We start from the raw sequence: 70,871 nt of genomic DNA, 5'->3' as shown, positions 1-70,871 counted from the left end.
TACAACTCATTTGAGTGACCTTTCTTTTCTGGTATAGAGCTCGGCCGCTTTTCTTGAGCCGGAGGTCGAGGAAGTGCAGGCATACTTGTAACGTTATCCCATCTGAATAAACAGCTCGGAAAACTAGCCATGCCCCCTGCTCTTCCCCTAAACTGTTCTCTAAAGTACTCCACACAATCCCCCAAACATTGCTTGCAATCTTGGGAAGTTATGTCGGGTGTGCATTGCATCGCCATGTTAACATTCGGAAACTCTGTGAAATGGGCGTGTATGGCACTATAGTACTTATGTACCGAGGAAGTATTAGCTTGTGTGGCAGTCTCGAGGGTCTTATTAACCGCTGATTCCCACTGTTGCATGAAAAGTGTCATGTCTTTAGATGGCTCAATATGATCTGGATCTGCCTCTATTAAAGGAGGTATAAGCTCCAAATTCCCAAAAGGTTGGTTTGAGGAACGTACAAGACACCAAAAACGGTCTTCATCGTCACTGCTCCAAACGAAGGATTTCGTGATGTTTCCACAACTCGTTTCTGTATCCAGAGCCAAGCTTTCGAGACAACGGAGACAAGCTTTTTGCTCGTAGTATTTTTCGCAGAAGCCAAGAGCGTAAACTGTGTTGGGATATTGGCCGAGTGAAGCGTTGTAGAATCCGCCGTTAGTGACGACATCATTAGCAAGAGTAGAGAAAAGATCACGGCGATTCTGTGCGTAGCTGCTGTTGCTGTCTAAGCTTCCAAAACACCGGGCGCCGTTAACAGCTTCGAGGGTCTGATGAAAAAGAAGAGAAGAAGCGAGGATGATCATTAACGCTGGGGATTTCCCCATATTTGTTTTTTATGTAAGATAGAAAATGTTTTCTTTTTCATTCTTCTTCTTCTGCGTCAATAAGTTAATACTATTTTTTTTTTGTGCACTAATCGATTGATTGCAGAACATTGTAATGTTTCTTTTAGTCCATGGTAGGTTCGGAAAAGATAAATTTCATAGCATAACCTTTTTAGTTTATTTTCACTAAAATAATTTATTTTTTAAATGATCAATTTTTTTTATTAAAAATAAAAATACATTTATACTTTAGGATTAACTAATTTAACTTTAGAGTTTATAGTTTAAGTGTCGGGTTTTGAAGATATTGTTTAAAATTTTAAAAAATTAAAATCAAAAATTAAAATTTTCAAAATTAAAATGGACTGTTTTAGTCAATTTACTTCTTTAAAATTATTTTTTTGACAATATGTATTGCTTTATTTTAGGAGATGTGTTAATTTTTTAAACAGTTATATATATATATAATTAAATGAGAAGTAAACATTTGAAAATGCCTTTATTTTATTAATTAAACTTCCTATTTTTTTGTTTGTCTTTTTCAGTTACATTAATGAAGTATCTTTAAATGAATTTAAATTACCTATTTTATTTCTTGTCTTTTTAGTTACATTAATGAAATATCCTTAAATGAATTTAAACTACTTATTTTATTGATTGTCTTTTTCAATTACATTAATGAAAGATCTTTCAATGAATTTGGACGTAATGTCATTTAATCAACAAAAAAAACTCATAAGTTATCTTTACGTGCATAATTTTAATAATGGAGATTTTTCAAAACGTGCATCATTAAAATGTTATCTAAAACTTGCAGCACTAATATATAACATGCATCAATAAAACTAGATTTTAATCCACATAATCGTACGGATATTATTTTTCAATTGATTAAATTTAAAAATTATTATTTATTCAAAGAATATTTAAGGATGGATATGTTTTTAACAAAATATATGGTATTTGCTCCTATCAATAGTATAAATTTAAACAAAATTTTAGCATAATATAACTCATTTGTCGTTTGCTAAATTTATGGCTTTTCTTTATAATTTTTATTATTTATTTATAATATTTTCATTTTATATTTGAAAGATGAATGAATATTTCTTTCTAACAATATTTTTTGTATATATATTTTTTTTAAAAAAAATTTAAATTGTTATTATCATTGAATATAATTATTTTTGACATAATTTTAGTTTTTGTTTACATCAAAACTAATCATATTTTAGGATAATTATAATTTAAAATGTTAATTTTCAGATTTTTCAAAAAACGTCTAAAAATATTTTCAAAGGTTTTGCTATAATTGTTTTTAAAAATTATTGAGTTTCATTTCAAATAAAAAGGTAAAGATATTTAAAAATATTCTAATTAAAATATGTATAATTTAATTTTTTTTTTACGAAATGATTCAAATAAAAAAATCACACATGAAAGAAATCATGATTTCTGTTAACTGGGGCGGGTCATTGTTTATATGATATCGCACACGAAAGAAAAAATTATGTTTTTACAATTTTCTAATTACCTCTATATACTTAATTTTTTATGTGATATCGCACATTTGTCCAAAAATAAATAGTTTAAGATGAAAAAAATATTTATTTAGTGAACATAATGATCAAAAATTAAAATAGATCATTTTATAAATTATACCGGATCAGGGTCTAGTATATCTTATACGGACACCAAAATAAAGTGTTCTTTTTGTGCAAGATGGCTTAATAACATATTGAAAATTTGTGTTACGTATTTTATACATTGTATGACGTATTAGAAACAGCTTTACTTTTCTGATATGTTGAAATTTAAATAAATATTATTCAAAAAACAAAAAAAAAAAAATACTCAACTAAAATTTATGAAATAATTAGATTAAATTTTAAATTACATTTAAATGGGTTGTCTATGAACATGTCTATTTGAACACAATATTTAGACATACGTTTTTTTTTAAGTCATTGTTCATTATGGACCAATTAATTATTGTTCACCATAATACTTCATCCGTTTTACCTTAAATATCACTTAAATTTTTCACATAATTAAGAAAATAGTTGATTATTCAATTTTTCTCCATATTTACCTATTAGAATTACTAGATTTTTTAAACGCGCTACGCGCGGATAAGATATTACATGTATTTATCAATTCTAAACAAATAATGTGTAATCTTGTATTACAATATTTAAAAAATATAAAATAAGACTACATAACATAAATATTTTTTTTTAATTTTCTTTGTGGAAATCATTATGTTGTTTGATTGTTGTACTTGATTCCCATATTTGCATAGATATTTGTGATAGATGAATAACTATATTTTTATTATCAGTAAATAATATATATTTATTATATAATATAAAAAATGAAAGTATTTAATTTTTAAACAAATTTGTCTCATGTTGAGGAGTCGGTTATAGACATATCAAATTCGAAGAAAACATTTTTACAGTTATCAATCTTCTTAACAGTCAAAAAACAAATCTGAATATCAAAACAATATCTCATACGATCTCTTTGTAGAATAAGTGTTCTGAAGAAATTGAATAGGATAGGCAGATTTAAAAATAAATGAGATGACGTGGCAACTTCGGACTCTCTGATTGATTGATTTTCCTATCCTACGTGGACATTCTCCCCATGACTTATATCCCCTTTTAGTATTGTATATTCTTAACTTTGTCACGAAAACAAAAATCCATGATTTTTCATATTTTTCAATGTTTTCACACTTTCAAAGAATATATTAGCTTAGTCACTTACTTTTTTTTTTTTACAAAACAGAGTATCGGAGTCTTGAAAGTTGTATTCATATTATTGTAATTGTACATAAGAGTTTGTGATTACATACTTAGTGATTCTTGTATATGTATCCAAGAAAGTTTCAATTGCTTAGTGGTAACTGCCATATATTTATGTCATACTAACCCGGATTCGTTTCTTTCCTTCGCATTGTTTTTTTATTTTTTACAAAAAATAAATGAGATGACGTGATAACTTCGGATTCTCTGATTAGTTGATTTTTTTATCCTACATGGACACTCTCCCTATGGTTTATATTCTCTTTTAGTATTGTATATATTACTTTTTGTTTTACTTTACTTAATTAAGGATAAAAAGATAAATAAATGAAAAATTAAATTGACATTTTAAAATAACAATAGTGGAAAATTTTACTTTACTATGACATTTAATATGAAATAGTCCATCTGAACAAGTCTAACAAGAAACATTTGACAGCTCTGTTTCTAACAAAAAATTATGACACTCTAACTCCATTGGAAATTTCTAAATTGGCTGCTAGACGAATTGACTCCATTCAGATCTACTTGGTTACCAACTCCATTAGAAATTCCCAAGTTGGCTGCTTGACGACTTGACTCGATTCAGATCTACTTGTCTATACTAACTCCTTTAGAAATTTTCAAGTTGGCTGCTTGACTGGTTGACTCCACTCAAATCTACTTCTTAATATTTTTTGGAAATAAGAATCAGTTCAAAAAAAAATATTGTTTGGAATTTTAAGTCTCGGCCAAAAATTAATAATATTGTTTGGAAATGGAAACGACGTTGTTTTACAAGTCTTGAACTTTGGATGACACTGCATGCCACTCGACTTTGAGTAATACGGACAACAAAATCTTTCGCCACATAGTTTACGTGTGAGCGAAAACTAAGGGAAGAGAAGTATTTCTCTACAGAAGCGCTGCTTATAGGTTAAAGTTTAAAGAATTTTACATCCAAATCTAGAGTTCAAATTCTAGACTATACAATTTTTTGCATGTTATAATTAATCATCATATGTAATATAGCCAGAGATTATATAATGATAGTTAAGAAAAAAGTCTTTATCTTGTTCCTTTCTCTATTTTTGTTTTATCGTCAAAGGACTCTTACAAATTAAGATCAGACGTTAATTATTTATATAGATGGAAAAATATGTTCTTGTTATAAAAAGAACTGAAATTTTATCATATCGCAGGAATTTAAATAAAGCAAATATTTTATATCCGTAGGAAGAAGATAACACTGATAACAAGAGAAGATGTGTTATTGAAGGAGAAGGATGGTGTGTATTTCGTCGAACACAAACGTTCGTTTATATAGACATGAAAAAGTAGAATTCATTGTGCAAATAGTGCAGCGGGCCCCACATCTTTTTATATTTTCAACGATTGTGGCTGCTTTCATAACACTCCCCCTTGGGGACCGGTGTCACTCTCCGCTTTCGCTTAACGTCTTTGTTGCCTCGTTAAAAACCTTTCTAGGAAAACCCAATGGGAAAAAACATAGTAAGGTAAAAAGAGTACAACTACGTAAGCTCCCCCTCGAATGAGCAGTCATAGATCCTTCTGATGACGCATTCCAATGTTACGAACATGTTTTCTGAATACCGAAGTCGGAAGTGATTTTGTGAAGAGGTCAGCTGCATTGTCGCATGATTGGACATATCTTACTTCAATCTCTTTCTTCTTTACGAGCTCTTGAGTGTATGAGAAGAACTTCAGATGAATATGCTTCGTTCTATCGCTTTTAATATATCCGTCCTTTGTTTGAGCAACACATGCTGCATTATCTTCATATAGAATAGTTGGCTTCGTATTTTCGCCAATCCCGCTGCTTGAACAGATGTGTCGGCTCATTGATCTCAGCCATACACATTCTCTACTTGCTTCATGGAGTGCAATGATCTCAGCATGATTTGAAGAAGTAGCCACGAGCGTTTGTTTCTGGGAACGCCAAGATATAGCAGTGCCTCCGATCGTAAAAACGTATCCTATTTGCGATCGGGCTTTGTGTGGATCTGAAAGATATCCTGCATCTGCAAAACCAACCATTTGACCTTTTGAACTTTTAGGATAAAATAAGCCTAAATCAATGGTCCCTTGGAGGTAACGAAAAACATGTTTAATCCCATTCCAATGTCTTCGAGTTGGAGATGAGCTGAATCTTGCCAAAAGATTCACAGCAAATGATATATCAGGCCGTGTACAATTTGCAAGGTACATCAGCGCTCCAATTGCACTTAGATATGGTACTTCCGGACCAAGTATTTCTTCTTTCTCCTCAGGTGGTCGAAATGGATCACTTAAGTGACCTAACGACCATCGGGGTGCTAATAGGAGTTGATTTATCCATGTTAAATCGTTTCAACACTCTTTTAGTGTATGTGGATTGATGCACAAATATACCATTTTGTGAATGTTCTATTTGTAGGCCAAGACAATACTGTGTCTGTCCTAGGTCTTTCATCTCAAATTCTCCTTTGAGATAGTCTGATGCCTTTTGTATTTCCTTTTGAGTTCCGATGATGTTAAGATCATCAACATATACCGCGATTATTACAAATCCGGATATTGTTTTCTTGATGAAAACACATGGGCATATAGGATCATTCACATATCCTTCTTTTGTTAAATGATCACTGAGACGATTATACCACATACGTCCAGATTGCTTTAACCCATATAATGATCTTTGCAATTTTATTGCACATACATCTTTAGGTTTGGAACTTAATGCTTCTGGCATTTTAAATCCATCAGGAACTTTCATGTAGATATCAGTATCTAATGATCCATATAGATAAGCTGTAACAACATCCATGAGACGCATCTCTAGATTTTTATCAGCTGCTAGACTCATCAGGAATCTAAATGTAATGGCATCCATAACTGGAGAATACGTTTCTTCATAATCGATTCCAGGTCTTTGAGAAAAACCTTGAGCCACTAGACGAGCTTTGTATCTCGTAATCTCATTTTTCTCATTTCGCTTTCGAACGAAAACCCATTTGTACCCAACTGGTCTCACATCTGCAGGTGTGAGCACAATAGATCCAAATACTTTTCGTTTATTAAGCGAATCAAGTTCAGCTTGTATTGCATTTTTCCATTGTTCCCAATCATGTCTCTTTTGACATTCATAGACAGATTTTGGTTCTGGATCATCGATTTCTTCATTTATTTCACTTGACACAATATATGAGAAAGCATCATCAAGGTCATTTTGTTCATTTCTATTCCATATCCTTTTATTATGGATGTAATTAATAGAAATCTCATGATTATCTTTCGATTCATGATGCTCTGATTCATGATGCTCTGATTCATCAGAATCCTTATCATTTATTTCTTCCAAAATATTTTCTGCTATTTTGGGTGCATCATATATTTCAGCTTTCTTCTGTTTCCTAGGATTCTTATCCTTAGAACCAACAGGTCTACCACGCTTCAGGCGTGTTTTTGGCTCTCGTGTGTCATCCTCCTTTTCTTGTTCATTTGGCATTTTGATACGAGCAGGAGCAATTGCAGCTGGTATATGAGATTTAGTTACCGTCTTGGTATCAACAAATGCATCAGGTAGCTGGTTAGCTATACTCTGTAAATGCATAATTCGTCGAACTTCTAGTTCTGACTCTTTAGTAGGAGGATCAAGATATAACAATGATGGTACACTCCATTTTATATCACTTCCAACATTTTTGTTTTCTCCCCTAGAACTGGGAATACATTTTCGTCAAAATGACAATCAGCAAAATGTGCTGTAAAAACGTCACCAGTCTGTGGTTCTAGGTATCTTATAATTGATGGGGAATCACAACCAACATATATTCCCAATCTTTTTTGTGGTCCCATCTTTGTACGTTGTGGTGGTGCTACAGGCACATATACCGCACAACCAAAGATTCTAAAGTGGGAAATGTTTGGTTCTCGACCAAACGCTAACTGTAGTGGGGAATACTTATGGTATGCACTCGGTCTGATCCGAATGAGTGCTTCTGCATGCAAAATGGCATGTCCCCATACAGAGGTTGGAAGTTTTGATCTCATGATCAATGGTCTTGCAATCAATTGCAGACGCTTAATTAAAGATTCAGCCAAACCATTTTGCGTATGAACATGAGCAACCGAATGTTCAACTTCAATTCTCATTACCATACAATAGTCATTGAATGCTTGGGATGTGAATTCACCAGCGTTGTCTAGTCTAACTCTTTTAATAGTATAATCAGGAAACTGTGCTCGCAGTTTGATTATCTGAGTTAGAAATCTCGCAAATGCCACATTTCGAGATGATAATAGACAAACGTGTGACCATCTACTGGATGCGTCAATTAATACCATAAAATAGTGGAATGGTCCACAAGGTGGGTGTATAGGTCCACATATATCGCCTTGAATTCTTTCAAGGAACTTTGGTGATTCTTTATCGATTTTGGTTGGCGATGGCCTTACGATCAATTTTCCTAGAGAACATGCAACACATGTCATTTTATTCCCTTGAGAAATCTCCTGGATTTTCAGTGGATGACCATGTGAACTTTCTATGATTTTACGCATCATTGTAGTTCCTGGGTGGCCAAGGCGATCATGCCATAACGTGAACTCTTCTGGGTTCCGTTCTACTACAAGATTTGATTCGATCTCATCGATATAAGTATGATGTAACCCCGAAGGAAGCTCTGGAAACTTTTCCAATATGTGTTTTCTGCCACATTTCTCAGAAGTTACATACATGTATTTCTTTCCATCCTCAGTTGCAGACTGAGTATCATATCCGTGAAGATATATGTCTTTAAAACTCAACAAATTCCTTTTAGAACTTGGAGAATATAGAGCATTATTTATGGAAAATTTTGTTCCATTCGGTAAAGTAAAGTTTGCTTTACCAGTTCCTTCAATCACGTCTGCAGGACCTGATATTGTATTGACGACAATTCTTGTCGGTTTTATATCAGAGAAATATCTCTTTTGTCTCAGAATAGTGTGCGTTGTTCCACTATCTGGTATGCATATTTCACGAATCCGTTTCTTGGATTTTGCTTCATTAGTATTCTGATCCATTTCTGAAATTGTCATAAATATTAATAAAAGAAAAACATAAAATTCATTCATATAAGGAAACACATAATAATTATACAATAAGATGACGTTAAAAACATCATTATTTGCTTAAAACATGAAATATAATAATTATACATGGTAATACTGAAAACTATTCAATACTCTTATCATAGGCATTTCGATTCTCTTCAGGAGTAATCTAGTCCAGCTCATTAGCGAAGTCGGAGGATTCAAGGTATGAGGTCCCTTCAACATTTCTGTGAGGTTCACCTCTTTAGCCTTTCCTTTTATGGACTCTTGATATAACTTGCACAAATGTGGGGGAGTACGACAGGTACGGGACCAATGTCCTTTACATCCACATCTGTAACATACAGTCTCACTTTTCTTTGTGGTATCCTCTTCGGTTTCTTTGCTTTTAGGAGGTTGTTCAGATCTAACCCATTTGTTAGATCTAATACTTTTAGGATAGTAAGGCTTTCCACGTTTGTTGTTGAAACGCCGACCACGACCTCGGTTGGTCTGGTTTCTCCTTCCCGAATATTCTACCGCCGTAGCATTCACTTCGGGAAATGCCTTGGCTCCCGTAGGTCGGGAATTATGGTTTTTGATTAGTAACTCATCGTTCTTTTCAGCCAACATGAGTGTTACCATCAATTCATAAAATTTGGTGTACCCACATTTTCTGTAAATTCGGGATAAGACGTTGTGTTCTTTGTGGAAAGTATTGTATGTCTTGTCAAGCATTTCTGCTTCGGTGACAGGTTACCACAATATTTTAATTGTGCAACTATCCTCAAGATAGTGGAATTGTAATCTCTAACCCTTTGGAAATCCTGAAACCTCAGGGTTTTCCACTCTTCAAGAGCGTGAGGGAGATTGATTTCCTTTTGATTATCGAACCTATCTTTCAAGGCTTGCCATAGTACGGCTGGGTCCTCAACGTCTTCATAGTCGTGAGTTAGATTCTCATCTAAATGCTTCTTCAGGAAGATTATCGCTTCGGCTATATGCTCGGGTGGCGATTTGTTACCGACTTCTATCGCTTCAGTTATCTTTTTTATTACAAGATAAGGTTTCACATTTGTGACCCATCTGACATAATTTTCGCCGGTTACTTTCAGAGCCGGGAACTGGAGTTTCTCGATGTTTGCCATTTGTATTTCTAAAACACAAAATACTAATTTTATTAGAACTTCATAATTTAAAAACCGTTTACATTAATCATGCAAGCAATTACAAGGAGAAGTGATGTAAAGAAAATTAAACCGATATTCATCTTAAATTCACTCGGAGTAAATTCTCCAACGAATAAACCATAAATAGAAACACAAATAAAAATGGCACATAAAAACAAAAGTGCGCGAATCATCTTTCTTGAAATGAAAAATCGGAGGAGAGCGATTTGAAATTTTTGAGAGAAGATGAAATGTTTTGGATGATGAAATGGAGTGAAAATGAGTTGTATTTATAGATGAAAATTACTGTTCATGACCGTTGGAGAAAAGGAAAAATTTTTGAAAAATTTTCTTTGTGACCGTTGGGGTCAAATCGAGTGCACTAAAAATCAGTCTGAAAATATCGTATTAAACAGTCAATCAAATCTATAAAATTTCATAAAAGTAAAAAATTATGGCAATGAAATATTTATGTTATGACAACAAATCATGTGACGGCTCAGCCGATCAATGCAGAGTAAGAAATAAATTATACGGCGGCTCGGCCGACCAATTAGCAATAAACAAAATATAAGGCGGCTCAGCCGACCAGTTAACAACAAACATAAAATAAAGGCGGCTCGGCCGTCCAGTTAACAATAAATAGAATATAAGGCGGCTCGGCCGACCAATAAATTAATTAAAATATTAATAAATAATATAGGCGGTATTCCGGCCATTATAACATAATATAAATAATAGTACAAACGGTATACCGACCATTATAGCAGGGTATATATGATACAATAAATTTTACCGAATTGCAGAACGATCGTGCTGATAACGTGTTATAAAAAGAACTGAAATTTTATTATATCGCAGAAATTTAAATAAAGCAAATATTTTATACCCGTAGGAAGAAGATAACACTGATAACAAGAGAAGATGTGTTATTAAAGGAGAAGGATGGTGTGTATTTCGTCGAACACAATCGTTCGTTTATATAGACATGAAAAAGTAGAATTCACTGTGCAAATAGTGCAGCGGGCCCCACATCTTTTTGCTTTCGTAACATTATCTTATTTACCTTATATGTCTTTTACTTTACTTTTCTTTTTAACTAATGGCATAGATACCACCTTCTTCTTTCGGCGTTGAAAACTTCAGTTACCGATCTTTGGAGGGGCATATTATGATTCATTGAAATTATAATAAGAAATTGTCAATCAAAATACTTCCTTTCGATTGACAATCCAAAAAGTCACTTTGACACATTTTCTTATTACGTAAAGTAACACTTATTAATTCTAATGCAATTTATATATTTTTAGTCTTAATAAAAATTAGAAAATGTTTTAAATTTATAAATAGTTTTGTTTATCTAAAATATTATTGGTAAAATAAATATAATTATTAAATATATAAATTAATAGTAATCATTTTTTAATTTGTGTACAAAAGTCAAAATGCTACTCTTTGTGAAACAAAAACGTTTTTGTTGAGGGTTCTAGAACTTAAAATTGTATTTATTCATACTTTTTACTACAACTTTTTTCAATTAAATTCAATTAGAATATTTGTCACACCTTCAAACAACATATAATTTAACACAATTGATAACTCAACGAGAACTCAATTCTGTGAAGACATTGCTCATGGACATTGCACCTTCTTCAGATTGAGAATGACTCTCTGTGAAAGCAGGAGCCTTAGGCAAGGGAATGGTGATGGTCTCACTGCCAAGCCAAACCATTACAGAGCTCATTGTTGGTCTATTTGTTGCGTTCTCTTGAACACACAACAAACCAGTCTGGATCAGCTTAATGATCTCGACACTAGAATTTTTCACCAATAAAGGATCAATTATAACCTCAGGCCTTCCTTCAGCCCATCTCTTCCATGCCTGAACCAAAAGAAAAGTTATATGCTTACTTTCTACATAGGTTTGAAGATACATGAAGATTGTTATGTGAAAAAAACTTACAAAAAGTGCAATTCCTTCTCCTTCAAAGCTATTATTTCTTTGACCACTTATCATCTCTAGAAGCACAACACCGAAGCTAAATACATCAGATTTAGCTGATATTTGCCCATGATTCAGGTATTCAGGAGCCATATATCCACTGCATATGTGCATTTAATAACGTTAATTTATGGTGGCATATATTTATATCTTCAAAATTGATTAACATGTTTTTACCGAGTTCCAGCTATTCGTTTTGTTTCAGCTTGAGTTTCATCGGTTTCAAACAGCCTCGCTGTCCCAAAATCTGCAACTTTTGGATTCATCTCTGCATCTAAAAGGATGTTGCTTGTCTTCAAGTCTCGGTGAATAATCTTCAGCTGAGAATCTTCATGGAGATAAACAAGACCTCGAGCAATGCCTTCTATAATTTTAAACCTCACTTCCCACGTAAGAAGTGAACGCTTTTCCTCATCTGCAGATTTAGAAGAAATACTTTTATTGCTAAGAGTCTCTAAAAACTAAAGAAAATGCAGCTGTCTCTCACAGAGTCTATCCAAATTATTTTTGAATAAAAAATAAATAAATAATTGTATTATAATTTTATATAATATTACATTTTATCTTTTTATAATAATATTTTTACTATTATATTTTTCCAGAATGTTTTTACTGTATGTTATATCAGAGAAAAATTATAAATTAATTTATAATTTTTTTAAATTATGGCTCTTGTATACTATATTAGAATGTTTCATATAAATGTTCTGTTCCGGGTATGGTCTTTCGAAGTCTTACCAAAGATAAAGCGGTCAAGACTTGAGTGGGAGACAAACTCGTAGACAAGAATCTCTTCATCTCCTTCATTACAGAAACCAAGCAGCTTAACCAGATTCTTATGCTGGAGTCTTGTCAGGAGTAAAACCTCATTTCTAAACTCTATATCTCCTTCTGAACCTCTGGCTAATCTCTTCACCGCTATCTCTTTCCCGTTAAGTAGTGTCCCCTGAAACCGGCACATTCTCAAGATTTGTTACTCATCCAAGACCAAGATCTCAATAATAGATAATAACTCTATAAATTAATAATGTGAGAACTATATTGATTTATATAGTTCTTACTAGAAAACAAAATAAAACTTTTTTTATGAATTTATTAATCTGAAAAGTTATTAATTTAAAGATAATTGGCTTTTCTAGTTTTTTCTAAAGATACTTTTTTGATAAAAATGTTTTAGTTCATAACATTGTATATTGACTAAATTTATACATCTGAATTTCTTTTTATTAGATTATTTGATATATTTTGTGTAATACCTATCTTAGAATACAAATGCATTTTTTATATGTAATCCAAGAAAACAACATCAAAATGAAAAACAAAATTAGAGTTTACATTCATTATAAATAAAAAAATGTGTTGCTTATGTTTAGATAGAATTTATATAAGTTTTATATAGTAATTATTAATTTAGGATTTTAATGGGACTATACATTTATATAAAAGACTTTTCTTAATTTTCTTATTTTCTGTAATTTGAAACCAATGTTTTCTAAATTTATTTTATTAATTTTTCAAATATTAATTTATAGAATTTATACTATCTATACTATTAAAGCAGAATCATATTGTCTTTTTTACCTTAACACGTTATTTTCTTTACTAACATTGCATGTTTCATTAAGAGCAATCAAGTAATATTAATAACACATCTATATTGGATCATTTTTTTCGGATCCAGCCCATATCAGATCTCTCTTGGGCCATTTGGACCGATTAAGAAATCAGATACAATTCTCACATTTTTTTCCTTTGGGCCATTGAGTATAAGTTCAAATAATTTTTTTCAACTATTCTTAATTATTATTATTATTATTTTCTTAATATAATTTAAGCATTCATAAAAAATTGAATTTTTCATTGAAAAGTATAAATCTTTATTAAAAGTATATAATTTTTTTATTAAAATATTAACCACATAATAAAATTAATTTATCAGAGTTACAACAACTTAATTCATTAAAAAATAAATTTTAATTTTTTAAACATAAATAGTCATTTAAAATGAAATACGATAAATAAAGATAAAAAGTTTAAGTCTTTTATAAAATAAAACACAAATATATAAAAATATAATATTTACTAAATATTTGTCAATTGAAAAAAAATAAAAAATAAATTTGTGCTTTGGGATCAAAATCCAGTATTACCTTATAGACAGTTCCAAATCCACCTTGCCCAAGCTTATTTTCAGGCAAAAAGTCAGCCGTTGCCAATAAGATCATATCAAGATTGAACCGTAACATAAGTTGACCATCTGAATCAGAGTATTCTGCACAACCAACTATAGTGAAAAGAAATAAGTCATTATAAAGCTTGACGGGAGCAAGAAACAAGGTGCACTTACCATTTGTTCCGTTGTTTAATTTTCTCGTCCAAGACTTTACTTTGTAGAAACCAATAAATACCACAAGATTAAAGAAAGTAAAAACCACAATTATCGTGATAATTCCCCAGTGCATGCTTCTTCCTGAAATTTTTAAATCCTTGTTAATTAGTCTGAGAACCTCTTTATTATATATATATATATATATTCTTTCTTTTTTTTTCTGAAAGCTACATCTTTATTTTGTTTATAACATATGTTTTACCTTTCTTATTTGGTATAGAGCTCCCCTTTTCCTGAAGCTGAGGTCTAGGAAGTGCAGAAAATCTCGTAACATTATCAAAAACACCATGGAAAGAAAATAGATCCCACCTGAAAAAACAGCTCGGAAGACTAACCATGCCCCCTGTTCTGCCCCGAAACTGTTCTCTAAAGTATTTAAGACAAGCTACCAAACATTGCTTGCAATCTTGGGAAGTTATGTCTGGCGTGCATTGCGTCAGCATGTAAACATTCGGAAACGCTGTGAACTCGGCTTTTACGGCACTGTAGTACTTATGTACAGAGGAAGTGTTAGCTTTTGTGGCAGCCACGAGGGTGTTATTAACCGTGTACTCCCACTGTTGCATGAAAAGGGTCATGTTTATAGATGGCTCGATATGATCTGGACTTATCCCTGTAACAGGAGGACTAAGCTCGAGGTTCCCAAAAGAGTGGTTTGACGAACGAACAAGACAAGAAACACGGTCTTCATCGTCACTGCCCCAAATGAACGAGTCCATGATGTTTGGACAATCCTTTTGTGTTTCCAGGGTCAATCCTTGGAGACAACTGAGACAAGCTTTTGGCTTGAAGCCTCTTGCGCAGAGGCCAAGAGCATAGACTCTGTTGGGATATTGGCCGAGTGAAGCGTTGTAGAATCCGCCGTTAGTGAGGACTTTATTAGTAAGAGTAGAGAAGAGATCGCGGCGATTCTGAGCGTAGCTGCTGTTGCTGGCTAAGCTTCCGTAACACTTGGCGCCATTAACAACTTCGAGGGTTTGAAGGAAAAAGAGAAGAGAAGAAGCGAGGATGATCGTCAAACCTGGGAATTTTCCCATATTTTTATGTTGTATAGCAAATGTTTATTTTTTAATGTAAGTTAGCAAATGTTTTCTTTTCTTGTACTTCTACGTTAGAAATTGTTATATATGTAGGTCTCTTTCTTTATTCCATTCCTTGGTAGGGTGAGAAAATGTGCATTGTTTATTTTAAATATGAAAGTATGTGTTGATTCTTTAAAGGGAAACTGCACCCAATAACCTTCAAACAAATTATAATTCACTCTCTATCTAAAATCCATAATTCACCGATATAACATTTCACTAATATAGAATATTGTCATATTACCCTTATGACCAACATGTAAAACATGTAAACAAAAAAACTAAATTAATAATACTTACCTAACACACGTATATCATGGCTTTTGGAGAATCACATAACTTGTAGAACGTGAGTGGTTTCTTCTCCATTATTGATTCACTGTGTAACCACCAAGACCATTTCTGGAGTAGCTTTTCGTAGGAGATGTCCATCTGCAACGGCTCACTTGGCTACTGACGAGAAACTTCGCGCATCTGAAATCTATGGAGTCGCCGACAACGTAAACGGCGCAGCCGCGAGGTTTGTCAATTCTTCCTTCAATCGCTCTAATCTCTTCGGTTTACTAGGTGGTTACATGTACTATTCTCACGGATGTCGTACACTTATCTTTGTTGCTGTGAATGACGTAAAATTGATCAGAGAAGATGAACAGTTTTTGCAACATTGTGTTATATTCTATTAAATACGTATGGAATAGAAATGTAAACAATATGTATTATGAATGTTCTATTCATGTTATGTAATGCGAAATAGTCTGTTACTATAATTTTTTATCATGTGTCATTTCATTTGACGATTAATAAAGAATGTATTATTTTGTTTTCCAATATGTACTATACTATGTATTTTGTTCTATCATATTTGGGTTTAGGGTTTATACTTGGGTTTAGGGTTTAGTGATTAAGATTTAGGGTTTAGTATTTGGAAGGTGGGGGTTGAGGTTTGGGTTTAGTGACTCTATCATGTATCGTTCCATTTGACGATTAATAAAAAGTGTTCTATTTTGTTCACCAATATGTACTATACTATGTATTTGTTCCATTCTATTTGGGTTTAGGGTCTATATTTAGGTTTTAGGGTTTAGTGATTAGGATTTAAGGTTTATTATTTGGAAGGTGGAGGTTGAGGTTTGGATTTACTGATGCCAGTTTAGAGTTTAGTATTCAAAAGTTAGGTATGGATTTAGCATTTATGAGTTGTGTGTTGGATTAGAGCATTATACTATTCAAAAGTTAGGTCTGAGTTTAGTTTAATATTACATAATATTATATATTATTTTCAGATTTTGATGATCGGATTTAGGGTTTATATTTTGGTTTAGGGTTTATTAGTTAGGGTTTAGGTTTTAATATTTAAATGGGAGGGTGATATTTAAAGTTTAAGGTTTAGTATTTAGTGGTTGAGGTTTGGAGTAAAGTTAAGTATTTACGAGATGTGAGTGGGTTTGAAATCCTATTCTATTTCAGTGATATGGTATATAAAAATTAGATGCATATTTATGTAGCAAACAAGTGTGTTGATGGTATTACGTTGTGTGATAATTAATTATGGAGTGTCAAATTGTCGATGTCATCAATCTTCTCTCTACTGGCAACTTGAACAATAAAAAGAGTAGTACCGGATAAAATTTAACATAATTGTTATAAATTGAATTATGTCAAAATTGATGCTCTACCCTTAATTTTTTTTTTTTTCAAACTTGGTTATTCGGCAAATTTTCCCATATTTAAATGTAATGGATATATCTTTTGTTACAAAAAGAAATGGATATATCTTTTTCTTCTAGTGATGCCAACTAATATCTGATTTTTTTTTTTACAATATAAGAGCAATTTGAATGGGAAGTTTTCCAACATGGAGTTCTCAAAAAATAATATATATATATATATAAACATTAGTATCTAATAATGGATATTTTAAAGTTACCTGAGACTTTTATCCGAAATCCAAATTCGATCCGAATCCGATCCGAAAATCTGGATATCCGGAGGGGCCGAATCCGGATCCGGATAGTAAAATGTTGGATCCGTCAAAGCCGGATCCGGATCCTGATATCTTAATTTTTAAGTCCGGATATCCGGATTCGTAGGTTTTATTAATAAATATTTTAAAAATAGTAATATATATATAAATATTAATTTTATTTAATATATTTTTATAATAGTATATATAAATTTTATGTAAATTTTGTAATATTATACATAGAATTAATTAAAGACATTATATATTTTTTTTAAAAAAAATATTGTTAATATTTTATATATATATATTAATATTATTTTTTATTTATTTTAAAGATCCAAATCCGGATCCGGATATTACAATTTTTAGAAGGATATCCGACACCCGGATATCCGAGAATCCCGGATCCGGATAAAGGTAGTAAAATTATGGATCCGCCAGATAAGGATCCGGATCCGGATATCTTAAAATTGTCCGGATACCCGATCCGCTCCAGACCTAGTTGAAAGTATCTCCTTTGAGATATTTTCGATTGAGTTTTCGTATACTTATAATTAAATATTAATATTTTTATATATGTACATATATATGTATTTTGAGAACTTTATGTTGAGAGCTCTCGATTAGAATTGCTCTAAATTTTCTAACTAAAAGTTCAAGACTCAATAGCTTAATTAAATATTTAAACCTTATGTAATGTATTTGTTTCACTGTTTGATTTGACGTATTCAAGATAAATGTGTATTATTATGATGTTTTTTCAAAATAAATTTGGAGATACGAAAACCTATAGAACAGTCCAGACAAAACTTACAAATGAAGATGTAATTTATGGATATACCTTTTCTAACGATTTAAATTTTGGTCCACTAGTATTGCCCCAACAAAGCCGAGTAGAGTTGCATGAAACCTTAAGTCTTTTGTTATAAATACAGATTGGTAAAGTGGATTGTATGGTCAAAAAATCTTAAGTCTACAACAGTGTTTTTAAAACCAAACCGGCTAGCGAACCGGAATTTTTTTGGATAGTGGGTCATTGTGGTTCGACCGGGTCTGAACAGGGTTCAACCGGGTCTGAACAGGGTTCAACCGGGTCTGAACAGGGTTCGATCGGGTTTATTTAGATTAAACTAAATTTAATGATATTTTATAAAAAAATATGTATATGTTATGAACCAGATTGTGGATAGCTCATAACCAAGAGATTATGATTTGTAATCTTTTCATTTATCTATGACGGTGTAATCTCCTATATAAGGAACCTCTATGTTATGAAAAAAGATAGATTTTTCCATTACTTTTATAACAAGTTATCAGCACGAAACTCTAAATCCCTAAGCTAATACCCAAATCGAAAAAGCCTATAACCCTAAACCTAGCCGGGGATCCGACGGACCCTAAACCCCGATCGCGTCTCTTGTTCCCGCATCTGTTCCAGCTCACGTCCCCGATCAGCTTCAGCCCAAGGCGTTCCTGATCCTAGCTCAGACGTTCGCGACCCGAGAGCAGCTCCAGCACGCGACCTCTTCCCGTTCGCGACAGCATCAGACAGCTCGCGTCCGACGATCAAGGCGTTCCCGATCAAGAAACAAAGGACGTCCGCGACCCGATAGAAGCGACTCGATCCATTCCAGCTCGCGTCCCGTTCGTGTCCAGCTCGCGAATCAACTCCTTTGGTGGTCCGATTCAACAATCATCTAAGGTTAAAAGGTAATTCAAAACCTAAGAACCCATAATCGAACATGGATTGATTGATAAAGAATGAAACCCTAAAACCCTAATCTTTATGAATCAAAACCATATGGTAATAGATCAAAAATCTTAATTGAGTAAATCGAAGCTCTAAAAGTTTGATACCCCAAACCCTAAATCATGTTCCTACATGATTAAAACCCCAAATCGGTTTTTACAAGTTAAAATCCGGTAAACCCTAACCCTATAACTATAAATAATATAAGTATCAAAATTAATTATACTATAATTATCAAATCACATATTAAAACCCTAATCAAATATTTTGAAATAAAAATTGTTTTCGGTTTTGATCATTGAGGTTTTAAATCTGATTGAATCTGATGCTATGTTGCTAGAATTTTTTGACCGTTAAATTGATAGATTTATTTTCTCATCCTGCTCGGTTAATTGTTCATCTAATTTAAAATTGTTTAAACCGACCAGCCTGTTAAAACATTGATTGAATCCGATAGGTTGCTAGCTTGCTTTGCTTATATAATCTGATAGGTTGATATATTGATTGAGGTTTACTTGTTTAAAATCCGAATGATCTGATTGCATGATTCTTGAGGTTTAATATCATCTGCTAGGATTGATAGTTTTGTAATCTGATCTGTTTTAAATATAAACCCTAAATAATCCGTATGATAGATTATATTGATCTGATTTGGATGTCTTTCAGAATTGAGAATCCGTATGCTAGGTTGATAGATTTATGATAAAATCTAATGTCTTGAGGTTTAAGATTGTATGCTAAGTTTGATTAAATTGATTGATTTGATTATATGTTTTTGAGGTTTGATAAGTTTGGATACTAGATAAATTATTTACACACGGTTTATGCTAAATACCAATCAGCCTTGAAACTGATTCATTGAAATTCATGCTTGAAATCTATATTCTAGTATTGCTAAAATCAGCCTTGAAACTGATTCATTGAAATTCATGCTTCAAATCTATATTCTAGTATTGCTAAAATCAGCCTTGAAACTGATTGAGTGATTATTAAATCTTTTTACTAGTCTTGCTAAAATCCATTGATTGTTAAACCCTAATTGCATGATTAATTGAATCCGTTTTTGCTAGTCTTGATAAACCATAATATTATGAGCACATAGAAATAGTATTGCTGAGACTTGCTAGAAATTGACTGATTGAGTAAATGCCTTTAAGATTGATAGTTTCATTGTCCTCACAAGATTGAAATCCGAATTGATTGTTTTTAAGAGTAAGGCCGCATGAAAATTATACCTAAATATTGAGTGATATATGATTTGAGATGTCGAAAATCAACCTGGATTTTGCTGCCATAAATCTCTCTGGAGATAATTATTTACGGTGGGCATTGGATACAAAGATTCTCTTAAAGTCAAAAGACTTGGTGAATGTATCATAGAAGACAATAATGCCAATGAGAAAGATTGATACATGACAATATTAATTATTAGCCATCATCTTATTAAGAGTCTCAAAGATCAGTATCTGACTATAAAGAATCCTCTAGACCTTTGGACAGAGTTAAAAATCGAGATATGATCACCAAAGAACGGTGTTATTACCAAATGCCCTATTTGATTGGAGGAATCCCAGAATCCAGGACTATAAGTCTGTGGATGAGTCTATTGCTAGTTGGGCAAAATAATGGATTACTGATGAGAAACAGGGAATTGAGACCTCCTGGATTAACTCCATTACCTGATACCAATAAGGCCACAGAAGAAAAAAAAAAGGTAACCACGTCCAGAATGATAGACCACACGGTCATGGCCGTGGAGGGTGGAAAGGACGTGGCCATATGGCCACTATAACACATTTGGCCGTGGGAATCACTATGGCAGAAGCCGTGGGTATCAACCCAATTTGAGCCATGGTCAAGGCAGTGGCCGTGGTATATCCTTTAAACCACAAAGCTCGACCAAATCAGTGTGCCATAGATGTGGAATGGGGAACCATTGGGCTAAGATAAGAAGGACTCCCAAACATTTTTGTGACCTCTATCAAAGAGAGTCTGAAAGGGAAGAATCCTGAAACCCACTTGGTCTATAAAGATGGTGAAAATAATTTTGAACATGAGACTTATGATTGCCTAAAAGAATCAAGTTGATAATCTGATTTCGACATCAAACTTGTGTGATTGCTTTGCTTGTATGTTTTCTCTGATTTTTATCTCCTTGAATTTATTTCTATTACATTGTCTGCTTAGATTAAATGAATGAATTATTTTCTATATGAGTACACTGAAAACCGCCAATATAAGTACTAAAGCAGGTATCGCCAGTCTGAAAGAACACTATGGCTAGGCTAATATATTATTGCCTAAGGGTATGAATCTAGAAGTCAGTGATGCCTTATATTCACTCAGCTCTAAGAGCAAGAGCAGCCTATTGAGTTTTAAATATATAAGAATGAATGGTTTCCATATTGAAACAATGGGCGAATGAAACAAAGAGTTCCTTCAGATATATGTATAAAATTGCCCAATGCCATAATAAGTCCTAAAGACTATGCATGCATTCTCTACTGACCTGGACTATGCATAGATCAGTATGATATAGGCTAAAAGCCTGCGAAAATATACACTTTATGGCACGAACGAATTGGTCATCCTGGTCCAAACATGATGCGAAAATTGATATTCAAAATGCACACATTAAAAGATAAGAAGAGTTATCCCAAAGAATATCACGTGTGTAGCATGTACACAAGGGAAACTCATTAGGCCATCACTAGTAAAACGGCTACGAGCCCCTTTTTCATAAATAAAGACTATATGTCTAGATAATACTGGTGAATACATGTCCCAAGCGTTTAAATAATTATGGTATGTCCATGGGGGTAAGTGTGGACAATTCTGTGATACATGTCCATACCAAGAACGGCTTGGCCGAAATCTCTTAAAACGCAAATAGCTGATTGATAGACTATAACTTATGAGGTCAAAATTCTCATTCACAGCTTGGGCCACACGAAATTTACATACACCTAAGTTAATACGCATCAAGCTATTTAGTGAGCATAGATATCCCCTATCACAATTATTAACGGGTCAAGAGCCAGACATACCCCATCATAAGACATTTGGATGTGCTGTCTATGTACTAATTGCTCCACCACAGAGAACTAAGATGGGACCTAAAAAGGAGGATGGGGATATATGTTGGATATGATTCTCCCACAATAATAAAGTACTTTGAGCCAACTATGGGTGATTATATTTGAGGCCAGGTACACGGGTTATTTTAAGACCAGGAGGAGAAAAAATAATAATAAAGCTTGTAAAAGAATGGTAAAAGAAATAGAATGGAATCAACCATCAATGTCTTGGCAAGATCCTCTGGCTAAAGAATGTGAAATAGACGTCCAAAGATTATACATTTACAAAGCTAGCTAATCAAATGCCAGACACATTTGCTGACCCGAAAAAGAATGACTAAGTCATATATAAACCAGCTTGTAAAGCACCAACGAATTTAATGTCCAAGAAGAGACACAGTCAAGTTGCTACAGAGTCTAGACAACGTATGAAACGTGGTAGACCAAATAGGTTCCAAAAGATAAGAATCCTCAGAAACAAAAGAAAGGTACAGAGCATTATAATCAAAATCCAAATCCGAGGTTACTAAGGAAACCATCCCAGACATGGAGATAAGGCCGGCCGGCTCTAAGGTACAGGTACCAAACAATGTAGCTTGGGGCGCCAAGCTGCAAAGTATTAAAGGTCCTGATAATAATGAATCTCAATCGATTATATCATGTCTAGAATATAATGGAACCAATAAGGAATGTCGACATAAGGTAATTTATTTGCATACAAGGTAGCACTTGAATTTATGAATATAAGCGAGGATCATGCACCCACGTCAATATAAGAGTGCGCACTCGTAGAACATATTGGATTGAATGGAAACGTGGGGTTAAATAGTTTAAGGAAGAAAGGCGTATTTGGCCATATGATTAAGACGCCATATGATGTTAAAGCCAGTGGATACAAATGGGTCTTGTGAGGAATAGAAATCGTGAGATATAAAGCTGATGTTGCACAAGGATTCTTACAAAGACCAGTAATAGATTATGAGGAGATATATTCTCATGTGGTGGATGCAACTACTTTTAGATTTCTCATAAGTCTGGCTATATAAGAGAGAAAATTAGACTTGCAGCAAGTTGATGTAGTGACTGCATATTTATATGGTCCACTGGATAATGAAAGTGCTAGAGGGTATTGAGCTGAAATAGAGATGGCAATTGGGTTCACCCGCAACCCATTTGTCCCGTCCCGCTGTGGTACCATTTTCAGTTGGGTCTTTGCGGGTCGTACCGCTGCGGGACGCGGGCCCTGAACCCTATGACCAATCCCGACCCGCACTATAGCAGCGGGTATGCGGGTCGGCCCGCGGGCCCATATCTTCAAAGCTTGACCAGTCTTGTGAACCTGCAAGAAGAAGAGACAGCAATAAGTTATCAGGTTGATCAATTCCATTAAGTTACAAATATTGTCCCGACTCTCGTTTGTAGCATAAGACACTTACCCATTGGTGTTCTCCAGAAACAACAACTTGTCCTACTACAATCATGTTGATATATATATACAAGTTAAAAAAAAAGATTAGTCTTGGCATCACTAAGTAAATTCAATAGGAACCGCAAGCTTTTGTAACTAATAGTAAAAGCTTATGCTACCATCAAGTCCCAAAGCAAGACAAAAGCTTTACATCATGTAGCTAATGATTATTCCAGAAAAAAAAACAACAATAAAAAACAAGTTTTGTGTAGAATTTCGTGTCTCCACTCACACTCACTTCAAAAAAAAAAAAAAACTCTTTTTCCCTACGATAAGTAACAAAGAAAGTGAATGAGTTCTGGTCAAAATAGCAAAGCTTGAAGAGAAAAGATGATTCCTTGATTGAAAGCGAACTGGAAGAGGCACAACTGAAGTAAATGAGTTTAGGTTCACCGTTTGGAGGAAATGAGAATCACCATAATCATCTCCGGTTTACTCTAAGCTCTTGTCGGTGTTACCAAAGAGACGAAATGAGAAAATTCAAGCGGGCCACCCAATTGTCCCGCGTCCCGCTTCGGCCCAACCCGCTTCGACCCAATACCATTGCGGGCATAACCCGCGAAGCCCGCTAACAAATGGGCCGTAAAATCTGTGCCAATCCCGCCCCGCATTGGGTCTTTATGGGCCAGGCCCGCGGGTAAGCTTCCATTTTGCCATCTTTAAGCTGAAAGTACAGCAAGTTCTCGAGAAGAATATTGATAATCATCAAAGTATATGATCTGAATATCCTAGGAACCTCAGGATATAATTTTCCAAACAGTTGAATATCTCAAGAAAGAGTTTGAGATGAAAGATCTTGGAAAACGAAGGTTTGTTTGGGATTACAGTTTGAGTACATTAACAATGAAATCCTTGTGCATCAAATAGTATATACAGAAAAGGGTACTCAAGAGATTTATTATGGACCAGTCTCACCCATTATCTAGTACATGGGCGTGAGATCGCTTGTTTTGAACACTGATCCATTCAGTCCAAAGATGGACGATAAAGAAATTCATTTAGTCCTGAGATGGACGATGCAGAAGTCTTGTTTTAGACACTGATCTGATTGGTCAATAAGAAGGACGATGAATAAGCTTCTGATTTTGGTTTATTTTATACTAACCAGCCCAAAGAGGGGTTATTTGGTTTTGTTGATTTGTTTTCAGACATGTTATGTTTTACACATGGTGGTACACGCATATCACAACAACATCATCCAAGATTTCGTGTGTGTGTATTTGAGGTCGACGACTCAATATGTTCGATCAGATTGTGGCATGGCCGATGGTAAAGAAGAACCAACTATCATGTTCGAGGACGAAGCATATTCTGCCCAAGATCTTCATCACCCACGGATTGCAGAAAATTGGAGAGGTCCAAGGGACCTTCCGTAATGTCCAAATCAGGGGGAGTAATGTGTGTTGTACTCTTTTTCCTTCACCATGGTTTTGTCCCAATTAGGTTTTCCTGGTAAGGTTTTAATGAAGCAACATTAAAGCACATTACAAGCTCTAAATGGTTATGACATCCAAGGGGGAGTGTTATGAACCAAATTGTAGATGGCTCATAACCAAGAGATTATGATTTGTAATCTTTCCATTTATCTATGACAGTGTAATCTCCTATACAAGGAACCTCTGTGTTATGAAAAAAGATAGACTTTTCTATTACTTTTATAACAGTATATTTTTTAAAAAAATAGATCATATCAAATAAAATGTTTAAATAGCCATAATGTGTAGAAAAACTTATAAATAACAATTAAAATCTAAAGTCTATATGAAAAGCACTTTAAACTTTATTCACAGATCTTATCACTCTATAAAAAAATTATATGCACATTATGTAAAAGTTATATTTTGAAATACAAATTTCAGAAATGAAAATGTTTCAATTATTTAAAGTCTTCAAAACAAGTGATCATGAAATAAAAATTTTAAAAAGTGAGAAGTAGACAAAAACAATATCTTGACGTGAATATTAAACTTTGTGAATCTTGTAATTTATGAGTTGTAGAGAAGACAAAAGAAAAAGACGAGAGACGATACTTTATTAATCTTTGATAAATCTTATTTTTACTTAAAAAGAAAAAAAATTAATTGTTTCATTAACAAAACTTTGGCTTATATACGAACCGGAGTTTGGCCGGTTCATTAGGTTGTCGGTTCCTGAATTTTTGACGGGTCGATAGGGTTTTTTAACTGATTTGATTTTAGTTGGGTTTTAGCATTAACCCAACCCGGATTATTTCTGGTTCATGGTTCAACCCGGTCCGACCGCCGATTTGGTCCGGGTTTAAAAACATTGACTGAGTACTAGCGATGCCTGAAGATATACATATATCTTTATGATAAAATCTAGGGATACATAGAGTATCTATGTACTATCTTCGCTTTCCTTGTATTAGCATGCATCAGACGCATGGTTGTTTTCTGAGGTGCGATAAGTACCGTGTTTATTTTATATTAGAGCTAAACTCTCATTGTAAGAGTTGTATTATTGAATCAGTGGTTTGCGTGTCTACCATCATATAACTCATTGAATGATTTCCCTATTATTCACTTTTTTCTCTATTTTAGTTGACATTCATGAAGAGGTAACTGCTATTGGATATTTTTTCTTCATTTTCATATTTCTGCTCTTATAATTTTATTATTATTTATTTTAGTTTATTTTATAGATTGATTTTTTTTTGCTTTTGGAAATGGTTTTTGAGTATTAAAAAGTGGAGATTTCAAAAATTGAGTTTATTCCGTTAAAACAATAAAATATAGAGTTTGCACCATTTTCCTCGTATTCAAATAATGCTTAAAATATAATCTATAAACGTTTTGGTCGAGTCTTTTTTATGCCAAGTTGCCAAACTGTTGGATTTGTATTGTAGGCTTTAGGGGTGGGCACGAATCCAATATCCAGATTTTTGGAGGTATTCTGATCCGATCCGTTTTGGTTGAATAATCAATTGTTTGATCCGATTCGATCCGTAGCCATCCAGATATTTGCTGTCCCGAAATTGAGAAAATTTTAGAATTTTGACAAGATATCTAACTCGATCCGTGAAGAAAAAAAAACTAAATAAATAATCCAAAAATAATATATAAAAATAATATTTTATTGCATAAATAGAAAAAAGTTAATTACTTTTTAAATTTTTTATAACTAATATAATAAATTTAGTAAATAAAAATACAGTAAAATTATATAAAATATAATATTTATATAACTCTTTAAATATATGTATATAACGGAACAAATAAACGTTTCTTACAATATTAGTATTCGTTATGTGCGTTTCTAACGGATATTGCATATTAGTATTTGTTTTGCTTCGTAGAATTAGAGATATTCGTATTTTCTGTTCAATCGAAACGAATAACGAATCAAATCAAAATTTACGGATATTTTGTTAATCCCTAGTAGGCTTAACACCCTAAGGCAACGTTCATCTTTTTTAATTTCCGTATCCACTGAAAATAAAGCGTTCATGTATATTGTAGAGAAAATAATAGGTGGGGCTTTTGATAGGTCAGTTAGGTGTACTAAAGTATAACGTTTATTATTTTGGTCTAGTTGTGAACATGACTAAATCTGACCAGTCAGTACTAATTATTGCGGTAGGTAACGTTCCGCGATATAAAACAATTTCTATAAGATGAGAGTTTACTTTGACCCACCCCAGATACAAAAGTCAATAGCTCATGAGCTTCGGTAATTAAGCTCGAATCTGTTTTCAATTATTTTTTTTGTAACCGTCGAATCTGTTTTCATGAGTTTAGAAATAATTTAATAAATATATTTAGTGATTAATGCTAACTCATGGTCACAAAATTTGAAATTATTTAATAATATTATTAAATTTATATGCTATAAATGTATATATATATATAACATAAATTAAAATATATCATATTACTAAAATGAAACACTTGATTTTGTAATTTTAGTTTAACCTACAAATTTATAGGTTAGAATTCATTATATATTCGTACAATAGATTCACATAATTTATATCTTATCAGTATTTTCTCTATTTCAGAATACATAATTAAAATAATTAAAATTTAAACTGAGATATATAATCTTATATATATAAGAAACTAGGATCGGCCCGCCCTACAGACGGGAAGTTAATAATAAAAACTGTTTTATATAAATTTATATTAATTTTACGAAGCATTTAAAAATCACGGTGGATTGAAAACTATATTATAAAAAACAATAAAGAATAGAATTATGAAATCACATTGTTAGGACATCATTAGTGATAAAATAACAAGTAGAGTAACTCACTAATATTTTTATTATTATTTTTGTACATAATTTAGTTATTAATAATTTTAAAAATTAAAATAAAAAAACATGTAAAATGATACCACATGTATTCACCGATTCTTTAGAAATGTATGAAAGCTCTTCCCACAGGTACCACTCGTACTCTCTTTTTTTTTATCCTTTCTCTTTCTTCTTTTTCAGCTTTTAATATTTTTAAATTTGTTAGAGACTGATGAATTTCAACCGTTGCGAGTGCCCTTATTTTTAATAAACATTTTTGGTTTGGAATTAAAATGACAATATCCTTCATTATTCTATTTTTTCAGAGAATACAAAATTAGCAAAAAACAATTCAGAACAATATGATAATATATATATATATATATATATATATATATATTCTTCTTATTATTCTTAGTTCAATTTGACATAATAAAAGAAAATATTAACTTTAAATAGATAATAGGTGAAATTTCATGTTTACCACATTCATGGTACCATTATTGATCTTTACCATCACTAAAGGGGCATTTTTAAAAATATATTTTCAATAAGTGGCAAAAGACTCTTATATTCTTGTTCTTGATATATATATAACAAATAATTATTTAAATAAAAAACATATTTTTTTATGTTTTCGAATTATACTTTTTTAAATTCAAACTTTTTTATAATTTTTTTTTTGAATTGTTTTGGTTTATTTTATTTTATTTTTTAATTCTACAGATATAAGATATGTTCGGTTATTTATAAAGTTTGATTCAATTCTCGTTCAGATATTTTGTTTTTTTGGTTCAGTTTGGACAACAAAGTGGGGAACCAGCTAATATCAAAAACAAAATCGGGTCTCTTTCGGTTACGGGCGTTTCAAATTATTTTGGTTAATTTGAGTAAATTTTATTGATAAATTGTTTTTTGCCAAGAAAAAAACAGGTGATTTAAGTTTTTTGGATAAATTATCAGGTAGTTTATATAATTTTAAATAATTTAGGGAAATAGTATTCATATAATTCATTTTGGATAGTTCAGTTTATAAATAATAAGTTTATGATATTTGTTACTGTAAAACTAAGTTTATTTAATATTTTAGATTTGTAAATTATATTTCAAATTGAGATACTTATTGATTTTGGTTCGGTTCTCGTTTGTTTTTGATATTTTAGTTTCAGAAAAATATAGAATACATGATATATAGAAATATACTTTATTTATGGTATTTAGTTTCGATTTTGTTTTTTATTTGGTAAGGTTCGATTCTTCAGTTACGGGTAAGTACATGGCTAATTTCATGTGTGCAGAGCTTTGAAGTACTGGTTAACGGCACATCGATTTTAATGTTTGATCTCAAACCTCTCGTCATTCTATTTATTTATAAATTAAAATTGAGATACAATTATTGACCATATATTAACTTAGAAAAATAAATTGGCGGATGAATATTATTGTAAGATGATATAGTAAGAATAATATTATTGTATAGACCCAAATCAAAGTTTAGAGTCATAAATAATAGAGCCTAAACAGACCGACAAATAATTTAAGTGGTAAAGTAGTTTACGATGACATGGATTTTTTTTGTTATCTATCTATATATAATTGATTACGGCTGCTGGTTCAGAGGTGGACTTTGTGGGTTACCGGACTTGAAAAATTAGAGTTGTATAAGGCCCAAAATTTATAAGTCTGAAGCCCAAATAATGTTGTGGCGGACACGTGTCGCATCTGCAGCGAACGACTTTCCACGTGGCAAAGCAGGAGAGATACCAACATATTTATATATATATATATATACTAGGGGGATGTCCGCGCTTCGCGCGGAATATTGTTTTATTATTGCTAAGAGCATGATTTTTTGGATAATGTAATTTTGTTGTCTTTTTTATTTGTTAAGAGTATTACTTGGTATTTTTAGTGTGTTTTGTAGTAGTAGGTGATATATTAATATATTTTGTGTTTGTTTTTTTGAATAATTTGTTTTTGTGTGTATAGTACTTGTTAGTAGTGAAGTGAGCCTCTAACGTAAAAGAATATTGAATTTCAATAACTTTGTATCTACGCATTTGTTGATTATAAGATTAACGGTTTCAGCGTCAAAATTGTATTTTATTTTATTTTTTTGAAAATTATAACTATGTTTTTTGCCCTCTCCCCATATTTTGACCTTGAGCTGTCACCGTCTATGTATTTCGTTACCTTTCTGGTGTGCGATAGTTCTCACCATCACCGGAAAAAGATTCACCTCTTTCTCTTGTTCTTCCTTGCTTTCTTCACATGTGAGATTATATGGTATTTGTTGTAGATCAGGTTTATGAGTTTTCAGTTGTTCGGTTGATTCTCACGGCATTGTAGGCTGTTCCAGTCAATATTGACAGGTCCTCTTCTTCCTTAGATTCCAGCTGATGTTTGGAACTATGTCTCTTTGGTTGGGCCAGAGTTTACTCGTCTTTGATGTTGTATTCATCGTTGTTGGCTTACCGTCAATAGTGTCTCTGTTCGTCTTGGTTTTCAAGATCTATTTTTTGGTGTTCTGATTTATATGCTCTCTTTTATATCTCGAGGACGGCTCCATAGTTTGCTGATTTCGTTTCGTCTCTCTTTCCCTCTCTATTCTCGCATCTCTTTGCAGCTTTCATCGCATATCTGGTGGCTCTCCCTTTCACCATGTTTGCCACTTCAGGTTTGGATAATGTTTTCGTTCGTGTATGCTATGTGGGCTTGGAAGGTTATTTCTGGTCTCAAGTTTAGTCTCTGATTTCTCAGTGGTTGTCTTTCATTCTCCCTCTCTCAAATTGTTTCTTTTCTTTCTATATTTCTCTTGGTATAGGTGTGCGGAGTTAGTCTCTTGGAGCTATGGTCTCTTCTGTCCAGAGCTTTGTGGTTTTGCACTTGCATGGCCGTCTTGTATTTTGTTGTTTAGTTTGTGAGGTGTTTCTTACCTTTTAGCTACTGGTTGTGATTTCAGTGTTTTAGTCATATATCTTTCTGCTTCTTGGTGGTTTTGGCCTTTCAATTATTATTCTTTCTTTGTCCCGCTTTCTTGGTTATTTGTGTTGATGCTCTAGTTTCTTATTCTTAGTTTGATTATTTTATGATATTAATAGTGAAATAAATATATAATTTGTAAATGAAATAATAAAAATTAGTAAATAATAAAATGGTGAAAGTTTATGCTATTTTGAATTGTGAATAAATTAAATATTTAAAATATATTTATATTCTTTTATTTATTTCTTGGGACCAATAAATATGAGAAAGATTAGATAGTACATAATTAGAAATTGATGGAGCAAATTGCAATAATTTAAATGAAGAAGGATTTAAAAAAAAACATGAGGACACATGTCAACAAACTCCTCTTCCACGTGTCATAAGAAGAGAAAAAGCCAACATATATATAGATATAGATGAATGAAATTTAACTGAATTATTCGGAGTTGAGAGCTTAACTTGTAAAAGTCTTCTATCCTAAAAGTATATGTGCCAAGTTCGAGTCTCATTACAGTTGCAGTAAAGAGATTTAACAACCGACTTTTGTTCTAAACTCTAGGTCTGGGCACAGATCCAATAGTAGCATATTTTTTAGTATTTGTGATTTTCTCCAAACTTTACGGATATCTAATTTTTCGATTAGCTTTGCTTCGCAAAAATACGGACATTCAGTTTTCCGGATATCCATAATTGTTTTTTATATTTACTAATATTCACAGATATTTACTTCTACTACATCCACTTTGTTCGATACAAATAAATCTAGAAAAAATAATAACAATTTATTTTTTAGAAATATATTTTAACATAATGAAAATATAAAGTAAAAAACTAATGAAACTAAATGTTTTATAAATTTTAAAAATTAATCATTTTCATATAAAACAAATGGTTTTAGAAAAATTGTAGTTTTGTATAAAGATTTTATATTCTTTTTTCTTTAATTTAATATTTATGTAAGTAACTTTTAAAATAAAATTTAATAAAGTATATGTTAGATAATAATTATATAATATTATACATTTAAAACTCTATATTTAATCGTAGATATACATCTATTTATATAAATGTCGAAGCGGACTGGATATCCGTCTTTAAATTTTTTAGTATTTGTGATTTCTTTTTTTTAACGGATATTAATTTTTATTATTTGTTTTGCTTCAAATACTTATGGATATCAGGATTTTTCTGATCGAATCGAAGCGAATAACGAATCAAATAAAATTTAACGGCTAAAAACCTAGCCCCATAGTAAACTCAAATTGATTATAGATTTTGGGCCTGAATTTTTTACCATAAAAAAATAGAAATAAATCATAAAATACGCGAGCTTATTAATTATGAGCCGAACCAAACTTACTGAACTAATTCTTTTGACACCTTCATATTATTCCAAACTGGAAGAGTTCTAGATCAAAATTCAAAACCAATATCACTCGCCCATGATCCATATAAATATATTTTTTCCACTAAATTATTAAAATCATACTAGAAAGACTTAAACTCTACTAAATAAAAATATTCAGGACTTTTTACCACGAAATCACTACTATTCAATTGTTGGGATCTAAAATTTTAGTAGACCTAAGTCAAAACATACATCATAACCCTACGACTATAAATCAAAACTAGAATTTGATCTCCGCGGATGTTTGTTTTAATAGAACACATATATGAAATTATTCACAACACAGAAATGTAATAGATACGCAAACATGTGATCGTACGGGTGTTTGTTCGATTTATAATATATAAAATTTATGATAGATTAAATTTTTTTAGTTATCTATAATTTGTTGGTTGTTCATTTTGTATTGGATATTAAGCCCAAATGATATGTTATGTAAGATATTCATCAGTTAATAATTTTAACTACATTAACCGTTTTCTGATCTATTTCAATACACCAATTAGTATGTTTGTGTATATTAATAAATCTATTTTTCCAAAATAAAATATTTTATGTAAGAGACAATGTACTTTTATTTTATTAAGATAGATAGATATGTTTTTTTTGTCAACTGAAGCTTGTTATAGCAAAATTACTCTCCAAAAATGGAGTAGAGGTTCCATACAACTGAAAATACAGCCAAGATGGCCAAAAGAAATGTTGAAACAAACGCAAAACATAATGTAAAAGCATGATAGATAGAAGCAATCTTGACGCAAATACCACACAGAACGTAAAGAAGTCTTCGATTATCGACGTCAATGTTGGTGAGCGTAAGGATGCCATGTAAACTAGCAAGCACACATGATGCTTCTAAACCCGAAATTGTAACCAACGATGTCACGAAGTCACGTGGATAATATGGGAGGCCTTCCGACAAGACCTTGAGAGCACATCCATCCTGTAGTAAGGAGGAGGTAGAGGAGCATAACCGAATTGTACCGTTACGCAGGGAGACTTCATATGCTTCGACACATAGCTTGCTCATTTCACCGAGAAATGAGAAAGGAAGTCTAGTAGCAACAAAGTAGACTTGATTCTCTGTAAAAGGACCGAAACTCTCCACAAAAAAGTAATATTTCAAACACAAACACGACCAAATGGAGACGGTAAACTTGAGAACTACCAAGGCAAAACGAATTGCAGTTGTAATTAACAGAGTTTTAGGAGTTCGTCTAAAGAGACTGCTCGATCTATTACCAGCCAGAGAAACGCAATAAACTTGGCCTACAAGCGGGAGATAGACTAAATAATCATAATCTTCCCAAAGGAGAACAAAGGAAGCCGGATAAAGACCGGAAAGGAAGCTGCATAAAGCAGTAATGTTTGGATTGAAACTGAGAGACAAACTCACACAGGTTGGAGTAATGGTAACCAAGGCATTCACAAATCGGGAACATACCAGATTCATCCCAGATGAAGGAGAAATGGAGTCCATGGGAGAGACCAAGCACTGACCAAGCGAGAAGGTTTGAAGGTCCAGAGAATCTGGAAAATCCAAAGTCGCACAAGGAGCAAAACCGGTTTCAGGGGAGGTCTCACAGAGGAGAGCTTTGGTAACTTCTTGGTAATGGTGAGAAGCGAGATACAGCGATGTATCTGGAGAATCGGCGGCGAAAGACGGTGAGTTCGCAGAGAAATCCGGCGAGGAGGCGTAAACAAGTGATGGGATACCACGGATGTCCTGCGACGAACTCTTACGAGTAGAGTCAGGCCTTTCCACGGCCAGATCTGATGAGAGTGGATGAAGTTTTTAGCGAGAAAACAGTAGAAAACGAGATCGTAGTGGAGCAGGAGGAACACATAAGAGCTTAGATGTCGACGCCGGCGGCCAGAAGCACCGCCGGCGTCAAGATGTGGAGCTTGCGGCGGCTCCTCGATTCTCGTGTCTATGAGAGTTTTAGGGCGAACTTTAAGGTCTCCTTTTAATTTTTTAGGCTACCTAAAATTTTTTAAGATAGATATGTAAATACATTTTTATATGCTAATAAATCACAGTTCTGTGTTTATTTTTGAAAAAACTATTAAATTGAAATTTATTTGTTGTATTTTTTTATAATTCAAATATATTTGTGTGAATTATATTAATCATCAAATTATTTAACACATATTTAAAATTTTAGATATAGTTTATATTTTATATTTCAAACAAAATAATATACATGAATATATAACATTAAAGTTTGTATGGCACATGTTAAATGAATCTATTTAATTTTATTGTAAAATTGGTTAGAGAATAATCTGGTTAAAGAATAATTAGAATGTATAATAATTATAAATTTGATTAATGAATAATCTAATAAAATGAAGGGTTGTGGTTAATTAATTAATAGTTAGTAATTAATTGGTATAAGTTGTAATTATTAGGATGAAGTAAATATTATTTTTAAAAGCTACTTCATTTTCAATAGTAGAAATATTTTTTTCAAACAAAGTGTAAGAATATTTTTTTTAATATTATCTTTTTTGTTAATAAAAGAAAGAGGATTAGGTTAAACACAGAAAAAGAGAAGTAGTGAGAGAATTAAAAGATACTTTAGAAGAGAACGAACAAAGTTCAAATCTTTGTATTATTGATGTGTTTTTGGTATTCTGATCTCTTTTTATATTTTCCTTTGTTATTCTATAGTTTGTAATATGATGTGTAATAAGTTTAATTCCCTAAACACTCTAGTTGCAAGCACCATTGTCGTTATAGCATTTAAGGTGTCAAACTAACCAAGGTCATTGACGACAAAGAAAATGCATATTCATAATTAATCTAAACCAATTAGACATGTTTTGTGAGTAGCAAAGTGTAAAAGGTAAAATGATCGCAATCAATCACTAAACAAAGAAGCAAGATTTAATCAAAGTTTAAAAATAGACTCATGGGGTGCGGCAATTGATTAGGTGCTTAGGGTTTAGGTCTAGGAACACACAATTAGATTAATCTACTTCCATGATATTAATTTCTATACTAATCATGTAATTAACATCAATTCTCAGTGGCTAATCACATTCAACTATGTATTAGTTAATCACAAATCCATGCAACCACAAATCATCTTAAGCATCAATTTCCATTGGCCTAACATGATAAGCACTTAAAGTGGTTCATTCAAGCATTTCATCGAATACATTCCCGGCATGAAAAGCCTATGATCCATATTCATGATTTTCAATTTTAATTTAGCATAATATACACCAATCAAGTAAGGACTATATAGATTAAACACTAAAGATCCTAAATCATCCCCACATCAACCTAATCTACGTACATATCCCATGAATCTAACAAGTGACTACTAACTAATCACTATGAAACCCACTAAACACATCAAAAGTTTAGAGATAAACATGGTAGGAAAGTAGATAATAACTACAAACATAAGAAATGATAAAAAGATTGCTTAAAAGATCAAAAGATCCAAACTTTTACAAATGTATCGAGAGTTCTCTTGAGAGAAAAAGAGTTAGATATAAAAATACGAAAAAAAAAAAAAAAAAAAACGTCTAAAATAGTATAAATAGGCTACGTAAATCAAACCGGCTCAACCCGACATACCCGGGCCAACCCAAAAAAATTTCTGTCCGCGGGTCGATCAGCAGCAAAGGCTGGCCGCTGGTATCGTCCATTGGAGACCCGATTGTCGGGCTGATGGTTGAGTGCACGGCCAGCGGCCGAATGCGGACGCTGGGTCTGACCGCTGGGTCGCGGAATGAGATTAGGTCGTCGGCCAGCGGTCGGGCTTGACCGCTAGGTTCTAGGGTATTGATATATGTCTCCAGTAAATTAGCCATAACTCTTAGAATATAGCTCCGATCTACCTGAGACCACTTCGATTGGAAATATAACTCAATTTCCTATGTTGTGGTAAATAATGAGATTCAGTAGATATCTTTAAAACTTTCATCCAAGTAGATGTTTCAAACCCTTGTGGCTTAATCTGCTCCAATTACTCCAAAATCCGAAAGTAACCGCTCCAATATCTATAATATTCAAATGAACAGGAAAATGCAATATATGCTACTAAATGCAATCTAAACGAATTATAATGAGTTAAAACAAGAGGCTAAAAACAATTAAAATAGCAATACATCAACTCCCCCAAAGAAGACGTTATAATTTTCAAATGAACAGGAAAATGCAATATATGCTACTAAATGCAATCTAAACGAATTATAATGAGTTAAAAAAAAGGCTAAAAACAATTAAAATAGCAATACATCAACTCCCCTTGTGGCTTAATCTGCTCCAATTACTCCAAAATCCGAAAGTAACTGCTCCAATATCTATAATATTCAAATGAACAGGAAAATGCAATATATGCTACTAAATGCAATCTAAACGAATTATAATGAGTTAAAACAAGAGGCTAAAAACAATTAAAATAGCAATACATCAACTCCCCCCCCCCCCCCCCCCCCCCAAACTTATCATTTACTTGTCTACAAGTAAACAAGCAAGAAACTTTTAGAAAAAAAGTTTGAAGGTGGGAACTCATAACCAAAAGAAACACACAAAGTTGAACCTAACAAAAGTTCCAAAGCAACTCCATTCTTACTCTTTCGTATTCACCATACTTATCGCAAGTCGAATGTTTTGCTATCTAGCGCATGCCTTGACTTCCATATGCAATCATATCCAGCCATTTAACATTCATTAAGCTCAAGGTGCATTCTCACAAATGGACAAGCAATCACAAACTATGTGGCAAGGAAGAGGAAGGCTTTAATATTGGTGAATCAACAGGGTTATTAAGTTCCTTTGATGGTAATTTACTCTCAAGAAGAAGTAAGTTGGCATTAAGCATAATATATCTAAGAAAGAGAACCACTGATGCATACAATGCTCAGTATGTATTATTCTACTCATTTACTAGACATGAAGCAAGTTCTACCCTTAATTCTCATTGTCAATCTCTCTTTTCACTCACCAAAAGACTCAAAGATCACCCAAGAACACTCTCACCACATGAACCCTTTGTTTCTTTTCTTTGTGTACTATGTACTTTTTCACTTTTCTCTTTTCTTTAGCTCTCATTCTTTCTTCTTCCCCATACTTTGTTTCTTTTCTTTTCCTTGCTATAAGGATTTTTCTCTTTTATTTTGACACTCTTAGAGCTAATCTTTTTCTTTGTGAACTTTATTTTCTTTGATCCCTATAGACTTTTCTTCTTTTAGAATCTTGAGTTCACTCTTTTCCCTTCTTTGTTTTCACACTCCCAAACTTACTCTCTCAATACTCCCTTCCCTCTTAAAAGCTAGTCAATCATGAAACCCTAAAGCTAGCAAGTAATGGAGATCAACCATTGTTGTTCCCAATACTCTCAACATTATGCATATCTCAAACTTTCATAAAAGACCTCAGTAACGAATTAATGTTGACTTGAAAGGAAGAAATGGCTAAGAGTGGAAGGATGCTTGGACTATTTACAAGTCAAAATTAAGTTCAAATTCACATGAATGGCATCAAATAAATCAACTTCCATTAAGACGTGAACAAGTAAGCCGAGAAATCCAAGCATGGACGTTTTTCCATTTTTTCGGTGTATCCAAGGCTAAAGTCTACTCAATTAGGCCAAATTCACATTGGGGTTTCTATGTAATAACCATCTAAACGCAATGCATAAGGCTCATGACAAGTAGACAAAACAGAGCATATGGTGAGATGATAGACTCTTCTCCAAACTTACTTCACACAGTCCCCTGTGTGAGAGTAAACTTAAAAGAGAAATTCAAATAGATAAAACAAATGTAATGATAACTAAGTATTTACAAAGTTGAAGTAATACTTACTTGGAGGCGGGGTTTACTTGGGGTGGTAGAGGACCTTTGGCCTCAGGTTTGCTGCACGGGATTTCGACATGCCTTTGAGCAATATGGTGATCCCCCCCCCCCCCCCCCCCCCCCCAAACTTGTTGGTTGCCCTCTTACATCAATCAAGTTTGCCCATGCTTATTCAAACGTACCAAAGGAAGATAAAAAAATAGGAAATAATATTTACAAAGGATACCATGGGACTTCTTTCCAACTGAGCTTGTTTAAAATCTTCAATTACAGTACAATCTTCAATTACCAAGCTTGAATGGGCATTTTAAGATTGATGGAGATTACCATAATAAATAATAAATCAAATCTGTACAAATGGTAGTTGCATATATTCTATGTAGAGGTATCTTGAACTTAGGACTGTATATACTCATACATTTTACTATTCTCTTTCCCAGTTTGATACAATTAGTACATTTGGTACTACCTTGAAACAACATATATTAGCAAATTTATAACTTTAACGACAACTCAAGTCTGTGAAGACATTGCTCATTGACATTGTACCATCTTCAGATTGGGAATGACTGCTTGTGGAAGCAGGAGTCTTAGTTGAATGAATGGTGATGGTCGACTCACTACCAAGCCAAACTATTACAGTGCTCATGGTTGGTCTCTTTGTTGCATTCTGTTGAACACACAACAGACCTGTCTGAATCAACTTAATGATCTTGTTACTCGGCTTCTCTCCCAATAAAGGATCAATTATAACCTCAGGCCTTCCTTCAGCCCATCTCTTCCGTGCCTGAACCAAAAGAAAAAAAATCATTCTTATTTTCTACATAGGTTTAGAGATACGAGAGTAAGGAACAAGAAGGACTGATATGAGAAAAAAATTACAAAGAAATTACAAAGGCTGCAATTCCTTCTCCTTCAAAGCTATTATTTCTTTGACCACTTATCATCTCTAAAAGCACAACACCAAAGCTATATACATCAGATTTAGCTGAGATTTGTCCATAATTCAGGTATTCAGGAGCCATATATCCACTGCATATATACAATTATAATAACATATTTATGTGTGTTCAAAGTTGATTGATATGCTTTTACCGTGTTCCAGCTATTCGTTTAGTTTCATCTCGAGTCTCATCAGTGTCAAACAGCCTCGCTGTCCCAAAATCTGCAACTTTAGGGTTCATCTCTGCATCTAAAAGGATGTTGCCTGCCTTCAAGTCTCGGTGAATAATCTTCAGCTGAGAATCTTCATGGAGATAAACAAGACCTCGAGCCACTCCTTCTATAATTTTTAACCTCACTTCCCATGTAAGAAGCGAGCGCTTCTCTTCATCTACAAATTTGGAGGAAACATTTTTATTTCAAAGAGTTGCTAGCACTATATAAAATGCAGCTGTCTTTGGAAGTCTCACCGAAGATAAAACGGTCAAGACTTGAGTTGGGGACAAACTCATAGACAAGAATCTTTTCATCTCCTTCATTACAGAAACCAAGAAGCTTAACAAGATTCGTATGCTGGACTCTTGTCAAGATTGAAACCTCATTCCTAAATTCTATACCTCCTTCTGAACCTCTGGTTAATCTCTTCACAGCTATCTCTTTCCCATTTAGTAATATCCCCTGAAACCGGTTCTTAAGATTTTTTACTCATCCAAGACCAAGAACTCAACAATATTATTGGGAATAATATTGTTACTACCCTATTATTAATATTACCTTATAGACCGTACCAAATCCACCTTGGCCAAGCTTATTTTCAGGCGAAAAGTCAGCCGTTGCCGATAGGATCGTACCAAGATCATACGGTAACATAAATTGACCATCTGAATCAGAGTATTCTGCACCACCAACTAAAATAAAAACAAATAAGTCATCAGAAAGGTTGACTGAAGCAAGAAACAAGGTGCAGTACTAACGATTTATTCCGTTGTTTAATTTTCTCCTCCGAGCATTGACTTTGTAGAAACCAACAAATACCAAAAGATTAATGAAAGTCGCAACCACAATTGTCGTGATAATTTCCCTATGCGTGCACCTTCCTGAAAATTAAAAGCCCTTATTAGTCTAAGAACCTCTTTATTATACTTATAAATTTTGGCAATGTTGTAACTCATTTGAGTGACCTTTCTTTTCTGGTATAGAGCTCGGCCGCTTTTCTTGAGCCGGAGGTCGAGGAAGTGCAGGCATACTTGTAACGTTATCCCATCTGAATAAACAGCTCGGAAAACTAGCCATGCCCCCTGCTCTTCCCCTAAACTGTTCTCTAAAGTACTCCACACAATCCCCCAAACATTGCTTGCAATCTTGGGAAGTTATGTCGGGTGTGCATTGCATCGCCATGTTAACATTCGGAAACTCTGTGAAATGGGCGTGTATGGCACTATAGTACTTATGTACCGAGGAAGTATTAGCTTGTGTGGCAGTCTCGAGGGTCTTATTAACCGCTGATTCCCACTGTTGCATGAAAAGTGTCATGTCTTTAGATGGCTCAATATGATCTGGATCTGCCTCTATTAAAGGAGGTATAAGCTCCAAATTCCCAAAAGGTTGGTTTGAGGAACGTACAAGACACCAAAAACGGTCTTCATCGTCACTGCTCCAAACGAAGGATTTCGTGATGTTTCCACAACTCGTTTCTGTATCCAGAGCCAAGCTTTCGAGACAACGGAGACAAGCTTTTTGCTCGTAGTATTTTTCGCAGAAGCCAAGAGCGTAAACTGTGTTGGGATATTGGCCGAGTGAAGCGTTGTAGAATCCGCCGTTAGTGACGACTTTATTAGCAAGAGTAGAGAAGAGATCACGGCGATTCTGAGCGTAGCTGCTGTTGCCGGCTAAGCTTCCGAAACACTTGGCGCCATTAACAACTTCGAGGACAAAGAGAAGAGAAGAAGCGAGGATGATCATCAAAGCAGAAAAAGTTTTATTTTTTTTATTGCTTCTTCGTTAATTATTGTCAAGAAGTAAATTATACAGTAGTTGATTTTAAAATATTGTTATATTTCTTTATTCCATAGTAGGGCTGCGGAAACGTGTATTGTTTGATTTTTAACGATGCAAGTATGTGTTGATTATTAAAAGAGAACGGATATATATCTTATATGGGCACCAATACTTCTAAAGTGTTTCCTGGATATCAAAAATTGAAACTTGAACATGATGCCAAATATATATAATTTTCTAAAATATTTATTTTTAACAACTTTAAAAAAATTAGTTTCTAAAAAGTTTTCTTGTCTTAATGTGCAAGATGCTCACATGCGATGATATTTTATAACATACAACTCAATTGTATTAATATGCACATTAGGTTAACTGATATGCACACGAAATATCAATGTTCTCCACTAGTCTTTCATAAGTTTTTCAAATACATTTTCACCAAAAAACTTCTTAATTAAGCTAAGTCTAGCCATGAAACTATAATAGAGTTCATAAGTTTCCTACCGGACTGCTTGATGAGTATCCCTCCATGCATTTAAATTTAACTAGTTGTTAGAAGTTAGGTTCTAAAGCTTAAAATGAGAACCAACATGTTTAGCGTACTTACTTTTTCAGCCAAAAATCTACAGCTACCAACATATCATTTATATAAAACAACAAGTAAAGTACCTTTCATACTATATATACGTTATGTACATAATATGAATTTTTTTTTGCTTTTCCGAAAGATAGTAGTCTTCCGTAAAAGTATCAAACTTTTGATTTCACTGTTTAGGTGACTGTTTGAGTCTAAAAAATGTTTTCTTAACAAACATACACGATTCTCTTTACCCTTCTGTCTAAACCCGTTAGGGTAGCTATCAAGACTCCCAAGGAGGGAGGCCGTTTTGACATAAATATCTTCTAACTCTAAATTCGGATACACCACTAACCGAAGTAATAGTCTTTACATACACTACTAATTTGGTGAAAAAATCAATTTTACGGTAAAAACATAATTTTACGACAAAAATATAATTTTATAGTTCTGATGAGAAAATAGAATTTCATGGTTTCGGCAGAACAATAAAACATGTGGTAGAACATAACTTCACGAATTTGGTAAGAAAACAACTTTAATTTTTTTGGCAGAAACTAACATAATTTTAGTTTTCGCGGATGATATAATTTTACAGTTCCGGTAAAAAAAGAAAGTTTACGGCTTAGGCGAGAATGTAACTTGCGTTATTGGAGGAAAAATATATAATTTTCGGTTTAACAGAAAACTAGGTGTTTTGCTCGCACATGCGGGCCTAAACATTTTATAATTACGTACTAATACATTTATTACTAATTAAAAGACTAAAATGATAAATTAGTATTTATGTTTTTATTTGAATTTTTTTACGTATTATGATTTCTTTAAAAATCTTATGTATACTATATTAATTATTAATAAATAAATCTTATAAATCACTTAATATTATCTTATTAATTATAAAATTAATGAATTTACTTGATTAATATTTAATTATGTGTTTTTGTTTATTAATTTTATTTTTTATTAAAATATATTTTTGAGATAACAACACAGTATATATAGAAATTATTTTTTTATTATAAAATATATTTTTGGATTTTTGATCATTCTTATTATTATTAATTTTAATCCCTTATCTAATCAAAATAATTTAAATTCATTTTTATTTTGTAGGTAATTTATATATCTTATTCGTTAACGGTATAAACGATATTAACCACTCTAACTTTTAACATGAGAGCTCGGATGCGAAAAGTCACTTGCAAATAAAAATATACAATTTTTTCGGTTTTAACAGAAAATTTAATCTGAATTTTGGATAAAAACATAAAATCATTTTTATTTAATTTTTTTTGGTTGAAAATATTATTATAGTTTTTTAAATTCATTAATTAATAAAAATTATTAAAAGCAATGATTCACAAAATAAAATTTATGAAATTATTACATTAAGTTTAAAATTAAATTTAAATGGGTTGTCTACTGACATGTCCCTCTGTAAACATTATACAGTAAAACCTCTATAAATTAATAATGATGGAACTTTAAAATTTTTTTAATTTATAGAGATATTAATTTACAAAATTTTCCTTATTTAGATTTTTTATTTTAAGATATATTTATTCTAAGATAAGAAAAATATTTGATGTTAGTGTATAGACATTAATTGTTATTTTTTAAAATCTGACATTTATATTAATTTTATTATATTATTTGGTGTATATAATATATATTGTACAGAGCTTAAATGTGATTTTAGATATAGTATTACTATATTTCATAAAAATATATTAAGTGTTAATAAACTATAAAAATAATTTCATTGTGAATACAAAATAAAAAATATAATAATAGGCTCTTATTTATATAAAATAAGTATACATATAAATTATTAATTTATAATTTTAATGGGATTATATTTTTACATAAAAGTTTCTAAAAAATTATAATCCTATTATTTTATCGATTTGTGTCAAATTTTGAATTAGCCCAAGTTGGGACTGGTAAAATTTATTAATTTATCGAGTATTAATTTACAAAGGTTCTACTGTATTTATTTAACATATATACGTTTTTGTCATTGTTCATTATGGACTAATTAACTGCTATCCAACATAAAAATAGTCCTTTTGAACACAGTCCGTTTGAACAAGCGTAATTAAGAGCATTTCGAACAAGTTTTAAAACCTTACACTAGAGTTTGACCCCCGCGCCTGCACGGATATCATTTCTTACTTTTTTATATATTAATATTTGTTTTTATGATTACTGTTATTATATATAGCCATATGAACAATTGTATTCAAAATATCCAAACCCAATCAGGTAATATTTTTTTGGTAAATTATTCACAACCTGTCTTAGATACATTGGTTATTTGAATATTTTGTAGGTCCTATACATCATAACCGAATTGATCCAGACCCGGGTGGATTCGACTCGAGATCCATCCAAAAAGTTATAATAACCGAGCGGACCTACTTTCAAAACCCAAAAAAGTGAGACCCAAAAAATAATCCGTACCTGAATGAGTACCCGAATATCCATGCATAACTAATTCTATAGACAAATAAAAAATCTATGTGTTAACTGTTTTGAATTCTTGGTACAATCAAATTTATTTAAACCTGTTAAATTATTATATATTTTTTTTAAAACAATAAAAACTAAACTATAATGTATGTCCTACCAGCTCAAATAGCCAAGTAAAATATTATGGTTAATATGTAAATAAATGTTATCGAATTATTATAATAAAGATAATTAATAAAAATTTAAGAATAGTGGAAAATGGAATGTAATAAAATATAATAAAATGCAATAAAACATTTTAAAATAGGTAATTTCTATTTTGTACTTATGTACTAAATGTTGTCGAATTATTTTGAAAATACAATAAATGAAGTGGTTAGAATGTGTTAGAAAAGAAAAATGAAAATTGTAATAAAACATTTAAATTTAAGAAATTATTATTTTGTACTTTTGTTTTATTAAAATAGATATTGTATGTTATTTTGTAACCAATGAATTAGGAAATGTTATTGTGTTTATTATTTAATGGTTATGATTTGATTTTTATATATCATCTTGTTTGTTCCCCAACTCAAGGGAAAATCGGTTTATATACAAATTAGTAATTTTGGAGTTACTGGAAATATATCTACTTGATTTTCGAAGTCTTAGAAGAATATTTTATAAACAAAATAGTTGATTTATTCTTAATATATAATCAAATATTTTTTTTTGATAAAGCCAATATATAATCAAATGTAAGTAATGATTCATAATGAATTGTATATATCAAAGCCTTAAAATCACCATAAGTTGATTATATTAATAGTTGATTTTTGAGTGAATTCATGGTTGTTAGATTATCTTACTATATGAATTGAATTCATTAAGTTAATATATAACCTTGAATTTGCTTGGTGCAGGTTAAATCAGCTAAAGGGTGAGGATTTATCAGTTCAAAAAAAAATAAAAGGTGAGGATTTATCGTATACTAGGTTCGTCTCTTTCTTATTTTTCGGGCAAAGTTCGTCTTTTTCTATAGATGAATTTGAAGAGAAACGTTGAGGGAGGAAAAGTTATAGTATAAGTACATTATTCTTGAGATAATCTTTGTTGGTTCTATTTATTTTAGGAAAATATTTAAAACTTGGAAAATACAAACGTTATTTAATATAAATTTATTTAATTATTCAGTGGCATTGAATTGTAAATATTATGTAAGTTTAAGGGTAAAATCTAAACTGTACTTCAGTTTTAATATATTAGATTTTTAATTTTATCCTTTTCAACATAGCTTAAATCTCTAAGAACACTATACTTTTCACTATTCTCTACAATTATATAACTTATATATAATTGTACTTCAAATTTATATCACTTTAATCCTTATGTTTATATTTTCTTAAACCTTCAAGTATATATTTTCTATATATTTTAGTACATAAAATATATAGATATACCAGAATTAAAATGAGAATTATTATCATAAATAATATTATATAAAATAGAAATATTATGTATATGCAATAGGACTATGTTGAATCTCTTCTCTCTTATTGATGCATTTTCTTATAAAAATGAAGATTTACGTATTTGGTGAAACCAAAATATTCATAAATAAGTTATAAGTATTTTGTTTACATTTATAATGTGTATTTATTATTTATTTCAAAAAATTAATTATGATAATTAATTATTAAATTGAAGATTAAAATGCAAAAAAAATTAAAAAAGTAGAAATTTATTTGAGTTTTATTGGATTATACTCTTTAAAAACTCATTTTGAATCAGTCACCTTTTAAAGTGAAGATTCCTGTTGGCGAGGTTCTAAACGATGGATGGACCATGCATTTGACAACTCTATTTTTGTGATGGCTTTTAGGACTGGACATGTAGCAAATACTATCAAAATTTTAATTACAGTAGAACCTATATAAATTAATAATGTTGAAACTTTAAAATTTAATGAATTTATAGAGATATTAATTTTTTTAAAAAAAAATTATTTAAATTTCTTATTTTAAGATATATTTATTCTAAGATAAGAAAAATATTTATTTTAGTGAATAGACATTAATTATTATTTTTTCAAATTTGAAATTTATATTAATTTTATTATATTATTTGGTGTATATAATATATATATTGAATAGAACTTAAATGTGTTTTTAGATATAATATTACTAAATCTCATCAAAAATATATTAGGTGTTAAAAAACTATAAAGATAATTCTATTGTGAATATAAAACAAATAATATAATAATAGGTTCTTACTTATATAAAATATATATGCAAATAAATTATTAATTTATTATTTTAATGGGACCATATATTTACATAGACTTTTTGAAAAAAATTATTATCTTATTATTTTATCGATTTGTGTCAAATTTTGAACCGGACCAAGTTGAGACCGATGAAATTTATTAATTTATAGAGATTATTAATTTATCGAGTATAAATTTATAGAGGTTATATTGTATTTGTGAGTTTCTATGTATTTTACAGGTCTCTAATTTTTTATTTGTTTTGTTTCAGTAAAATATGGATATCCGAAAACTGATATCTCAAATGTTTGTGAATATTTGTTATTTATTTATGTATACATACGGATATCTCAGTTTAATATAAACAAGAAAAACCAATACAATTTTGTTCTTAAAAATATTTTTTACATGATATATAAAATAAAAAATAAAATGTTGTGAAATTATATCTTTCATAGATTTTAAATTAGTTAAAGAATAAAAAAAAATCTAAGAAAAAAATAAATTTGTGAGCAATACGTAGAGGTTTTGATTTTCCTATGGATTAGCGGTACGATTATGATGCTCGCCAATCTCTTGACTTTGGTAAGGCTTATGTTGAAGTGACTTCCCCAGGTTTTTAATTTTTTCTTTATTTAATAATTTTAAAAGTAATAATATGAACATAATTTATTAAATCATATATTAAAATAATAAATATGTAAATTTATAAATTTAAAACCTTACATTTAATCTATTTTTGGAGCGGATATCTTCCTATTAAAATTTTAGTATTGGTTTGCTCCTAATGTTTACGGATATTCTTATTTCCGGATCAATTCGAAACGAATAATGAATCAAATCAAATTTAATATACAAAATGACCAGCCCTAACGGCTTCAACTCCTTTAGAAATTTCGAAGTTGGCTGCTTGACTACTTGACCCCATTCAGATCCAGTTGTCTATTTTAACTCCACTGGAAATTTCCAAGTTGGGTGCTTGACGAGTTGAGTCCACTCGTGGCATGCAGTGTCATCATTTCCAATCAACGTCGTTTCCACTACCAAACAATAGCATCTGAGAGTGGACTCAACTCGTCAAGCACCCAACTTGGAAATGTCCAGTGGAGTTAAAATAGACAACTGGATCTGAATGGAGTCAAGTAGTCAGGCAGCCAACTCGGAAATTTCCAATGGGTTAAAGCCGTTTGGTTTGGGTATTTTATCAATTAAATTTGATTTGATTCATTATTTATTTGGATTGATCCAAAAATCAGAATATTCATAAATTTTGGGAACAAAGTAAATACTACAAATCAATACCGTAAAAAACGAACAAATTATAAATACTAAAATTTATTCGGTGGATATCCGCTCCAAAAATATATAAATACATATCTAGATTAATGTAGATTTTTAAATTTATAAGTTTATATAATTATTATCTAATATATACTTTAATAAATTATATTCATATTATAACTTTTCAAAGTATTCAATCAAGAAAGGAAAACAAATATTTATGAAAACTATAAGTTTTCTTAAGTTTTTTTTTTAAAAAATATTTACCTATCAATCATCACAATTTTACGGTTTCAACAAAAAATACAGCTATGTTTTTAGCGACAAAATATAATTGACAGTTATGCTTGGAAAATTTATGTTATAGTTTTGGCGGAAACACATTATTTTACTATTTTTGTGGAAAAACATAATGATAAGGATTTGGCAAAAAAAAAAAAAAATTTCAGATTGGACGGAAATGATTTTTTATGCAAAACACATTTTACGCGAAAATGCAGTTTTACAGTTCAAAAACTCAATTTTACGATTTTAACGAGAGAACACAATTTTACTACTTTGGCAGACAACATTATTTTATCGTTTGGCCAAAAAGCATAATTTACCGATTTTGGAGGAAAACATATTTTTTACAGAACTGTTTTTTTTTCTTTTGGTGGGAAAAACATTTACTGTTTTAGAAGAAAGCATAATTTACAGTTTAGGCAAAAAATATAATTTTAAAGTTTAGCCCAAAAAATAAATTAAAAAATTTAGAGAGATAATGTAATTTCAGTTTTTTGACAAAATAAGTATATTTTTGGCGGTACAATATAATTTTACAAATTTTGTTAAAAATAGTGTTTTTAAAATCGGACTGGAAGCTTAACCGAAAAATATTTGGGTCATGGTTCAATATGGTTCGACCAGATCAAACTTAGTTCAATAATTTGCTTTAATATATTTTAATGCTATATAAATTTTAAAGTAATGCTATTAAATATGATACATAATTAAAATATAAATAAGTATCCAATATAAAAAATTGTAATATAAACTATTTTTTGTTTATATAGTCGATTTGTGAATATTTGATGGTTTTAATGGTTTTTATTCAGTTCAATAGCTTTAAGACCCAATCAGGCTATGTGACCGGTCCATGGTCGAACCAATTATTAGACCCAACCCGGCTATATGACTGGTTCATTGTTGAATCTAGTACAACCATCGGGTCAGTCCGGTTTTGAAAATACTGGTTGAATAGTTTTTATTCAGTTCAATAGCTTTGAGACCCAATCCGGCTAAGTGTCTGGTCCATAGTCAAACCAATTATTAGACCCAATCCGGTTTCATGATCGGTTCATAGTCGAATTTAGTCTAACCATCGGGTCGGTTTGGTTTTAAAAGCACTGGTTTAATGTAACTTTTTGTATAATATAAGTTTATGGTAATGAACATGGGTACACGGTACATAATAATCTTTTAATAAAAGCATAAATATTTTGTATCTAAAAGGTGGTGTAACTCAAAAATCTATTTATAAAAGTGATAATATTCTACATCTACAAGAGAAACATGCGACTCTCTTTTTGTCTTTAAATTCAAGAGAAACATGCGGCTCTCTTTTTGTCTTTAAATTCAAGATAAACTGGGCCAATTTTACTAAAAAAATTAAAACCATGAAAAATTCATAAATCGACTATATAAACAAAAACATAGTTTATATTTACAACTATATGTGCGGGCTTAATAATTTTATTAAATTTTATAAAAGGATATATTATCAATTTAAAAACTATTAGAATAAATTATTTCATGCTTTTGAATATTTAATAATTAATTAAATGTTTAATTTTTATATACAATACTTTTTATTTTAATAAAATATCTTTTATTACGTAAAGAAAACTTGAAAAAATTCATATATAAATAAAACTATATACAGAAATTTATATTTATTTTAAAAATATTATGATGTAAAATATTTTTGGATAACATAATATTGAATCTTTTCAGATAATGATGTTTATCAAGTTAATTAAATTCATTTTTAATTTTTGAGTGATTATATATCCACAGATCTAATCTATTTATTAAGAATAATAAAGATTTTAAAGCTCTAACTTTTGACGTGATAGATGCAGATTTTTTCTCTGTAGTGGTTTCTAGAACTTACTATGGTATCTATTCATACTTTTTGCTACTCTCATTCAATACAATTAGAACATCTTGTACTACCTTAAAAATAACATATAGATTAACAATTTGTAACTCAACGACAACTCAACTCTGTCAAGACATTGCTCATTGACGTCGTACCATCTTCAGATTGGGAATGACTCACTGTGAAAGCAGGAGCCTTAGGTGAAGGAATGGTGATGGCCTCACTGCCAAGCCAAACTATTACAGTGCTCATGGTTGGTCTCTTTGTTGCATTCTGTTGAACACACAACAAACCAGTCTGGATCAACTTAATGATCTCGTTACTCGTCTTCTGTACCAATAAAGGATCAATTATGATATCAGGCCTTCCTTCAACCCATCTCTTCCATGCCTGAACCAAAAGAAGAAAAAAAATATTACTTTAGGTTAGGATACCAGAGGAAGTACCAAGAAGACTGATATGAGAAGACACTTACAAAAGCTGCAATTCCTTCTCCTACAAAGCTATTATTTCTTCGACCACTTATCATCTCTAGAAGCACAACACCGAAGCTATATACATCAGATTTAGCTGATATTTGCCCATGATTCAGGTACTCAGGAGCCATATATCCACTGCATATATACAACTATAATAACTTAGCTGATGGGGAGCATATTTATGTGTCTTCAAAGTTCATTGATATGCTTTTACCGAGTTCCAGCTATTCGTTTTGTTTCAGCTTGAGTCTCATTTGTGTCAAAAAGTCTCGCTGTCCCAAAATCTGCAACTTTTGGGTTCATCTCTGCATCTAGAAGGATGTTGCTTGCTTTCAAGTCTCGGTGAATAATCTTCAGCTGAGAATCTTCATGGAGATAAACAAGACCTCGTGCAATGCCTTCTATAATTTTGAACCTCACTTCCCATGTAAGCAGCGAACGCTTCTCTTCATCTGTAGATATGAAAGCAACTTTTTCATTGCTAAGATTTTCTAAAATATATAGAAAGTGCAGCTGTTTTGTTGAAGTCTCACCGAAGATAAAGCGGTCAAGACTTGAGTTGGGGACAAACTCGTATACAAGAATCTCTTCATCTCTTTCATTACAGAAACCAAAGAGCTTAACCAGATTCTTATGCTGGAGTCTTATCAAGAGTGAAACCTCATTCCTGAACTCCACACCTCCTTCTGAACCTCTGGTTAATCTCTTCACCGCTATTTCTTTCCCGTTAAGTAGTATCCCCTGAAACCGGTTCTCAGGATTTGTTACTCATCCAAGACAAAGATCTCGATAATATTATTAGGAAATACTACCTTATAGACCGTACCAAATCCACCTTGGCCAAGCTTATTTTCAGTCGAAAAGTCAGCTGTTGCCGATAAGATCATACCAAGATTGTACGGTAATATAAATTGACCATCTGAATCAGCATATTCTGCACAACCAACTAAAACGAAAAGAAATTAGTTACCAAATAGGCTGACTGAAGTAGGCAAGAAAATGGAAAAACATAACCCAATATCTGAACCGAAATCAAGCCAAACCTGAACTGAAAAAAATCGAAATCAGAATGGATCTTGTAGAGCATTACCAAACATATACGAACTCAAACTGTTATTAACCAATCTCTAATGGTTAATTTGAAAAACACGAAAATTCGAAAACCACTGATATGAAGATCCGTATTAGTATTCAAAATAAGTATTTGCAGGTAAATAAGTATTTCAAATACTCAATTCCATGTTTATTTGATATAGTATCTAAAAATAAATATTTAAACTTAAATAAATACTTTAAATACTCAAATCTATATTTATTTTGATACAAAAACTAAAAATACTAGTATTCGAACGGAAATAAAGTAAATCTGAAACCAGTTTGGTTAAAAATCCGAAAAACCAAACCCTACATAGACTCGAACAGGTACCTTAACGCACATGCATAGACTCAAGCAATAAACAAGGCGCACTTACCATTTATTCCGTTGCTTAATTTTCTCCTACGAGCATTGACTTTGTAGAAACCAAAAAATACCAAAAGATTAGTGAAAGTAAGAACGACAAAGGTCAAACCGATAATTTCCCAATGCACGCATCTTCCTGAAAAATTTAAACTTTTTGTTAGTCTGAGAACCTCTTTATTATACTAACAGAATTTTGGCAGTGCTGTAACTCATTTGTTTGACCTTTCTTTTCTGGTACAGAGCTCCTCTTTTCCTGAGCCTGAGGTCGAATAAGTGCAGGAACTCTTGTAACATTACCAATAGCACCATGGAAAGACAATAGATCCCACCTGAATAAACAGCTCGGAAAACTAGCCATGCCCCCTGTTCTTCCCCGGAACTGTTCTCTAAAGTATTTCACACAATCTCCCAAACATTGTTTGCAATCATGGGAAGTTATGTCGGGTGTGCATTGCATCAGCATGTAAACATGCGGATACTCTGTGAACTCGGCTTTTACGATACTATAATACTTATATACCGAGGAAGTATCAGCTTTTACTGCAGCTTCAAGGGTCTTATTAACCGTGTATTCCCACTGTTGCGTGAAAGAGGTCATGTCTATAGATGGCCCAATATGATCTGGATTTGGCTTTATGGAAGGAGGTACAAGCTCCAAGTTCCCAAAAGATTGGTTTGAGGAACGTATAAGACACCAAAAACGGTCTTCATCGTCACTGCTCCAAACGAATGAGTTCATGCTGTCTCCACAACTCGTTTGTGTATCCAGACTCGAGCTTTCGAGACAACTGAAACAAGCTTTTTGCTCGTAATATTTTTCGCAGAAGCCAAGAGCGTAAACTCTGTTGGGATACTGGCCGAGTGAAGCGTTGTAGAATCCGCCGTTTGTGACGACTTTATTAGCAAGAGTAGAGAAGAGATCACGGCGATTCTGAGCGTAGCTGCGGTTGCCGGCTAAGCTTCCGAAACACTTGCCGCCATTAACAACTTCGAGGGTCTGATGAAAAAGAAGGTAGCAAATCATCAAAGCAGGGAATTTCTCCATATTTTTTTTATATGTAAGATAGCAAATGTTTTTTTTTTCTTGTACTTATTGTCAAGAAGTAAAATAATAATTATTTTAGAATATTGTTATTATATTTCTTTATTCCATGGTAGATAGGGGTATACACGTGGCAAGTGCTCCGCTAATTTCAGATATTTGATACTCGGTTTATCTTGTTCAAGTAGTTAAATTTGCTATTTGTATTTGACTAATTTAAACCGAATATTCGATGTGCCAAGTATTTGTCGAAATTTTGAACACTTTGAAATTACTTGACTTATTCCATTACTTACTCAAAACTATTATTTAAATCTAAAATACTTGATTTGAATCTATATTTAAATTTAAAATATTGAAAATTACAATAGATTTTGATTTGAAAATTAGATTATTAGGCTTCAATATTTTAATAAAGATATTTGATTTTTAAATCAGAAATCTCTACTGATTTTTGTTTATAAAAACATAAATGTTAACAACACCTATTTAATGAATATTAAGTATAATTGTTATATGAAGGAGTAGAAAGTAAACAAGTCAACTACTTACAAAAATAAAGAGGTTTGATAGTTGATTTGTGCTTGCAAGTAATAAAAGCTAGATATTTACCCGACTTGCTGATAGCAACTACTTGTTTGATACTTGTTACCCGACTTGTTGATAGCAAGTACTTGTTACCTGACTTGACGATAGCAAATTAATAAGATAACTACTATATGTTTAGGATAACTCCTACTATTTCCTTATTTCCCTAAGATAATGATGTAACTAGTCCTACTTCTTATCTCGTTAGGAGTTCTATCTTTGTATAAATAGAGGACATTGCCTAAGGAATCAATAACACAACTATTATTTTACTATTCTCCTACTTGTTTTTCAAGCCGAATACAGAACAAGTTGTGGGTACAAGCCAAGTAACTATACCCAGCCCTAAAATTGGTGGGTGCCGTATGGCTGAGAAAAGTGTATTGTTTGATTTTCAATGTTGATTATTAAAACAGAATGGATATTCTTTGGGAGAATTCCAACTTTACAACAAATTTGATACCAATGTTCAAATTTACTTTTACAAGATAATAATTTTCATAAATACTTTGAGTGTATGATGAAAAAGAATAAACTAACCCTCAAAATAATTTATAAATGTTTAAAAATAATTTATAAAAAATTGTAAAAGTATCAACCCAATCCTAACCCTAAATACTATAAAATTATAGTATTTTAAAATTTTCTATATATCTTATATGGACGCCAACTACAGTTTCATATATATATATATATACATGAAAAATCAGTTTTCTAAAAAGGGTTTTATTCACAATTTGGTTTGAAGCATTCAAAAGAGTTGCGTACGATTCTGGTATGTATTGTTTGCTAAGTGCAACTCTAAGCATAACATCAAATTTAGAGTAGTGAGGTCCGGGATCTTACGGTTGAGTGGTAAGGGCACATGCTTAGGACGCTAACACGTTTCAGATTATATCCATTTGTTGTTCTAAACTAAGTCACATTGTTTTAGACATTTACATGAATATGAACACTTATTTTCAGCCCATTTAAATACCCGGAAAGAATCTACCCACAGGATACATCTCCCATTGGGGAATGAGCATTTCCATAGCTCTGGAATACTTAGAGATTAATTAAAAAAAACATTTAGTGTTTTGATAGCATATTTTACTTTTTCTTTTTAACAATAACACTAAATTGTACACCAAAATAGTATTTTACATTTTTAATTTTTAATTTAATAATGTTAATATTTTAATTGATAAAGAATTATTTTATCACATTTAAATTTTATGTTTGTTAGTTAAAGATTTCTAATTTTATGTTTGTGTAAATATATTAATTATAATTAAATTTTTATTATTACAAATAAAAATAATAATATGTAAATATTTTATTTAGTGATAATATTCATTAAAATTGAAATTTTAATTCTTACTTTGTGAAAGTAAAATGAAAAATACAAAATAAAATGATATATTTATGACGAATTACAACAGATTAATAATACTTATTTAGCTGTATTATTAAATAAAACATGAGAAATATATATATTTTAAATATTTGATATGATGAATAGTATTAATACTATTCCTATATCAATTTTTTTGTTTTGAATTATATTGTTCTTGATGTCTCATTGGAATGAAATTATGACAAATATGATCTTTTCGTGTCTTTTGGAGTTGACCTATACTACTAGTCTGACCTGTTGAATGTTTACTAACAAGTGTCATGAACTAACAAAAACCGATAATATCGCTCTTTGTGGACACATCAAACTCGAATCCAATACATGTTTGGAATATGAGACTCTACGGAAGTTAGTATTGATGTTTATATAGGAGAGTGCTATAATAGTATGTTAATTCTATTATCGTGTGCTTTGAGTTCAAAACTTTGCTTAATGATTCCTCTGACATTCATCAATATATGCTTGTTGGAATGTTTCTGAATTCCATGATGCCCAATGCTCTGTGAATTCCATGATTCCCTATGCTTGTTTTACTTTGAATTTTTCTACATATTTACATTTTTTCTTAACTTTAGGAAAATAAAATTTCTCACCCTTGATGATTTTAATAAAACCTATATAGTCAAAAGTTTTTTGGGAAAAATAATACATTTATTTTTATTGAAAATATTTATATTTTGACAAAAATATAATAAGCAGTATTGAATTATTTAAATTTATTTACTAATATAACATCATTTTAAAAAAAGACGCACTAATCTAAAATTTATTTAATAAGTAAATTTAAATCTACCTTTTAATTGGTTGTCTATGGACATGTCTATTTGAACATATTCTTAATGAACATATATGTTTTTCAGTAACATAAAAACAGTCCGTCCAAACATATATTCTCAAAACACTATTTTTTTTTTAATTTTCTTACTACAGTGTTATGAATTACATACCTATATACTATATTAAAATACTATATTAAAAGGGATATATGAGCTCCATTGAGCATGTCCACGTCAGCATAAAAAATCAACCAATAGGAAATCAGATATTCGCCACGTCAGACACTCTGTGCGTGTCATTTGGGCCTCACATTCTACAGGCCCGATAATTTCGGAATCGAAAAGTACGGGAAGCCCGTGACTCGCTGAAGTTCCCTTTCCGCCAAGAACCAACCCTAATTTATCAAAATCGATCTTCGATCCCCTTTTCTCTCCCTCTTCTCTGTTTACTACGTTTCACGAATCGATGGAGGCTTGCTGCAGAAAACCTCGCCGTCACCGACTCAACCTCCGTCTGAGAACCAGAGAACCGCAGCGGAGGAACAAAGGAGAACGAGAAGATCGCGAGATTCATAGAACTTTCTCATGGATCGTCGTCTATGGCGGACGCAACAAAGTACCTCAGCGACAACAAGGAATCTGCACGGGTATGATACACCTGAGAAGAAGTCGAAGACGGTGCCATTATCACACGACGGTAGTCATACGGAGCCGTGGTATCTGCACGGGTTCTCAGGGAATGAAGGATCGGCCGATACGATGCATGACGTCTTGAGTAAAGTGCCGCCGTTTCGTAATACCTCGACGAATGTCAGAATCGGGAGCCCTCCTTCTGCTAGGTCATCATTTCTTCATTTACGGTTTAGCATATCTTTCTGCTCTTGATTTATGGTTTAACGTGTCTTTGTGTGTTCTTGATTTAGGGTGCTTTTGTCTTCTGATAGTGTTTTGTTCTGTCTTTTATATGATCAAAATTTTTTTTTGTGGTATGGCTGTTGACCAAGATTCAAGCACAGAGTCACCTTCACGAGAAACGCGGTTGCCACTGATTGATTCGCGCTTCGAAAGGTAAACGATAGAAACCTTACTCCAAGAAATCTAGATTCACTCTTCCCATTCGCTTTCTTAGCCGCTCTTTGATTCTGTGTATATGATTTGCATTGAGCTATGTACAAATCGTATTTGTGATCGATGAACTTAGTTCTTATTGGATGTGTTTGGAAATTGAAATTGAAAGTGAGAGAGATTTGTGATTGTGTTTGTATTCAGATGGAAAGCACAATGTCAGAATACCCAGATATTTATGACGACTTTAGTGAAATCTACAAGGAGTACACATGTCCTCAAGTTACTGTAACCACCAATGTCCAAGAAAAACCTAAACTTCCTGAAGATAAATGTGATGAAGAAGAAGAGCAGCAGGAGCTCCCTGACCCCAACTCCGTACCAACTGATTTCATCAGCCGAGAGGCTAAGGTTTGGGAGGCTAAGTCCAAAGCCACTGAGAGGAACTGGAAGAAGAGGAAAGAAGAGGAAATGATCTGTAAGATATGTAGAGAGTCTGGTCATTTCACACAGGTAACTATCCTCTGAAGTTACTTACTTTTTTGTAGTCTGTATACTTCGTTACTGATTGTTGTTTCTTATTTAGGGATGTCCATCGACTCTTGGTGCCAACAGAAAGTCTCATGAGTTCCTTGAGAGGGTACCAGCTAGGGACAAGAACGTTAGAGATTTGTTTACTGAGAAAGTTGTGGAAAGGATTGAGAGCGAGACCGGCTGCAAGATCAAAATGGATGACAAGTTCATTATCGTCAGTGGGAAGGACAGATTAATCTTGAGGAAATGTTTGGATGCTGTTCACAAGGTTAGAGAGGAAGGCGAGGCTAAAACTTCTTCTACCTCTCACAGGAGCAGATCCAGGTCGCCTAGAAGAACCTCTCTTTGTCCACCACCTCCACCGCGTGCTGCTCGAAACCCTGAACCGCAGAGACAGCAGCACCTGCCATCACATGGTTCATCAAGCTAAACATAAACTTAGCAAACAACCTATTGTCTCTTGCTGCTCTTTCTTTGAGTTGCCGAGAATGGAACTCAATGTTGATGCATACACTGCTTGCATTTCAGGAAAGTTCAAGTCCTACACAAACTAGGGAGCTGCTGAATTCGCTGAAACAAGATGAATTCATTGATATATTCGTCGATGCGGCTGATGGAGTAGTTACTCGAGATGTTGCAACCATTTACCTTACAGCCAGCAATTGGAATATAGACCAAGCCTTCTCCTGTCTCGTGGAAGAGGATAAAACAACGCCAGTTCAGGAGGATTCATAAGAATTTGAAACCGGGAGCTCTTCTAGGTAAACCACTGAATGTTGGTTTCTAGAGTATTATATCTCTTTCTCCTTTTCTTTCAGGATCACTAATATGGGTTTGATAGAGAACAGAGATCCGCCTCTTCCATCGATGGGATCATTACCTTCACAATCACAGTTTGATGATTCATATGTTTCAAGTGGCCCCACGGAGACACAAAAGTCACTTGAAGAGGGTGGTGAAGGAGACTTTACAGTGGCTATTCCTGGCATGGCGTCATCTCAAGTGGATGTATGTAACCCTTCTCTTCCTCTGGTCTTAGCTTTACATAAGGTGTTTGCTTTTCTATTTTCACTTCTGAATATTTTGTTGACTTCACTGTATAGGATAAGGCTGTATAGGAAGGTTCAAGTGCGGAAACAGTCCTTGATCCTTTTGCTAACCGAGACAGGAGGACAACTGTGGAGACACAAACTGCGCCAAGTACTATTATGATATCTATCAGATTGGCAGATGGGATTGGGACCTTTTAGATCAAACCAAACCATAAGAGACATCCGCAATGCCATTGACCAGCGATATCCAGATAACGACGGGCTACGTTTTGCAATCGGGGGATGGAGTAGACTACATGGATTGGAATGTAACTGTATACTGAGTTTCTACTTATGGTACAGTTCTCTTCCAGACCAAACCTTAGCCTTTGTTTTGGTGCAGTGTCCACTGACTGATGAAACAGAGAAAGAGAGAGATGGAAAGAGGATTCATATAGACGTTGAAAAGGATTCTTGCTTTGTATAGGATTAAAAAATAGAACAGAGAAGCTTTGATTCTGTATAGTATGAAACAAAATGAAAACATATAGATGTTGAAAATGATTCTTGCTTTGTATAGGATTAAAAAATAGAACAGAGAAGCTTTGATTCTGTATAGTATGTCAAGATAAGAGGGCCAAATTACATTTCCCATTTTTAGTGCCTAAATGTGAGTTACTCATTTTTTATATTTCAAAATTATGAATATTTTATAATAATACAAATTCTATGCTGACGGGGAAAAATTATGTTCAAAACTTAGAGCTAACAAAACCAGGAAGTTTTTGTAAATATTCTGACAAAATTTGTAAACGATATATGTACAAAGGATTTTAAGAATTTTAATTAAAAATGAAAAACAAAATAGAAAAGGATATCCAAATTTAATGAGCAACTGCTTAAAATACCATACTTTAGATACTGTTTTTAATATTATTTCAAACACTTCTATAAATGTTTTATAAATGATTCTTAAACATTTATAAATGATTTAAGAAAATTAGTCTTATTTCCATCACAGATTTAAGGTATTTATGCAAATTTTTATTTTTTAAAATAAATTTATAAAATATATCAAATATTACGGTAAAATTAGAATTCCTTTAATTTAATAACATAAATATGTAATTTGGGCGTTAATTTTTGAATTATTTCAATAAAAAGTTCATAATTATTTAACTAGATGCAAAATCACAACCCAGATCTTAATTATTATTTTTAACAAAATAATCTTTGATTTATATGTAAATAGACTATTTCGAATGTAACATGTATTTTTTTTCCTTAATGGGAGTCAATAGGAGAATTCACGTATCTAATATCTATATCTATAATATCTTCTATCTTTGTTCTTGGAAATCGACGATGAAAAACATGAATCTCATGAAAACGAATAATATTTTAAAAGATAATATTTAGCAGAGAACGACAAAAGGAAAATAATATTTAGTGGAGATAATTAGTCTTTGTAGCTGCAAACTTAATTATTTGCTTTAGAATATAAGCTGTAAATTTGTAAAAAAATATGTTGTAGTTGTACAACCTATTGATGTATATTTATATCAATAACTTTCAAAGTACTAAATATAAGTTCTTAAAAAATGATTTCATAGCCAATCTATTTTCAGTTTAACTTTTGAATTGTACATTTAAATTATTTTTTTAAAGCATGATTGGTAAATTAGATTAGTTGTGAAAAAGTGTGGAAAGCATTCGGAGTACTTACCAATCACCTTCGAAAACTATTATATTTTTTCAACATTTATGAAATTTCAGAAAAATACTCAATAAGAAATTATCTTTTTACCTGTTATCAAGGTATTTACAAAAGAAAATATTTATTGTATCTAACTTTTTTGAATTTGGAAGAAAATTTCAGCAACCCCATTTTATTTTTCATGCATACTTCTAGAAAGTTTAGTTTTCTTGGTAAGAACTTAAACTTTTAGCCACTAATTATACAATACGAATCAGAAAGATATAATGAACAGAGGAGTTACGAAATCAAAATTTAAAATGATTGAGATTTTAGCCTGTTTTTCTACTGTGATAATATAATATATATTTTATAATTATTTTTGTTTGTATTCTAATAATTAAATTTTTATTTTAGTAATTTATACTTTAAATATATTAACATACTATTTTAAAATTAATGAAAATAAAACCGGGCGTAGCCCGGGAAAAATTCTAGTAATTATAATAATATTAATTTCTGGAAGAGCAGCCACTCTTAAAATGAAGATTGTTATTGGAGATATTCTAAATGTTGGATGAACCATTTGACAGCTCTATTGCTGTCGGAAACTTTTTATCCATTAGAGATTTCCATGTTGGCTGCTTGACTAGTTGACTCCATTCGGAAATTTCCAAGTTAGCTGCTTGACTAGTCGATCTTAATTCCATTGGAAATTTCCAAGTTAGCTGCTTCACTTGATGAACTCAGATCTACTTGTCTATATTGTTTGGAAGTGGAAACGACGTTGATTGGAAGTGTTGAAATTTTGATGACACTTGCCACTTGCCACTTGCCACTTGCCACTTGGGAAATACAGACAACGAAATTAAAAGTATAGTTGTCACGTTTAAATCATACATTGCCAAATTGATGTGAAATTAGTTATTGGTTATTACATTCTAAAAATCTTACTCCTCCGTTTCATATTAAGTGTCGTTTTAGAGAATTTTTTTCGTTACAAAATAAGTGTCGTTTTCGATTTTCAATGCAAAATTTATTAATTTTATGCAAAATTTATTAATTTTATGCAAAATTTATTAATTTTATGCAAAATTTATTTTTCTACTGGTTGAAATATGGTTAGGTGTATAGATAATAATGTTTTTTTATAAGAAATGTACAAAATTAATTGTTTCCTTAATCCGTCTGCCGAAACCTAAAACGGCACTTATAATGAAACAGAGGGAGTATTTTTTAATTGTATATAAGATTACATAGAATTTATGAAAATATATGGAAAAATAAACTGAAGAATGAAATTAAATAACACTAACAAATTAATTAGATTTTATTTTAATTAGAATTAAGAACAATTGTATTTTGATTCACATGAATTAGTGCAATTTACTAATACTAGGTCGTTGTCCGCGCGTAAAATTGGTAGGTAATATCTTAGAAATTATTTTATTATTTTTATATCATAAACTATTGAATAAGCCACACTTAGCATAATCTTTTTGATCATTCATCATATTATAAATGAAAACGCATGATCTGTTTATCCTTGAAATGTTGTTATTGAGAGCTTAATTAGCGTTGGACACTAAGTTAACAACTGACTTTGTTATGAAAATTCAGTTTGTTCTCTTCCGAAGCTTTTTATGATGTTAATGACGGTGTCCAAATAGAAGTACTTTCATGTATTAGGCGAACAATAGTTACCTTAAATTAGGGGTGTTTAATCTGGATATCGGTTCGGTTTTTTCGGTTTTTCGGTATTTCGATTAGTAAAATACAACCACCATTCTAAATCCATATTTATTTCGGTTCAGTTCGGTCTATATACCGTCGGTTTTCGGTTTATTTGGTTTATTCGGTTTATTCGGTTTATTCGATTTATTCGGTTTTATACCAAAAAACATAACGATTTAGTTTAGGATTATATTATATGAATTTTAGAGACATGTTGCCAACACAATCATTTAATAAAAATATTATATGTTTAAATAAAAGAACAAAAAAATAGAAAACGCTTCTACCATCTAATAAAAGAATCAAATCTAGAATTAAAATCAAATCTCAAAATTTTGAAAAAAAAACAGAAGCACGAAAGAATTATTTTTTTATTCTTCCATATTTAGTGTTCATCAAAGTCATGATTCTTCGATTGAACACGAGACTCTGTTACGAAACTCTGTTCGTTTATAGATAAGAAAAAACTGTGAAGAATTTCCACTAATTTCTGTCCATCAAATTTATAATATTTACTTCAATTTAGTCAATGCTAAAATAAAGAAAACAAATAAAAAAAAGAAGACTAAGAAAATAAGAAGCCTTGGTTGCGATGATTGTTACTTAATTATAGTTCAAGTATTACAAAATAGGGCTTCTTTATTACTGTAAAAAATATGATAATAGTTATTAGCAAAAAATTAACTTATATAATCATGCGTTGTTATAATATATATATATATACATGTTTCTATTTTTGATTGATTTTCTTCGGTTTATTCGGTTTAATCGGTTATAAACCAAACCATATCCAAGTCCTACGGTTTTTATAAAATCACATCCACTCGGTTTATATGGTATATACTAAAACCAAACCATATTGTCTATTTCGGTTTGGTTCGGTACGGTTTTACCATATTGAACAACCCTACCTTAAATTATGAAACAAATAAATAAATTGCATTTTCCATGATAAAGTTTTTGTTATTTTATTTGTTGTTTTTACATGTTCAAAAGCAAACGAACAATATATTTCCATATTTCTTTTACGTACATGTTACATAACTTTTTGTTTTGATAAATTAAGTGATATTTTTGTTAATTTTGAATTTTCGAGCATAGAATTCTTTAGCAACCTCCTCAAATATGACTAATCTCAGATAATATATTGTCTTACACATAATCCTGCGATGTTTTCATAAAAATATAATCTTCGATCTGATGTTAATCTATATATATACTCTTTAAGTAACTCAAAATATATTTTATAATATATTTTCTTTTCCTCAATAATTTTTTTGACCATCTTGTATTATGTTAAAATATATATATCTTAATTATTCCATATTCAAAAAGAGCATTTCCAAAAAAAAAAAAAATCTTAGATTATTTCATATTCAAAATAGCATTTTCAACTTTTTCCTAAATAACAATCTGCAAGAGACATTCAATATTATTACATGTGAATTTTAATCAACCAAAGACGTATACGCAAAACTACGAAACAAACAATTTAAATAGATATATGATAATATGAACTTCAACAATTTTTCACATAAAAATATAAATACTTATAATACAATCTATACACATTTTTTTTGGAACACAATACAATCTATACATAAATAAAATCTATAAGGAGGATGCATCTCTCCAGCTTATTCAGCAGTAAGATGATTATGGAAATGTGTTCAGTAAATCCAAGCTCATCGAAATTTCGAAGAAAGGAGCCACGGATTCCTCTGGTGCGCCTACCAAGACATTGTATCCTAGGTTGAGTATACGCCCTAATAGTCCAACACTCTTTACGACTCTGACATGAAAACATATATTTTCTTTCAGTTTCTTAAATTTAATATAAGTATTACCACATGTCCTCTTGTTTCAATCTTGAGAGAGTCTCCAATGAACTGAAGTTTCTCAAGATCAATACGATGTAGTTTCTGATGATATCATATGGCCAGAACGCTCCAAGGCTGCAAAGAGATTTCCACAATCAGATCAGTCAGTGTTCTCTGATCTCTCTATGAAGGAAAGGTGTTTTTGAGAGAGCTTTTGGTAACCAGCCATATACCTTCATGCTTGCATCATCATCTAATTCCATTCTGGAGGGAGGATCACGACTTGCGAGGGTTAACCAAAAGGATTTCTTTTAAAATGTAAGAAAAGTTATATTCTACTCAACATTCCCAACAAAGAAAGAAACTACATTTAAAAAATAAAAATAAACATCTTTTGAGAAATTGAATTGCAGGAGAAACGTACCCGAAGAGGAGGAATAGCAAGATACGAAATGCAAGCACTGTATACAATCGCCACAAAGAGAATTCTCTTTGATTTGGATTAGCAATAATAAAGATAACCAAGTTTGAAAAAAAAACTGAAACTTTATCGGACCTGATTACAATGATAAACTCACTCTCATAAGATAGAATATATTGGAGGTGGCTCCACGGTTGAGGTTACTTGGGTAACAGACAACACAATTACGCGATATGAAACCATGTACGACAGTACTCTGTAGTAGAATAAGTAATTGTGACTAAGCAAAAGATTATGTTAAGGAATCTCATCTCATACATGTTCATCAAATCAATCACAAAGGAACTCTAGCCCACCCCGTAGGTGATTTAGGTCAAGGCGAAGATTGTAAATGTAGTTATTTATAAAAGAGTAAAGTAGAGGGATTGGAAAGGACTGCATGACATTAGATAGAGTAACCGAAGGAGATTTAAGGATGGAATAACATAAGGTGTAAACATAAGCGAATCACATAAAGAAACGAAGAAGATGAAGTCCAAAATTTTAAACGGTGGTTCAGTTAGCATATATTTTGCGTTTCATCATGGGTCACTGCAACATAAAAAACATGTATAGTTTAAAAGCCATGTGAGTACCAAAATAGACGTCCAATATTGTCTCAATTGTCGGCAATTAAGAAGGTTACATGGCAAATTATGATGAGGTGTAAGGTTGATTGGGTGAGAATATTTTATCCTAGGTGGCATAGCTTAGGAACCTTTAAATTAGTTCATTTTATATAGTAAAGATATACTTAGAAATTATAACTAAACTGATTTAAATTTGTTAGATGAAATGACATGTATAATTAATTAATTATGATAAAAATGTACCATTATTTAAACTAATATTCTACATAAGTTGTATACTTATGAATATTTATATACATGTATGAGTTTATAAAATAGTATTAGTGTAACTCTTAATCCATTAATATCTTTTCATTTTCTAAAAACAACATATATAAAAAAATTATAATTTAATAAAATATATTCATAAATCTTAAAGGATCAAGAGAGGAACAACCAAAATATATTAAAAAAAAAATATTAAAGGATCAAACTAAATATAATTCAAAATTGATCTGCGTTTAGCCTATATATAATTTAAAGAAACTAAAACCTTTCCCGGGCTACGCCCGGGTTTTTGCATAAAATTTAAATAAAATATAAATTTGGATATTATTTTATTTGAGTACATATACATGTGGTGTTTTTTTAAGGTACATATATATGTATATTTTTTACAGAATTAAAAAATGAAATAATTTATGACTTTGAAGCTATTTAAATTAAACTTTATTGTTTTAATATCTAAAATAAAATAGAATTAACAAAAACTAATTAAGTCTTAGTTATAATCCAATTCCTCATCTTTATCCATTTGAGTTCTTTTTTTGTTTTTGTAAAAGACCTATTTAAGTTCTCAGTATAAGAAATTGTTAGATTTATAATGATTTATATTTTTTTGGTTACGATCAATACTGAGTTCTATTTTTATTTGTGTTTTTATAAATTGTATTCTCCTTTGCTTTTCAGTATATGGTTATTCAAAAATTCATATGGATTTATTTATATATAATCTATTAAAATAGAAATCATGACACCTTTTATGTGTGATTCTTTTTATTTGGAAAATTCTTAAAATATTTATAAAATTTTACATAACTTAATTATAATATATTTATTTTTATTTAAAATACTAATAAATATCTTAAGAAAATGTCTAACCAAATCTTTCAAATATCTTTTAGAATCTTTTAAAGCTATATTTTCGAAATTATTTAATTAACATTTTAATTATGACAGTATAATTAGAAACTAAATTGTAGTTTAGTTTTGATTGTAAACAAAAATTAAAAATTATATAAAATACTTTTAAAAATATTTTAATTACACATGAGTGTAAGTTTTAGTTAAATTAAAAAATTTACACTTATATTTGAATAGAAATTGTTTATATATATTACAATCAATTTTTCAACTATTAAATTGGTAGAAAAATTAAATAGGTTTGTATTTATTCATTGCTTTGTATCTAAAAAAATTCAATAACTCACCATTTGGTTTCGGTTATTACTGAAAATCATATATAAAATGATAAATAAGATGAGTAAAAGTTAACTAAACCTAGTTATGGTTTAAATAAATTTTATCTTATTTATTGAGGTGTATAAAAAAATCGTAAATTTTACAGCTAATTTAAACTTCGTAGATTATCTTCAGCTGGATTATTTATATACTACATAAACAAACTAATTTATTATATTAATTATATACTCCTTTTGAATTTAAAATATTGATGTTATAATTTTTTTCCATATATTAAAAAAATTAAACAAATATTTTGATTTATTATTTTTGTTAATTTTATTTGCTTCCCAATAAAATTAAACCACTCCTTCGTATTTTGATTTATGTGTTTAGTTTTCAAGTGAAATGCATTAATTAAAAATAGAACATCAATCTTTTGTATGCATTATGCAAGTAAAAGACTTTTTTAAAAAATCCATTATTTGTATAGAGAGGGACTATAATAAAAGGTGAAATTTTCATATATTAATATTTCTTTTTTGTAAGAGTTACTGTTAAAAAGAAAGCTTTTATGTATTTAGGTTAATACATATAATATTTTTCTCCTTTTTAATAAGAACGAAAAAGGAGATGATGGTATTGGTAAATAAGATAGAATATCTATGCAGTAAATAACCTGAATTTTATATTACTTTAGTTTTATAACTAATTCTAATTCTAATATAAAGATAAGACAATTTCAAAAATTGATAAACTAATTGATGTCTGGTTTGTTGAGTTTTTGTATTACTATTATATATAATTTGATATGTAGATACTTTGATCAACTTAACCTTGGATAGAAGGTTTTTTTTTTCCATTCTTCCTCTAAATCTTACACTTTCCAACGTTTAACACATAATAAACTTAACTATGAAATGAATCAGTATTACATAGCACAAAATCCTTACTAAAACCTCGTTTTGCAGTAGAAGAAACAACCCGAAGCCAAGAAAACAAAATGGGAAGTTTACAGAGCAATAGCTAGAAAGTGAAACTAAAAAAGCTTCATATTATCACATAAATAAGTAATGCATGTCTCCAACATTTTTTATCTATACCATAAGCAGCCACACAAGTAAGAGTAGATTTCTAGTTCGTCTGTGTGAAACCTGCAATGGACAAAGTTGGTCATCAACCAAAACAAACCAAATCAAGAATTACATATAATAACAAAAAGCTAAGAAAAATACTGCTAAGATAATGTACCATTCTCAATTTTGATCACACTTTGAAGCATCACTTCCATCTTTGACTTCATGTCATAACTATCATCCATCTGAGGCACGACCAGCAACAGTTCCCTGTGAATCTGTCTGACAAACTGACAAATCCTCTGCGCGAACTTGACTTCACCATCTGATATTCTACCAATCGCCATCCTCATTAGCTCTCTAGTCATATCTGCAAGCTGCACAAGTAAGCAAACATAAACTGAGATCTTCTTAACAGAGTTAACATTAAATCAAGAGAGTCTACAACATACCCCGAGAATATAGTCAAGGATGTTGATCTGCAGTGGCTCTAGAGAAGGGTCACTAAGCGGTAAAAGCGTAGAGTTAATCTCATCTAGAGTACAGAGTGTTCCGGACATGCCGAACTTATAAAACGTTGCATCTTCAACATATTCCTGCACCTGTAAGTTAACCCACACACAATCATGTATCAGTTAAACCAAAATGGTTTTAGAAAGATGAATGATTGTTTATGATCCTCTGACAGACCCCTGGGGAGTAAGCTCGCCGGAGCTTCCAAAAATCAGTTCCTTGAAGCTCTTTCATCAGCCGGGCAAAGTGTTGTTCCCTCACTGCTTCTAAATCTTTCCCTGCTTTCTCCAGAACCTCTTCTTTGTTGTCTTTACTGAGTCTGCCACATAAAAAAAAAACATTATCACCCAAAACAAAACAGAGTATAAGAGTTTGATGTTGTTACCTGTGAACTTGAAAGATGACTTTTTTGATGTTCATAGTGATATCACGACTTGCCTTCACCACTCTCTCTCGTTTCTCATTCTACAAAAGAGACCACATTGTGAGGTTTACTAAACAAAGATACACAAAACCATTCTTAGCAGATGAAGAATCAGAGTTTCCAAATTGAAAATTCATTCTCATACATCTCTACCTCATACATCTCTACCTATAAGACTCAAACCCATTCTCAGCAGAAGAAGAATCAAAGTTTCCATATCGAAAGTTCGTTCCTTAAAATTCCAAAATGTTTGTTATCGACCTGCAGAAACTCGAACAAAGTTATAATCTTTATGTGATTAGTCAAACCTATCCATTAACCGTTAACAGTTTGTATATCCCCTTAACAGCTCGTTATCTCCCCTTAGCAGATAAACAAAATCTAAGCAACAATTGAATGTACTGTAAGTTTTTATTTTACCAACGATATCAGTGCTGGAAACTCCTTCAGTACGCTTGATCTTCTTATACCTCCCAGCCTTCTTAGCCAAGGCATAAGCATCAGTTCCATCAGGAAGAACGCAAGGATCATCCCCATGGATAATGTAATCAATCCGATACTCATCAAACAACCTCTTCATGAACTCCTCCGTGATTGCGTAAGGAGCATCGGGAATAACATCATCCACCCGCTTAACAGCCTTCACCATTATCATCCTAAAACACACACAACCAACTACACAAATCAGAACAAAAAAATAAAGCGATTTTGGATACACAACAAAAGAGATCATCATCACCTCTCGTGAAGAGGCGTAACGGGAGGTCCCTTGTTAGCTATGACCTCCTCGTCGTTGACCACGCCGACGACCAATTCGTCGCAGAGAGCACGCCTGCCGGAGCGCGTTGCAGTGGCCGTAGTGCATCATGTCGAAGCAGCCGTCCATGTAGACGCGGACTGGTTTTCGTTTCCTGAAGGGAGCAACGAATCGATCTAGCAAATCGGGATCTGGAGAAAACAGAAAGGGAAACGTCATCTCTGGACTCTCAGATCGCAGAAGGCGTGAAGAAGAGACAAAAGCAAAGGAGATGGGCTTACTGGGCCAACATCATTAACTTTCTATCTTTAAAAAAAAATCGAAGCCCAACAAACCACAACCGAGATGACATGTCAAAAAGGAATCTCTTGATTGGTTGATTTTATTGTCTGACGTGGACATCATTTCTGATGCTCATATAACCCTTGTAATATAGTATAGATTGTAGTTTAATTTAGAATAATATGTGCAATCCAATAGATATAGGAAAAATGAATAACTGAACCGGTTCTAATAACTACTTGAAATCATACATATGATTAAAATAAATATAATAATAACACGGGATAATTACTAGTGAACACCACAATTGTACGATTTTGATGAAAAAATAATTATTGTTATGAACGAGATCGTGGATGGCTCATAACCAAGAGATTATGATTTGTAATCTTTTCATTTATCTATGACGGTGTAATCTCGTATATAAGGAACCTCTATGTTATGAATAATGATATATTTTTCCATTACTTTTATAACACGTTATCAACACGAAACTCTAAATCCCTAAGCTAATACCCAAATCGAAAAACCCTAAAACCCTAACCCTAGCCGGCGATCCGACGAACCCTAAACCCTGATCGCGTCTCTTGTTCCCGCATCTGTTCCAGCTCGCGTCCCCGATCAGCTTCAGCCCAAGGCGTTCCTGATCCTAGCTCAGACGTTCGCGACCCGAGAGCAGCTTCAGTACGCGACCTCTTCCTCGTTCGCGACAGCATCAGACAGCTCGCGTCCGACGATCAAGGCGTTCCCGATCAAGCAACAAAGGACGTCTGCGACCCGATAGAAGCAACTCGATCCATTCCAGCTCGCGTCCCGTTCGTGTCCAGCTCGCGGCTCAACTCCTTTGGTGGTCCGATTCAACAATCATCTAAGGTTAAAAGGTAATTCAAAACCTAAGAACCCATAATCGAACATGGATTGATTGATAAAGAATGAAACCCTAAAACCCTAATCTTTATGAATCAAAACCATAGGGTAATAGATCAAAAATCCTAATTGAGTAGATCGAAGCTCTAAAAGTTCGATACCCCAAACCCTAAATCATGTTCCTACATGATTAAAACCCCAAATCGGTTTTTACAAGTTAAAATCCGATAAACCCTAACCCTAAATAATATAAGTATCAGAATTAATTATACTATAATTATCAAATCACATATTAAAACCCTAATCGAATATTTTGAAATCAAAACTGTTTTCGGTTTTGATCATTGAGGTTTTAAATCTGATTGAATCTGATGCTTTGTTGCTAGAATTGTTTGACCGTTAAATTGATAGATTTATTTTCTCATCCTGCTTGGTTAATTGTTCATCTGATTTAAAATTGTTTAAACCGACGAGCCTGTTAAAACATTGATTGAATCCGATAGGTTGATAGCTTGCTTTGCTTATATAATCTGATATGTTGATAGATTGATTGAGGTTTACTTGTTTAAAATTCGAATGATCTGATTGCATGATTCTTGAGGTTTAGTATCATCTTCTAGGATTGATAGTTTTGTAATCTGGTCTGTTTTAAATAGAAACCCTAAATAATCTGTCTGGTAGGTTATATTGATCTGATTTGGATGTCTTTGAGAATTGAGAATCCTTATGCTAGGTTGATAGATTCATGATAAAATATAATGTCTTGAGGTTTAAGATTGTATGCTAAGTTCGATTAAATTGATTGATCTGATTATATGTTTTTGAGGTTTGATAAATTCGGATACTAGATAAATTATTTACACATGGTTTAGGCTAAATATCAATCAGCCTTGAAACTGATTCATTGAAATTCATGCTTGAAATCTATATTCTAGTATTGCTAAAATCAGCATTGAAACTGATTGAGTGATTAATAAATCTTTTTACTAGTCTTGCTAAAATCCATTGATTGTTAAACCCTAATTGCATGATTAATTGAATTCGTTTTTGCTAGTCTTGATTAACCATAATATTATGAGCACATAGAAATAGTATTACTGAGACTTGTTAGAA

The 70,871-nt window shown here is 31.7% G+C and overlaps 7 protein-coding genes across 23 annotated transcripts in view; 1 reads left to right on the top strand and 6 right to left on the bottom strand.

Annotated features, from left to right (window-relative positions):
* The window catches only part of LOC106379512 (putative cysteine-rich receptor-like protein kinase 39), a 2,851-nt gene extending 1,639 nt beyond the window's left edge, over positions 1-1,212 (bottom strand). Inside the window, exon 1 of the mRNA XM_013819447.3 lies at positions 20-1,212. Within this exon, the coding sequence (XP_013674901.1) occupies positions 20-827 (808 nt within the window). The 5' untranslated portion in view covers positions 828-1,212. The remainder of the gene's footprint in view (positions 1-19) is intronic.
* Positions 1,213-11,033: 9,821 nt separating this feature from the next.
* On the bottom strand, positions 11,034-15,420 carry LOC106379510 (putative cysteine-rich receptor-like protein kinase 39). Of its 3 annotated transcripts, XM_013819446.3 has the most exons (7): positions 14,455-15,417; positions 14,211-14,333; positions 14,014-14,147; positions 12,602-12,809; positions 12,041-12,278; positions 11,825-11,963; positions 11,034-11,743 (listed from the first exon to the last, which is right to left on the bottom strand). In XM_013819446.3, the coding sequence occupies exons 1-7, from the start codon at positions 15,287-15,289 to the stop codon at positions 11,462-11,464; spliced, it is 1,959 nt and encodes a 652-aa protein (XP_013674900.1). In that variant the 5' UTR covers positions 15,290-15,417; the 3' UTR covers positions 11,034-11,461. The 3 variants fall into 3 exon arrangements, with proteins under 3 accessions (XP_013674900.1, XP_048606964.1, XP_048606965.1); XM_048751007.1 differs by having other exon boundaries at positions 11,034-11,963; positions 14,455-15,420; XM_048751008.1 differs by having other exon boundaries at positions 14,014-14,333; positions 14,455-15,419.
* Positions 15,421-32,840: 17,420 nt separating this feature from the next.
* On the bottom strand, positions 32,841-34,316 carry LOC106381442. Of its 2 annotated transcripts, none has more exons than XR_002655876.2 (2): positions 33,687-34,316; positions 32,841-33,591 (listed from the first exon to the last, which is right to left on the bottom strand). XR_002655876.2 is itself a non-coding variant. In XM_013821343.3 (2 exons), exons 1-2 carry the CDS (start codon positions 33,720-33,722, stop codon positions 32,877-32,879), a joined length of 504 nt encoding a protein of 167 aa, XP_013676797.1. In that variant the 5' UTR covers positions 33,723-34,246; the 3' UTR covers positions 32,841-32,876. The 2 variants fall into 2 exon arrangements, 1 of the variants encoding a protein (XP_013676797.1); XM_013821343.3 differs by having other exon boundaries at positions 32,841-33,344; positions 33,687-34,246.
* Positions 34,317-38,382: 4,066 nt separating this feature from the next.
* On the bottom strand, positions 38,383-41,145 carry LOC106378190 (putative cysteine-rich receptor-like protein kinase 39). Of its 5 annotated transcripts, none has more exons than XM_048751013.1 (8): positions 40,183-41,145; positions 39,976-40,098; positions 39,776-39,909; positions 39,619-39,679; positions 39,472-39,534; positions 39,155-39,392; positions 38,953-39,091; positions 38,383-38,846 (listed from the first exon to the last, which is right to left on the bottom strand). In XM_048751013.1, exons 1-8 carry the CDS (start codon positions 40,961-40,963, stop codon positions 38,562-38,564), a joined length of 1,824 nt encoding a protein of 607 aa, XP_048606970.1. In that variant the 5' UTR covers positions 40,964-41,145; the 3' UTR covers positions 38,383-38,561. The 5 variants fall into 5 exon arrangements, with proteins under 5 accessions (XP_048606970.1, XP_048606971.1, XP_048606972.1 ...); XM_048751014.1 differs by having other exon boundaries at positions 39,776-39,897; XM_048751015.1 differs by having other exon boundaries at positions 38,942-39,091; positions 39,472-39,679.
* An 8,599-nt stretch (positions 41,146-49,744) lies between these two features.
* LOC106381441 (putative cysteine-rich receptor-like protein kinase 39) lies at positions 49,745-52,743 on the bottom strand. 2 transcript variants are annotated; one of them, XM_013821342.3, is made up of 7 exons: positions 51,887-52,743; positions 51,675-51,800; positions 51,015-51,136; positions 50,736-50,943; positions 50,417-50,654; positions 50,199-50,337; positions 49,745-50,113 (listed from the first exon to the last, which is right to left on the bottom strand). In XM_013821342.3, exons 1-7 carry the CDS (start codon positions 52,707-52,709, stop codon positions 49,832-49,834), a joined length of 1,938 nt encoding a protein of 645 aa, XP_013676796.1. In that variant the 5' UTR covers positions 52,710-52,743; the 3' UTR covers positions 49,745-49,831. The 2 variants fall into 2 exon arrangements, with proteins under 2 accessions (XP_013676796.1, XP_013676795.1); XM_013821341.3 differs by having other exon boundaries at positions 51,015-51,148; positions 51,887-52,742.
* A 3,098-nt stretch (positions 52,744-55,841) lies between these two features.
* LOC106381440 lies at positions 55,842-58,788 on the top strand. Of its 3 annotated transcripts, none has more exons than XM_013821340.3 (6): positions 55,842-56,537; positions 56,739-57,047; positions 57,121-57,523; positions 57,597-57,829; positions 57,917-58,076; positions 58,172-58,788. In XM_013821340.3, the coding sequence occupies exons 2-3, from the start codon at positions 56,739-56,741 to the stop codon at positions 57,496-57,498; spliced, it is 687 nt and encodes a 228-aa protein (XP_013676794.2). In that variant the 5' UTR covers positions 55,842-56,537; the 3' UTR covers positions 57,499-57,523; positions 57,597-57,829; positions 57,917-58,076; positions 58,172-58,788. The 3 variants fall into 3 exon arrangements, with proteins under 3 accessions (XP_013676794.2, XP_013676793.2, XP_013676792.2); XM_013821339.3 differs by having other exon boundaries at positions 55,845-56,537; positions 57,121-57,484; positions 57,910-58,076; XM_013821338.3 differs by having other exon boundaries at positions 55,846-56,537; positions 57,121-57,484.
* A 7,943-nt stretch (positions 58,789-66,731) lies between these two features.
* On the bottom strand, positions 66,732-68,885 carry LOC106419154 (translin-associated protein X-like). Of its 7 annotated transcripts, none has more exons than XM_048751020.1 (8): positions 68,592-68,885; positions 68,273-68,508; positions 68,006-68,113; positions 67,814-67,893; positions 67,606-67,741; positions 67,368-67,517; positions 67,091-67,292; positions 66,732-66,993 (listed from the first exon to the last, which is right to left on the bottom strand). In XM_048751020.1, the coding sequence occupies exons 3-8, from the start codon at positions 68,012-68,014 to the stop codon at positions 66,974-66,976; spliced, it is 597 nt and encodes a 198-aa protein (XP_048606977.1). In that variant the 5' UTR covers positions 68,015-68,113; positions 68,273-68,508; positions 68,592-68,885; the 3' UTR covers positions 66,732-66,973. The 7 variants fall into 7 exon arrangements, with proteins under 7 accessions (XP_048606977.1, XP_048606975.1, XP_048606978.1 ...); XM_048751018.1 differs by having other exon boundaries at positions 67,606-67,747; positions 68,592-68,882; XM_048751021.1 differs by having other exon boundaries at positions 67,606-67,747; positions 68,021-68,113; positions 68,592-68,882.
* Positions 68,886-70,871: the final 1,986 nt, after the last annotated feature.

Source organism: Brassica napus, chromosome C3 (assembly GCF_020379485.1).
Source record: "Brassica napus cultivar Da-Ae chromosome C3, Da-Ae, whole genome shotgun sequence".
Lineage (NCBI taxonomy): Eukaryota > Viridiplantae > Streptophyta > Magnoliopsida > Brassicales > Brassicaceae > Brassica > Brassica napus.
The sequence above is the reverse complement of the archived record's forward strand: the minus strand, read 5'-3'. Positions and strand labels throughout refer to the sequence as shown.

What these genes read in the sequence shown, in the direction of transcription:
- LOC106379510 (XM_048751007.1), bottom strand. Translation starts at nt 15,289, where the DNA reads ATGGGAAAATTCCCAGGTTTGACGATCATCCTCGCTTCTTCTCTTCTC. An exon ending in ATTAAACAACGGAACAAATG is followed by an intron (nt 14,148 to 14,210) that starts GTAAGTGCACCT and finishes TTTTCACTATAG; the next exon opens with TTGGTTGTGCAGAATACTCT. An exon ending in TCTTGACCGCTTTATCTTTG is followed by an intron (nt 12,279 to 12,601) that starts GTAAGACTTCGA and finishes CTAAATCTGCAG; the next exon opens with ATGAGGAAAAGCGTTCACTT.
- LOC106381442 (XM_013821343.3), bottom strand. Translation starts at nt 33,722, where the DNA reads ATGGACTCCATTTCTCCTTCATCTGGGATGAATCTG. An exon ending in CTTCATCTGGGATGAATCTG is followed by an intron (nt 33,345 to 33,686) that starts GTATGTTCCCGA and finishes TTTTTTGTGGAG; the next exon opens with AGTTTCGGTCCTTTTACAGA.
- LOC106378190 (XM_048751011.1), bottom strand. Translation starts at nt 40,963, where the DNA reads ATGATCATCCTCGCTTCTTCTCTTCTCTTTGTCCTCGAAGTTGTTAAT. An exon ending in GATTTGGTACGGTCTATAAG is followed by an intron (nt 39,680 to 39,775) that starts GTAATATTAATA and finishes AACCGGTTTCAG; the next exon opens with GGGATATTACTAAATGGGAA. An exon ending in GAGAAGGAATTGCAGCCTTT is followed by an intron (nt 38,847 to 38,952) that starts GTAATTTCTTTG and finishes CTTTTGGTTCAG; the next exon opens with GCACGGAAGAGATGGGCTGA.
- LOC106381441 (XM_013821341.3), bottom strand. Translation starts at nt 52,709, where the DNA reads ATGGAGAAATTCCCTGCTTTGATGATTTGCTACCTTCTTTTTCATCAG. An exon ending in CTCTGTACCAGAAAAGAAAG is followed by an intron (nt 51,801 to 51,886) that starts GTCAAACAAATG and finishes TAAATTTTTCAG; the next exon opens with GAAGATGCGTGCATTGGGAA. An exon ending in TCTTGACCGCTTTATCTTCG is followed by an intron (nt 50,655 to 50,735) that starts GTGAGACTTCAA and finishes TCATATCTACAG; the next exon opens with ATGAAGAGAAGCGTTCGCTG.
- LOC106381440 (XM_013821339.3), top strand. Translation starts at nt 56,739, where the DNA reads ATGGAAAGCACAATGTCAGAATACCCAGATATTTATGACGACTTTAGT. An exon ending in AGTCTGGTCATTTCACACAG is followed by an intron (nt 57,048 to 57,120) that starts GTAACTATCCTC and finishes TTTCTTATTTAG; the next exon opens with GGATGTCCATCGACTCTTGG. An exon ending in GCAGCACCTGCCATCACATG is followed by an intron (nt 57,485 to 57,596) that starts GTTCATCAAGCT and finishes CTTGCATTTCAG; the next exon opens with GAAAGTTCAAGTCCTACACA.
- LOC106419154 (XM_048751017.1), bottom strand. Translation starts at nt 68,416, where the DNA reads ATGAGTATCGGATTGATTACATTATCCATGGGGATGATCCTTGCGTTC. An exon ending in GGCGAGCTTACTCCCCAGGG is followed by an intron (nt 67,518 to 67,605) that starts GTCTGTCAGAGG and finishes GTTAACTTACAG; the next exon opens with GTGCAGGAATATGTTGAAGA. An exon ending in TGTGATCAAAATTGAGAATG is followed by an intron (nt 66,994 to 67,090) that starts GTACATTATCTT and finishes TGTCCATTGCAG; the next exon opens with GTTTCACACAGACGAACTAG.